A 63,414-nucleotide genomic window follows, 5' to 3' on the forward strand; every position below is an offset into this window, starting at 1 on the left:
CCCCACCCCCCCTAAAAAAATGATTATAGTTATATAAGTTTTCCCTCCCACTCCCTCCATCCTCTCAGCCATCAGCAGGGGTGTTGTCATGGCAACCCCCACCCCTCCTTTGAACGTCAGAGAGCCAGGAGCTGGAGGATGAAGCCGCATGCAGCTTCTGTCTCTTGTGCCTCCCAGAGAGCACCTGTGATTTTTGCCGTCTCACATGCAACAGTGGGAGCTGCAGCACTGGAAATAATCTAATGATTGTTTTGACTCGCAGCTGCCGCACATCACATACCATCAGACACACAGAGACCAACTGACTCAGCAGAGTCTGCAGGTAAGCACCATGCCTTTATTTACTACCGTGCACTATTTTTAGAACGCAACACCTGTGTGTGTGTGTGTGTGTGTGTGTGTGTGTGTGTGTGTGTGTGTGTGTGTGTGTGTGTGTGTGTGTTTGCAAGTTAAGAATCGTGAATCTCAGCCTGATAGAAGTGTTGATAGGCATTGTGTACTGTGTAACGTATTCATTCGTGTGCTTCATCCGACATTTGGGATTACAAGGAGGGAGCGGGAAGGCTTTCTAAGGAATGACTGCAAATAATGGGACACTGAGATGCTGCAGTTTGTCATGCATGATATCTTACCCAGCAGAGAGGGAGTGCTTGCAGGGATGACTTTTAAAGTACAACTCTGTTCATCCACCCTTCTCCAAAATCTCTCCCCTCGCCTCCTTTTCCTTCCTTTTCTCCATCACGTCCTTCCTCCCTATCCCCCATCACCCATCCATTTTTTCTGTCCTTTCCTCCTCCACCCTTCCCATGACTTCGCTCTGACAGCAGTTATGTCGTGGCTGTTCTTGGACTGGTTCGTCCCACTCTACCTGCTGGTGTCGGTTTTGGTGCTGGCAGGCTTCGGAGCGTGCCTGTACTTCCTAGAGCCCGGGCTGCAGGATGCCCACAAGTGGAGCAACAAAACAGTCCGGCATCACCCGCTGGTGGCCAGTGTGAACTGCAGAGATGACGATAGCAATGCCCTGATATGATCAAGAGGGCGAGGCGGCAGGCCATCTGGACAGGGGTGCTGCCAGGACACCGGAGGGATGGGAGCCAACACCTTAAAGATGGAGAAAGAAAAAGAAAGAGACAAAAGATGGAGGAAAGATTATCTGATAATAATGCAAGCCCTGTCCTATCATTCCAACTTTTCTCTGATCTCTGTAGATTTTTTGCTGTAGACATCAGGGAAAACTGAAGCAGTGGGAGATTTAAAGAATTTTTAAAATGTATCCAAATGCACAAGGAGGAGAAGACTTACATGCAGAAAGAGATTGTGAGGTGATTGGAGGACATGCTGCCCTTTAGAAACGTGTTTGAAACCCAATGTAAATTTCATGCCATCTTATACTTGTGCCAACTTTTACATACGTTTTGTAATTTGACAATCACTTTACATATATCATGGAGTTTACTTATATTGTGCATTTAATTAGTGAAGTGAATGACAATAAGTGCAATGAATTTGTTGCCACTGAGGAGGGTTTTTAATCCTCTCTGTGGCGATGTCGGCATGGCAGCTGCTGAGAAGCATGTAGATTGTTAGTGCCACTGTGCCAAAATGGTGTAGTAGTGACTTTATTAAAATAATGTGTACTGAATAAATGCGACTGATTTATTCAAGGTGCCAAGATTATCCTCGATGGACCAAGATTACAGAAAACTAGTATTTGGTAATGCTATAAGTGTATTTTTTTTTTTTGTTTTCATTGTTTTTACTTGACAGCATGGTGAGGAAACTGTGGGTGTGTAACAACCCTTTTTTGATGATCATATGCTTCCTTTGTTCATACAAAAATAAAACAGTTTAATCTTCAGTCCTTTGGGTTTACTCTGTACGTGATCACAAAGATAATAATACCGGAGTAAAGTAATATTTAAGATTTGTGGAGTATATCTGCACCATTGCTCAAAAGTGCATTTACTCAAGTGGCTTTTGTCATGGTACTTCTGTTTTATGCAGCTATGTTCCAGAGGGAAATATTGTACTTTTTACTTCACTGCATCTATCTGACAGCTAGAGTTTTCAAAATGACAATTTTATATTAAAAAACACATGAAAAGCTTATAAAATGCGAGACAAAACCTTACCAAAAAAAAGGGGTGTCTGATATGATGGTAGCCTCTTGTTACATTTCAGATGTCAAAGAAACTTTATTCAATCCATCCATTTTCTTTCGCTTATCCAAGGTCAGGTTGGATAGGCGAACTTCTCAGATAATCTCATTTAAATAACTGTTTCACAAAAAGCAATGAGTGAAAGTGAATGGGACAAAATGAACAGAGCTTTGATTTTTTTTTTTTTGTATTTAAGGTAAATGTCATTTAAAATAACATATCAGTTACAGGCCTCCAGTACTTTTCCTTTTGATACTTTTAATTCTTGGACTTTTACATGTAAAGGGGTATTTCTACATTGTTACATTGTTAGGCCATAGTAAACAATCTGAATACTTTTCCCACCTCTGATCTGGACTGTAACCAGACAGAACACATTCAGACTTCACAGACAGTGTCTGATGAACCGAACAAAATGAGGGACCAGAGTGGGAGTGAAACAGTGAAGCCTCAGTGTCGAGGAATGGAGAGAATGGCACTTCTGTGCCCACTACTTCCTACTTCTCTGTTCCTCGTCTCGCCCTCTTTGACTTATTCACTCACTCAGAGTGTCAACAACGGGGACAGAGAGGCAAGCAGCAGGTTTGTGTCTTTTTCCTCATTTGTAACCTTTGAAAACTTGTATTTTTTCTTTGTAGATGTTTGTTATTCAGTGAAAATGTATGGTGGCACTGCTTACCAGTCCTGCTGTCTCAGATTGCAGTGTTTGCTGTACTATCACTGTGTTCTTTACATGATTATTTTCATTTTATGCTACTTTATACTTCAACTCCGCTACATTTGACGCAGCTATAGTTGCTGCAGATTAACATCTAATATAAAAAACATGTTGAAATTTTAGCAAACAATGCACTTTTACAAATGTAATTACCCAACAAAGTAGTTACAGCTGAAACTGTAAAATGCTAATTACTCATTAAGTCATCAGTATTAACAATGTGATAATCATAGTTTAATTTTCACAGAGGCATTTCCTCTGCATAATGAGAAATTTTTTCCTTTAATACTTGAAGCATATTTTATAACACTCTCAAGGAGATTTTGAATGCTAAAAGATCTGAATGTTTCATCCACCGCTGTCTGACTTTGACTCTTACATTTGCTATTTCTCTTAGAACCTGATTTTCCTTTATTTTCCCCTAGCAACAGTTTAATTGGTCTTTGTTTCCATCTCCTCCTTCACAACTTCACAACTTCACACAAGAGAATGAGCATTTATGACCGTCTGGCTCCTTTGATGTCTCAAGTATCTGCATCCTCCAGACAAGCAAGGGAACATCCATCAGTCTGTTTGTCACCTCCTCTCTCGCTCTCTTCTCCTGTGATCAAAAAGAAAGTAATTCAAATCCCATCATTTGATGAGAGAGGGCTCATCTACGAAAAACACGACACAGAACAGATAACCACTGACAGGTAAATTGAGTTGTAGCTCATATTCTAAGTCAGTTTTGTGTTATGCAATATTGTAAATATTATATTGGATTCATTTTGCAGTTTAACAATTTTTCTTCCGTCTTTTGGCTCCAGATCTTTTGTTCCAATTTGTTCCACCAAGACATCCAGTCAGTCCTCTTGGAGTAAATCATGTCAGCATTCGCAGAGAATCCATGGGGAAAGAGCATCAACCCTCCCAAGAACCAAACCCAAAACATACAGCTCTCCAACTCTCTCCGCAAAGCCCAGCATCTCCATTTTTCCTGCCTCAAAGCCAAATTCTTCTCCCACTGCCTCCACTCTGAGGCCAAAGCCAAGTGATTCTCTTCATCTCCCCGCCTCACAGTTGAGTGATCTTCCTCCATTACTGCACCAGCCTCAGCCTCAGCCTAGTATATCCCCAACTCTGACTGTCCCAACACCCAGACTGAGTCCATCCCCAACGTCGCTGTGCCAAGGGATGAGTTTGGAAGGCCAGAGAGGCAAGCAGCCTTCTCCTGTAGCTAAAGAAAGACGTGCTCGATCTATAACCATCTCAAATACGAAAGTGGAGCGTAAACAGAGTTTCTCAAACGAGGCAAAGCATGACCTTCTTGACCAAGAAACTTTACTGGACTTTACTCATCCACATTTGAGAAGATCTTGTGCCGTGACGGGCAGAGAGTCTCTACATCAGACTCACTCTGAGTCCCAGATACACGCAGCCACGTCTCAGAATTCCTGCTTATTGCAAGGCAAAGTTGGTTCAAGTAAAAAAGAAAGTAGTTCAAAAGATAAACCAAAGCCTCCACCGAGGAATTTAGACTTTTCTGCAATCAACAAACCAAAATCAAACATCAAACAGCAACAGGAATTTTTGCCAAGTCCAGCAACAAGTACACAAATATTTCTCTCAGAGTCTGAGGGGATTCAGTCGGCTAATGTTCCCAGAGAATCTCAGTCAGTGCTTGATGGACTGAATGCTCAGAGGAAATGTGCAGACTACCCTCCGGATAGATACTACACTCAAACTGCAAGGTCTGCCTCCAATAATAAATCATATGAACAAATGAGAAGTACAGCTTTACCTACAACTCCTAAAATGTCATTATCCACAGAGCCTCTCCTGAGTCAGTCGACTGTTTCACCCAATATAGAGACAAGGAGAAGACGATTTGATTTGTACAATGAAACGAAAGTGGATACATTTCCACCAGGCTCTAATCTCAGGAGACCCAAGAAAGAAAACAACTCACAGACAGTTACAGGAAACTCTTGGCCTACTCTCTTTCAACAAACTGGAGCATCTCAACACATCAAGTCCCAACAGAAACGCAGGTTCTGGTCAAAGGCCCAGAGTGAAACTGCCCAGATGGATGTACAGAGCACAGTGAGTAACTCTGACTGTTTTACAAAGGATTACAGCTGCCAGTCAAGAGGCATCGACCAGAAAACGGAGGCTTCTCAGCGTGCACACAGATTAAATCGACTTAAAACATGTCTGGTGGTGCCTCAGACGCAAGAGGCCTCCCGACCTTCCTCTGTTGAGTGCACCGCACCACAAACAGGAAGCTCTTCAATCGCTGACATCCCATCACAGAAATATCTGTTAGATCACAGGCTATCTCCTGGGCAAAATAAAAACCACAAAGAGGTGACACTCAGTGACACAGGGCCGAATCAAACAGATATTTTTGCACCACCTGACCACCATAGTGTGCCCACAAAGCTACTAGAACATCCCTCAGAGAAATGCGTGGTAAGCTGGCCTCCGTCTGTGGCTGGCTGCCCATTCAACACAAACAGCTGTGGCAGTAGTTCAAAGGGGGTCTTTGACCTGCCATCCCAGCCACAGCACAGACTGTACCAGAGACCAGAAGAGACAACAACATCAACAACAGCTTCCCTTCCACCAAACCAAGTGGATTACTCTTTAGCGAAAAGAGCATTTATCATGGAGGAACCAGAGGACCCGTATTACGTCACCATGTATTACCCAGGCTCAGTGTATGTGGGTGAGTACAGAGATATCCAAACCACTTGGAAGACTTTAACGCAACAAAGTCAACACATTCATCTGAGCATACATGACAGGGACTCTTTCATCTCTTGTTGTTTAATCTGTTTAGAGTAGGAGTTAAATAATTTTCTATCTAAGGGGGCGGGAATTATGATGAGGGGGTGGTCAAAGAGGATAGCAGAGGGAATTAAGACACCGCTGCTTATCAGCAGAGTAACAGACGTGCTGAAGGGAGACGTGACAGCGTTGGTTAGCAGACTCTATCAAAGTGACTAGCACAAGAGGACAAGGCAAAACAACTTGCCATAGAAACAAGCAAACGCAGCGAAAACATGCCGAGAGGAAAGCTAAAGAAGAGTGAGAGGAGAGCAGCTCAGACATAAAGTGTGAGTATTGTGGCACTTTGAAGAATATATCTACCTTACAATATCACAGCAACACTCGCACATACTGTGTAATTGTTCCTTTTTAAAGTTGAAGTTAATCCTGTTATAATACCACAGGACAGATATTTAAAAAACACCACTGAGTATAAATGAGGTGTCTGCATCTCCCTAATGAGAATCACAGATGTATTATGAGGTCCTATAGGATATCTCTAACTACTAGCACTTACTATGCACTTTCACTTCTTAACTTGATCTCTTTGAATAGATGCAATTTTTACTACTTACATCAACGGTCTCCGACTGCCCTGGAGCCTTGATGTTGTCCCTCACCTGTAAGTGATTTTTGGATAAAAGCAAAGTAGAAAATGTAAATGTAAATCATAATGCAGCGGTGGTGATCTTTTTAAGTGAAGCAATATCTACAAGTGATCCTTTTTGCCACAGGTTGCGAACTAGTAATGTGTGGTCCAACTAAAAAGTTGACTGTCAGATAGTTTTGTTTGAATGGAGCTGCTTGATTTTTTTTTTTCTTGTGCTCTCAACTGTGTCAGAGTTTTCGTCAGGGGATGAGGTTTGTTCACTTGTCAGATCTGCCAATCCTGTATGTAAGCTTAGTGGCTGTTCACAATATAAAAGAGAAGATTGGCGGGGGGGAAAAAAGTCAGAAAATAGCAGAAATATGACATATATTTTTCCATCATCATCTTGCAACCCCTCAGGTTTATCCTGTAGGTCTAGTTGGGAACAATTGTTGTGGTGATTTTATACTATAGTACATTTCACCACGGTCAAATGTATTTTAGAGCATTTACTGAAGCACTGTTCTTAGCTACAATTCTAAATCGCTTTTACTTTACTTGAGTATTTTCATTTTATGCTACTTGATGCTTTACAGTTTCATTTCCAATACATTTCAGAGGGAAATACTATACTTTTTACTCCATTACATTTATTTATCTGACTGCTGTAGTTAGTAGTTACTTTTCAGATTTTACATTTAAAAACATAGAATAAGCTTATAAAATGCCTTATATTTCCTATATTATACCAGTGGTGACAAACATTTTTGATGATTTGTTCACATTTCCCCTTGACTCTAAATTCCTTTAAATGCTTTCATTTCAGTTACTTTACTCAGTTACTTGAGGCTCAAAAAGTAAAACTCTCAAATGTTTCACAAATAAAGGCAACAGTTTGAGAAAGGTCCAAAAGAAGGATAGAGATCTTTCTAGCAGAACTTCTTCTCTACCCCATAAATAATCTCAAGACCCCTCAGAGGGCTTTCCCAGCCCCATAGGTAAGGAAGTAAGCCACTGAATGAAACTACTTAATAATGTGCAAAGTGACTAAAAGCTCCACCTCGACCAGCTACAACAGCAAAATGCTGTTTAAGCAATGGTACATTAATGACCTTATGATAAAATGAAAAGTAAAATAAGCTTTCATGAAGGAGTCCATTTAGCTGATAATACTTCTGACTTTTGCTGAATTAGGATTTTCAATGACTTTTACTTGCAGTGGAGGATTTTAACAGTTTTGCATTAGTACTTTTTCTTGAGGAAAAAAAACTTCTATGACTACACTTATAAGCAAAGCAGGGTTGAAATTATTATTATTTTAAGCTTCTACTTCAGTAAAGGATCTGAATAGGCCTGCTTATTCCACACTGCTTCAGGGAAAGATCTCAGTACAACTTCTGACCACATCAGAGAACTCTGAATAGTGAACAATGGATCCAGATCAAACTGGATTTGTTTTACCTAATTATAATACAATCCAAAACATTCACTATAAATAGTCTGTATCACTCACTGTACCAAAAAAATGTCCCTTAGAGGTAATGTTGCACTGCGCGTGCGCGCTGCATCTCCCCACTCCCTCTCCTCTTGTCGCCATGGTAACGGAGAAGGGGGGGTAACGGCCGAAGGGGAGGACAGAGGAGAGGTACCCAGACTCATCACATGACCGCTCCTTGTTATCTCTGTGGTGGATACATATCGTTTGTTGCTGGACCGGGAGCGACATTAGATCAGTCAGTGATCAAGGAGCCCGTCCTCTCCTCGAGCAGATTGACGGTCGGTTGAACGGGACTCGGTAAGTGAGACACTAGTCTGCGCCGCCGAGCCGAGCCCACCGTAGCTAGCAGCTAACACGGAGCTGCCACTAGCTGCTGTTATCCAGCATGGCTGGAGAGAGACAATGGGGTCGACAGGCAGTGATGGAGCCAACCTCTTGTTTTGTAATAAAAAAGACAAAAGCAGCGTTTGACTCGTATAAGCATCTTTATATCAGGGAAACAGGTCGCAGCCTTCATGTCACCAGAGCATCAGCAGCTACTGCATATTCCAGCCTTCAAGTGTGATTTGTCTGCAGTATGTAGCTCCAAATTAATGCTGAAATAATTCTGCAAATCTGTTGATCTGTGAATGTAGCTACTGTACGTGTGAGGCAGGGTTAGAAACTTTTGAATAAGGGAGGCCTAACTGGTGCACAGATTTAAAGGAGGGGTGCATTTGTAAAAATTAGTATAAATGTGTCAAGTAGGGCTGCAACTAATTGTTATTGTCATTATCTATTAATATGCAGATTATTTACCCAATCAATTAATAATTTGGTCTATAACATAGCAAATGTTGGAGATTGTCCATCATAACATCCTGGAGCACAAGGGGATTCTTTAAATGTTTGTCCAACTAACAGTCCAATGTTAGACATTTTTGTTTGATAAATAATTAATCAATTATCAAAGTAGCTGCTGATTAACTGTCTTTCAGTCGAATAATTGTCTAACCGTTGCAGCTCTAGTGTTAAGACTCCAAACTGAATGAGACACAAAGCAGCTAACTTGTTTTACACTAAGTTGTCCTTTTGTGGTCATTTTGTGTATCTTTGTGGTTGTTTTGTGGTAGTGCCACTGCTGGCCACCCATTCTGACCCAGCCCCCACCCCCCCTGCTCCTGAGGCAGAGAGGGGAGCAGAGCTGCATGACCACTGAGTGTTGTGAATCAAAGTGACAGCCACTGCCTCAGTGACCTGTATGATCTGTATCTACGGCGGTGGCTGCGCTGACTTAAAGCATGGCAGCAGGCTGCTCCATGTGTACGCCCTGGAGGGCTTAGGTTTACAACATCTTGGCTCAGCCTCCTGTCTGTTGCCATCTGCCTGTACTGTTTGCTTCACTTGAAGGGCTCACCTGTAGTGGAGTCAGAGGTCACGCAAATAGTGTTCAAATAGTGTTCAAATAGTGTATCAATTAATCAACTAATTGTTGCAGCTCTAGTGCTTACAGCGTTAAAAAGTTACATTTAGGGATGACCCAAACCGACCCGTGCTGACTCTTAAACTCTGCCGATACTGAGTACCATTAGAAGCAGATATTTTACAGTAACATTGATGAAGAAACTGTCTTTAATGTAGGTCTATAGCTCTAGATCTAGATAAAGAGCTGGCCAATACCAGATTAGATTAATACGGCCAGTATCTACACCAGTCTACTCTCCAGTTATATTTATAGAATTCAACAGCAACATCTGTGTTTAGAAACAACCGGGCATGTGAGGAAGTATATATGTTAGTGATTTAGGTGAACCAGCTTTTTAAGCCTACTGCAACAACCCAATTCCTCAATGTAGAAAAAGGAATGGGAGAAAAAACCGCAGCTGCTCTACTGGCCTACTTCTTCCTCATGTAGCAATGTTTTCTGTTGAAATTGTCTTATTACCCTCCTCGCTGTCTCATTTCTAGACATGTCAGACGTAGTTCCTCCAGAAGTGAGACCCAAACCAGTTGTCCCTGCCAAGCCCCCAAATGTGGGGGCTCCTTCCCCCTCCAGCCCCTTTCCACCCCAGGGGCCAGGCGGTGGAGCAGGCAGCGGTGGGGTCTCCGCCCCTCCTCCGAGTGCCATTCCAGTCCCAATCGGGAGTCACGGCCCGGGCTTCGCTGCCAATCACGGTATTGGTCATGGTGTGGGCCACGGTGCGGGCCATGGTGGGGGCCATGCTACAGCACACAGCGGAGGTCATGGTCACGGCGGCTCCCACAGCTCCAGCGGAGGATCCACTCTGCTGGGGTACATTGGTATTGACACCATCATTGAGCAGATGAGGAAGAAAACCATGAAGACTGGCTTTGATTTCAATATCATGGTAGTCGGTAAGTCACAGCAGGATTTGCCTGTGGATTTTCTTCTTGGTGAAAAGAAATTATGTTTTTCCTGCACAGCTGGACACTTCTCATTTTCTCTCACAATTGCTTCCCCTCCTTCTCCCCGCAGGTAACAGCGGTTTGGGAAAGTCGACTCTTGTGAACACCTTATTCAAGTCCCAAGTGAGCAGGAGGAGCGCAGGATGGGCCCGCGATGAGAAGATCCCCAAAACTGTGGAGATCAAAGCAGTGTCTCATGGTGAGTAGAGAGAGAAAGAGAGAGAGAGAGAGAGAGCGAGAGAGAGGGAGAGACAGGGAGAGATCCTGTTCTTTCTTTAGGGTCAGATATTTATAGTAGCATTTAATTTGACAGAGAAAATTGACGATCTTTGACCATGTTCTCAGTCCTACATAGCCTACTTACAGTATATCAGTGCACCCTGGTAGCTGCCAAGAAACCTTGCCATTTATTTTCAGCTGAGTTACAAATACACATTGCCAGCTTCTGCATCTCCTGTAGGGACTTTGTATGACATGCGCATCATTCGTTTACTGTGATTGTCTACTTTGCCCTGTCTGTTTTCAAAATATCCCAAAAAAATAATAAATGTATAAAGCAGAAATTTTGTAGGCAGATCACTTAACTAGATTTTTGGTGTTGATCTGGGTCTTCTTTTTTTTTTTTACACAATTGTCTGATGCAGTGTAAATGTGCCAGTGTAAGTTGAAACGTTCTGTGTTTGCAAGCAAAGTTCACTGTGTCCATGGTACAAAACAGAGTTTGCTAAAAGAGGATCAGTCAGGACAGGCAACCAAATAAAAAAAAGTAAGTGAGAGGTCATGACAAGCTGGCAGGAAAGGGTAACAGGAACACTCTCCCAGTAAGGCAGAACACACAATAGACAATCTGACAGGGAACTGGGCTAAGGGGCGCATGTATATATATGTTGGGAGCTGATTAGGAGATTGGTAACAGCTGTGCAGGTGGATGTGGCGGTCAGATGGTGCTGAATGATGGGAGAGACTATAGACTACTGCAAGACAAGGGAAATATGAGGCTCTCAAGTGACAGGAAGAACTAGTAACTGACAGACTGACAACGGGAAAAACGATGCAGAATATTAAAGGATGAGTTCACAGTTTTTCCAGTCTGGCGAATAGTTAGTCTGCCCAGGACTTCACCTATATCCTCGTCATGTTCGCCATCTCAGCTAATGAGTCAGGAGCTTGCCAGTCTTTTGAGTCAGCCATAGTGACGTCTTCCAGTGGCTAATACTAGCTTGAAGGCTCAGTGCCAGAGGAGTAGTGGAACCAGAAGCATGTTCATCTATTGATTGACAACTGTTATCTCCCACCTGTGACTTTTGCCATCTCTGATTGGTTAGAAGGCTGAGGCTCACTCAAAAACTTTAGAAGGGAATATTTCTGTACTGCTGCCATGCTGTTACTAAGACTACATTGAAATCACATTTGGAAATCACTTAATGGCCAGTATGAATACGAGGAACGATTACAGCAAGCAAAAGGAATATGGGCACCTGACGATTGTTTTAAGACAGAAAAGACAATTGTGAACCTATGCTTTAAGGCCTGGCTGTCACCATAAACTTCATTAGGGAGGCTTCAGATTTGCCAAGTGTTGTCAAGATTTTTCATTATCAGCTTCTATATAATGCCTCATGTGCCTAAATATAACATGTCAGTGGTCATGTGTTACATTTCTCAGAACAATTAATGAAGCTTTTAGTATATAATAATGATAAATAATGATTTTCTTGCAGAACCATATTTCTGCATCAGCTGTGGTGTATAGCATTTTGTTGAGTGAAAATATGAATGCTAACGTTCAGTAATAAATAGCTTGACCTTATTTCTACTTCTCCTTCATGACTGAAACTCTGACTACTTCATGACAAATGGTATTTAGTCATCAGTCAGTACAGAGTGTTCTTGGACCTACAGATTCTCACTGGATCGCTGACAGCTCTACTCGATGCAAATTAATCTGTGCTGGCAGTAATGTCCTTTACTGTGGGGATTTTCATAATGGAGAGAAGGCATTTTGCTTTCAAACAAGGCTTGTGCAAATTTGTTGATCTCGACACTACACCGCACGTACTGTATACTGTAGGTGCATCAGAACTGGTTTAACTGCCTGAGCTTATGAAATGGTCTCTCACTTTCACTCTCACTCTCACTTTCTCAGAGTGGAGACTTTAGCTAATCCAGCCAGGCTATGTTTGTCTCTTACATTTCCATTATAAGACGACATCTAAAATGAGACATGCAAATTTTACAGTTGGTAAAAAAAAACAAAAAAAACAAAGTCTCTTATCTCCATTCTGATAAAACTAGAGACACGTTCCACAAATAAATGAGAGACTGGTCTATGGATTTAGGCATTCTTAGTTTGTCTTTCTTACTACAAGTTAGGCGGTTGCATAATGTTGAAGATTACATAATTTGAAGCCTAAAAACTTTGTTGCCATAAAATGAGACAATGTCAGGAAGAAATGGTGTGTTTCCATGGTAACAACAATGAACCCTGCTGACAAATGACACAAAGAGGTAATCATAGCTCCGTTTGTGGTTTGTTGACAACAATGTAGGATGACGTATTAGAATTGTTTCATTCATCACTGAGTTTTTAAACAACAGTGAGCTGTGATTTCTGTTTGAAAAGTCCAAATTTAGCTAGTTCATAGCAAAGTGTCCCCATTTAAAGCCAGTGTGTATAGTGTTTAAAAATGTCTGACTGTGGCGCCCCACCCCCAGTGTTAGTATCAAATCAGACAGCTATGTGCGGAATTTAAAAAATCAGTTGGTGACTCTTCAGTATGTAGAGCGCAGTGCTATGCTCATCAAGGCATGTGGGACTGATAAACTGACTGAACTGGCATTTACATATGTCCTTGATGGTTTATCGGCACCGGGGAAACAGTGATGATATGTCAAACCCATGGACTGGGCTCAGCGTTTGGTTGCTACAGTTTACATGATCATGCGCACATTGCCTGCGGTCGACAGTGACCTGACATTAATATGCCCTTTCCAGTTAGAGAGAGACACAGCAGAAGTGCTGCATCAAAAAAATCTTGTTCAGATCATTTATATAATATTTGCTGTGTGTATCTCAACAGCCGCTTCTCTGAAAATTCCAGACGTAAACATTTGTTTAATATGTTGAATATTCAGATATGCATATCTTTTTTACAGTCATTGAGGAGGGTGGTGTGAAGATGAAGCTGACAGTCGTTGACACTCCCGGCTTTGGAGACCAAATCAATAACGACAACTGGTGAGTTTCCCAACTCATGGATCATTAAATTCTCGTAAATATCATCATTATTATTTAACCAATAACTACTTTTCTCTTGTCGACTTACAAAACTGTATTTTTAGTTCAGGAGTGCTGCTGAGCATTTAATTCCCCAAAGCTACAATGAAAATGGTCCTTGTTGAGAAAACTGTATTTCTACATATCCTACTCTTTTCTATCTCGAGTAATCTTTGTCCCCCAAGCTGACCTCTTCTCTTGTTTCTGAAGCTGGGAACCCATTTCCAAGTACATCAATGAGCAGTATGAGAAGTTCCTAAAGGAGGAGGTCAACATCACCAGAAAGAAGCGCATCCCTGACACCAGGGTGCACTGCTGTCTCTATTTCATCTCCCCAACCGGACACTCGTGAGTTAAATGTTATCAGATGTAGAGATTAGTAAAGTAATCAGTCAGACCATGTGTTTTTAGTAATCTGAAGGCAAGCTTGAAGAGGACAGTATTCATACACTCACCCACAGTGCTAATGTTCATTTATCCAAAAAACATTTCATTTCACTTTAACAAAGCGCTCCATCAATTGTGCTACTTTATATTGTAGACAACACACACCTCTGCCTGCTCTCCGAACACCTCACAATTAGCTCCAGTTGACAACTGTGAAATTGCTCTTAAATGGATAAATGGATACAGTCTTTTGTTACAGCCAGTGTATCCCATTCCTCTTAGCCAGGGTAATTGAGACCGACAGGATGTTTTGTGTGCAGGCAAACAAGAACTGGGACACAAACTTTGTCTAGTGATAAGCCCACTTTTCAAAAGCATTCACACTGTAGATCTTTTATAATTGCTACAAGACCAGGGAAAGGTAATGAGATGTATTATACATGACAAATAAAATCCCAGTTCCTCCCTCTGCTATTTGTTAACTTGCAAACAAGCTCTCTGGGAGAATCACAGCTCCTAAATCTGCCTACTAACTCATTTCCTTTCTTTGTCTTCTCTGTTTTCTTTCTCTCTCAGACTTCGGCAGCTAGACACCGAGTTCATGAAGCGCTTGAGTCACTCGGTCAACATTATTCCTGTCATTGCCAAAGCAGACACGATGACCATTGAGGAGAGGCAGGAATTCAAACAGCGGGTGAGTTTCACCGAAGAGCCCCAGATCATCCCACTAAAGCTAGATGATAATCAGCTTATTGCAGAGGAATTGGTATCAGAGTAAATGTCAGCTGACATTTAAACAAGAAAAGTCAGTTCAGAAACAACAGAAATGTTTGAGGTAATGTAGAAAATGTGTCAGTACATATCTTGGTCTTTGAAGCTGCTCTAATCAATATTTGAATCAATACTTTATACTAACTATGAATAAAATGACTGCATGTGATGTGAAATGGGTAGCTACAGAGAATTATCACACATCTCTATAGTTCCCCCTCACCTCTACAGACTGTTTTAGCATCTGTTAACTAATTATTTTGGTTTTACATTCCTTGAGTTTATTGTTTTGGTTCAGTCACATTGCTCTCATCAGTGTTTCCATATCCAGCATGTGTTCACCAAAAAAAAGGAACTGGTCAAGACTAAAACAGATACCAAAGGAGAGTGAATGTTGGAGTCACTTAATTGTCAGGTGGCCAGAAACATGGATCATAATGAATTCTAATGTTGCTCTGTATCTGCTGGCTGTGTAAATAAGCTACAGTTCATCATATGCATTATAAGCGCACAAGGTGGTAATATGTCAGCATTGTGTTTACAGCTTGTTTCTTCTGCCCCCAAGTGGCCAAAAAATCAACTCATGCTGGTTTAAAAAACATAATTTAAAGGATCCTCATTAAAAATGTTTGTTTGTGTTATGTGTATATGTGATTTAAAGACAGGGCTCAGATAAAGCTGTGTCACATAAAGAGTTTTTTATTTGTCTCCTGGCTTTATGTTGTGCTGTAGGTAAGAAAGGAACTGGAGATGGGTGGGATTGAGTTTTACCCGCAAAAAGAGTTTGATGAGGACATGGAGGACAAAAGTGACAATGACAAGATCAGAGTAAGTGGTCCTGTTCTTTCTCTCTTACACATTTTTCCCTGATGATTTTCCTCCTCCTCAAGAGAATGAGTCTCTGCCACCCCTCCTCTCCACCCACCCTGGCCCACCCTCTCTCTCATCCTCATGCACTGCTTCCTCTGAGCAGAATGTCAGGGCACTGGGGCATGTTGTGTATTTGTTTCATCTCATAAGCCTTGTGTCGCTCTCTTCAGTACACTGAACCGCGTTGAAATGTCTGTCCATAGGAGGCGATGCCCTTTGCTGTGGTGGGCAGTGACAAAGAATATCAAGTGAATGGCAAACGAGTTCTGGGGAGGAAGACAGCATGGGGAATCGTAGAAGGTGGGTGATATGGCCTTTCCTAGAAAGTAACATTTACAGACTCTTTGTCACAGACAAGGTATTGATAGTCTTAGATAAAGGACTTGAAATACAAGATTTTAGCATTTTATTCTCTTCTTTTTGTTGCAGTTGAAAATCCCAACCATTGTGAGTTTGCTCAACTGAGAGATTTCCTGATCAGGTAAAGCAATGTTTTAAATATCAAAGCAATGCAATAAACTGGAATTTAGGAGCAATTATAAATAATGGGATTTGACATATTGGGAAACTTTTTCTGCGTAATGGTATTGTAATAATTACGTGAAACATGAGGTGAAAGATAATAGAGCTGTAGCTGATGGTTATTTTTGTCAAATAATCAATTATCTTTTTTATTCTGGGGTAATCATGAATTTTTTTCCAATGCCCAAAGTGACCTTTTTAAAACCAAAATTGCTGCCAGTTAATCTTCGTCAATAAACCAATTAATTAATCCATTAATTGACTCATTATTTAAACATTTTAATTGTTTGCTGGTAAGAAAGTATTTAAAAATGTTACTCTCTTGCAAATCCTATTGGTTCATATTACTTCCTGGGTCCAGTTATTCTTTTGCAGTGGGTAGGATTCTAGCACTGCATTAAAGTAAACCATAAACATAACAAAACTCTAAATACATGACTAGTATCATGTCCCGTCTGTGTTCCTGTATTCCTCTTTCTTAGGTCTCACCTCCAGGATTTGAAGGAGGTCACTCATAACATTCACTATGAAACTTACCGTGCCAAGAGACTGAACGAGAATGGAGGCCTACACCCCATATCCTCCAACGACACCCAAGAAAGCAACCTGTAGTCAGTCAGTCAGTCAGTCAGTCAGGGGAGGAGTTCAGACAAAGTAAGAGTGAAAACAGTGCAATGAAGCTGATAGATGAATCTACAGAATATTATAATCAGTCACCACAGCATCGCTGCATGCTTGGAAAACATTTAAATCTGTAAAAATTGGTGTTTTTTTGTTTTTTTTTTGTGATTCTAAAATTCACAGATTGTTTAATCCACATTCTTCCCCACATCATCCTGACACATACACATATCAAACCCCTCTAGTCCCATTTCAGAGTAACTCCTTTGAATATTTGGATGAAAGGACAGTCCTACCCAGAGACTTAGTGCCATTATAAAAGTAACATTTTATCTACTGCCAATGCCTTGTCATTTATCATTGTCCGGGTAGTATGAGCTTAGAAAGTGCCATGTTATAATGTGTATAAGAGGATTATTTTAAAGTTTTAGTGTTGTGTAGCAACCAATGTCTGAATTCAGACAAAGGAAATTATTTGCTCTCAATATAAAAATCATAATTCCTTTGTAGTAGTGATGCATGAGCCAGCTCTGTAGTTGACTCTGTACAAATTGCTTTTTTAAAATTCTCTTCAGTAACTGTTCATTTGAAGAAAGACTCCCTGTGGCTTTACTGTCAGGAGGGCTTAACAAACATTACAAGTACTGCTGTCTCCTTCTGTACCCACCCTCATGAAGAAACAAATGAAATTTGTTTAATCAAAGTTCCCTCGCTCTGTTTGAGGTGATTTACCATTTTGAAATAGGTAACGTGTGCAGACCTGCATACTAAGATCAGAGACAGCTGCAACATCAGTCACATATGAAATGCAATTCGGTGGGCGACAATGTGTGCGTGATTAAAGAGTCCTCTGGGCGCATGACTGTGCACATCCCAGATTCTGTGATTCTATTAATCACCGTAATAGAGCAAAAAACTAAATGAACAGTTTGCGACAGTACGGCTCAGCATATGTTGTTACACCACAGTGGGTAGAGAGGAAAGGGGAGCTGTCATTTGTGTGCATTTGTGCTGTGCTCACCTGCATTGGCTGACTGTGTTCTTACAGTGACAATGGAGTGCAATTATACAACCAATGAGTGGTTTTATTATTATTAAATATTATGTTTTTTCTGGAGCCAGATGGACTTGTGACCTATTCTGCCACTTAAATTGACAACATGCACCCAATTTTAATGCAAATCTAAAAGCCTGCAATGTTTAATTTAAAATGTATTACTTTATAGAAATAATAGATTAGCATGGCAAATGTCATGAAAAATCAAATTTAATTTACAAGCTCACTCAACAGAAGTAAGTCATATGGTGTAAATCAGTAAGTGAAAATCACTAGTCTTTGCTCAAGTTTTTTTTTTTTTGTTTTGTTTTTGTTTTTTATTTGGTAGGTTTGGTTGATTTAATGCATTTTCATCCTAATTGTATCCACTCACCATGAAAAGTGTATTTTCTGCCCCCCCCCCAAAAAAAAAAAAAAAATCCAATCCACTGGTGTAATCAGTATAACTGTGCAACAAGTTGAATAACAACAAGTCTGAAATGAAAACTAAAAACTGTTTTATATTATTTATTGTTTGACGTCATGTGCCATGCAAAGTATTGGTGAACGTAACAGTGATCTGACCCAGAGATGAGGACAGTATTTTGCTTGTTTTTGTGTTGCTAGTTTAAAATTAAATTCCTCTTGTTCACCACTTGGTGGCAGTACTCTGCCATGTAAAAGCAGTAACTCAACAGAACAAGAAATAGGTACTTGGATGTTGGTCCAAGTACCTATTTCTTGTTCTGTTGAGTTACTGCTTTACTGCTTTGTGTCCTAAGCTGACACTCCAACTGTCAGTTTTTTCATATCAAATCCAGTCTCATTTCCTGATGAAGTTTACAGAGTTTGGATCCTCCACTGCTGTCAGTGATAACTAATACAGTATATCTCTCTAGATCAGGTTTACAAGAAGCTTCAAGCTTTAACCCAATAGTATGCAGTCAGTGGGTGGGTGTAATTATTTAAAATCAATACATTTATTAAGTTGTAAACATTCCTACTGTTCTACCATGAACTGTCTGCAGTAGAGCACAAAGATGCCAAAACCACAAGTAAATCAATCTTTGAAAAGCTATCAATATTTTTGGTTTTAGTTGAATCATCATTTTATACAAACATACACATTTTTGCGATTTTGATATGAAGTGTGATGTCTGCAACAAATGATAATAGTCATCTGTGATTTTAGTGCAGTCAAAGGTTTTCAAGCAGAAATTTGAAATTGTTTGTGTGTGCATGCTTGTATCCATATTGCCCGTTTGTTTACAGAAGTTCACACATCACTGCAACTTTAAATCAACTTATCAGCTATTTCTGAGTGTGTGATGTGTACATTAAATTGCTATATCATGAAGTAAAACGCTGCTGTCTTAACTCCTGTAACTAAAGTGACGGCCCACTATCCACCTATCACTCATTCCTTTGAATCAGTATAACTTCACCTTGTAAATGTATTTAATAACCACTTTTCTCAAAGTTGCTGTGACACATTGAGAGATAATTTCTAGAGTTGTATTATTTATACATTAATGTCTTATTATTATTATTGTAATTTATTCTTTATTTAATAAAGCACATTTCCATGTTTTTTGAAATTGCTTTTTTCATGAATGTCTCAATAATCATTTACACAAATATTTATATCATACCCTCAAAATGCTCAAATCAATATTTGTGATATTTTTTCCATCATTATTATTAGTCACAGTTTTGGAACTGCCGTATAGATTTTAAATATTTACATCACTGCAGGTATACCATGAATAATGATGACAAGCTAATTTAAGGGAATTTTTGGGGGAAATCACTCATCACCCATATTGTATGCTAAGCTTGTTACAGTATAAACACAACCCTTGGCAAATGTTGGAGTTACCAATTGGTGTCAAGGAATAAGACTCATTTCCTGTTTTTATGAGTTGCAGACATACCACCTGTAAGGCTATTCTGTAGAGATCAGTGGGAATGCCAGACAAGAAAAGGGCAGGTATGGTGCAGAAAATAACTTTTGATATCCATCATCAACTGCTTGTGTGGGCTTATTCTTAAAACATATTGACTGGTTCTTGACCACTGGTGGCTGTGTAGCTCACAGCTGCCTGGATACAAAAACTTCCTTGTAAAGATCCACTCAAGTTAAGGGGCACCCTTGTAGCTCACCAGGTATCATGTGCCAAGTCTGACTCCTTAACGCAGCAACCCGGGTTAGAGTCTGGCCTGGGCTCTGGGCTGCAAGTCATTCCTTCTCTCTCTCCACTGACTTTCCAGTCTATTTCTGCTGTTGCCATCTTAAAAAAAAAAAAGTCACCAGCGGGGGAGTATTTTTGGAAGTCCTCCAGTGAGGTTTTCACCTGTTTGAGCGAATGTTTGTATCTGTTATTACCTTTGTGTCAACTGTTACTCAAGCTTGTGGTGTGCCACAAGGTTCTATTTTAGGTCCATTACATTTGTCTCCAAATAAGTTTCAGCTATATGATTATTTTGAAGGATGTAGTTTGTAGTGCATTTGAACAGTACTGCATTATTTGGCCCACCCTCAGTGATATATATGAGGTGGACAAAATAATGGAAACACCTGTCAGTATAACACAATACAATTCAACATCACCACAAACTACTTCCTTTAAATTTATCATACAGTCGAATCACACCTCTCTAGGAGTTTCAACAAAAATTGAACATTATATTGCAGGTATTCCAATGTATATAATATTCTTTAAGATTTTACAAACACTCAACAGTCATCATTGTGTCTTGTCAGTTTACTGCAAAAATGGAATACACAGGAAACCTTTAACACAAAGCATTATAACATTATCTTTTAATGTTGTGGTGGTTGCAGTGTCTTTTCAGTTTGGGTCTTCCATACAGGGAACAAATTGTTGGGCATCAGTTCTCAGCATCGCTTCTCAGACATCAGACAAAACAAGATCAGTCTTTTAATCAAATTTCTTTATGTCGTTAAAAAATTTGACATTACACCTCAGGTGTCAGGTCTCAGGCTTGGATGCCTGTTAGCATTAGCTAACTTAGCTAACATTGTTCAAATACTGCAGCTGCCTTTTCATTTTCACCTACAAGAACTACCTGGAAAATTGTTGGCTTATAACTGATGTTAACACGTATTACACAACATGTGAGCCTTTTGGAGTGACCATTTGTCCTCTTCCAGCATTGCAACTTAGCTAGCCATGAGTGTTTATGCATGAGAAACTCACAATAGTTAAAACTGGCGCCTTATTGCTGAATGCTGTAAATATGTGACAATAATAGTCCACATTGCCTGCTTTACAACTGTAAACTACAACTTATTTTTATCTATTTACTTTTAAAGGTCGATGCCCAGACCGGAAAAATGCCAAATGGAAGACAAGTTCCCTGGAAGGATGGGAGCTACAGGTAGTCGGTTCATTCTGTAATGCCTGAGGCCATTTCCTCACGTAGACGGTTTAATCTTACAATTTAGCTTGGTAACATTTCTTCTTATTTCTGACACCTATTGGCATGAGGACTAATTCCTGATGCCGGAGGCCTAATACCAGAGGTCTGAAATCTGTGGCCTAGTATTTACTCATAGGACTTAGATCCTGGATTTGGTTTAAGATTTAAGGAACAATGCTTGTTTGTCTGAGGTCTAAGATGTGCAGTGCACTAACTATTGGATATGCTTAAACTGAGGGTAATTCAGGAGGGGACTGAACTCTGGAATTGCCTCCCTTTGGTCTTAAACGCTCCATTAACACTGAGGGCAGTGTCAATCAACAATGTCCAAGTCTCCAGGTTTTGTCCAGTTGGTGATGCCTGACGAAGATCTCTGGGTTTTGCTGGTCTATCTGATTCCTCTCAACAATTCTCCATATAACTGTGGACAGTTGCTCCAAGCATGTGAGCACAGCTGATATTAAATTATGTGTGCAGCATGAAATGACAGAACAGACTTCCACAAGTAGTTGGAGAAAATAGCCAAATATTTAGCGAGCATAAGAGACCTTTATAATTATATGACACCTTGGTGGATGAGAAGATACTCATTAGTTCCTCGGAACAAGATAGGGTCCCAGACGATAACAGGATTTCCTCAACTGAATCTTTTAGAGCAAACTGTTGTTTATATGTATAAAGAAGAGAACAGATTACTCAGCTTTCTTGGGCGCAAGGGAAGGCTGCAACTACTCACTACATTCTCCTTCTGGGAAACCTCAATTTGCACAGATGTCCAAACATTAAAAAGAGGATGAAAACTCCATGAAAGATTTTTTTTTCTCTCTGCTAGTATTAAGGGGGCTTGATACTGATTGATTATTTTGCAATAGGAAGAATTTACATTTTCTCATAATCATGGCTTCAGTTATGTATTTCACATTATTATGTTTAAATTTAATATTTTACTTGTAAGAAAAGGATGTTCTTTAAGAATACTACATCTTAAATACAAGTTCTGTGTATTGTGAGTTATGATGTCTTTCCTTTGAGATTTGTGAAAATCCAATAAGCAGTGTCAGATATTGAATGTGGCATGCGGAGTATATTTGAAAATGCTATTTAATGTGATTTAATGCCCAAACAGAGCTTTGACATGTATCATTCCCGAAGGTTTAGTAAATTGTATCAGGATGTGGTGAGTGGAGATATTCTCCATCATAGACACGACACAGAAAGATGTTAAAATGAACACAGGCCAGTCATAATTCCTGCCATTTCATTAATTCGGAAATAAATCATGCAAGCACATTTATAATTGTATTCTCTCTTTTTCTGGGTTATGACAATCTTTCCTTTACAAAGAGCTACAGCAACCAGTAGCAACCAAATGTAAGGAACAAGGTTCAAACTTACACTTACTGGTCAGATGGTGGCACCATAACAAGCAACTTTACATTTAGGCAAGTAGCCTAAAACCTACAATCTGTTTCTTTTTCAGGTTTAATTAAGTAGAAATAAAGTTAGTTTTAATTCCACAATTTAGAATTTTAAGGTAATTTATTTATTTATAATATATGGCATATGTAAATATTTAGTACCACTGATCAAGCACACAAAGGAAGTTCACTAGTTGGATATGCTCTCACTTGGTTTATAAAAAGCTGGTAATTAGACCAAAAATATCCAAGTTATAAACATATTTTTGTGAGTTTATAAAGTAAACACTGCCACTGTTCTTTGACCTTGAGTCAGGCAGCTTGTGTGTATTGGTTTCTAATCATCACTTCCTCACATTTCCTTTGAAACATGGTTTACTTATCTCTGTCCTCTTGCAACACAAATGATCACACTGCTGCTTGCACATATTATTACTGTTGTTATTTTTGTTGTTGTCATTACAAAACCATCCTAAAGATCAGATTGACAAAGTGTGTGTTGCCTTGTCATTAAGAACAGGAACATTAGGTCTCATCATGAATGAGTTCAAATGTGAACAGGCTTAGCATTTCCTCTTCAAACCAAAACCGAAATTATAGGACACTGAGTCACTGGTATTTTAATTGGTTTGTGTGTATACATTAAAGTGTACAGGGTTATGTCTGAGTCACAAAATTTTCCTCCGGTAGTGATAATGGAGAAAATCGCACTCAAAAACTAGCCAGGCCGAACAGCTAGCAGACAGACTGCCAATGAGCAGATTGACACGAAATATAGTGACCATATTCATGCGCCCCAGAGGATGAATCATATCCAGTTTATGAGCCTTGCACCACCTTACGCCACCCTCAGGCTCAAATTCCACATTTACACCCGCAATATCACATTATAAAATGCAGTATGTGCACATTTTCATGATCCAAGGGGAGACACTTTTTGTTATTTTAAAAAACCTGTTCCTCTTTCCTGTAATGTCACCCCTAGGCCTCCAGGACAAACATTTTATTTCTTAGCCTTAGAACTTACGAGGATACAAGAAAAACAAAATCCTCTGAATGTTGTTGTATTGTAATTGAGTCATTCTTTCACAGAGTGGTTAACCTGTTTTCAGTGTGGCTGAGAAAGAAGAAGACAGGAAGAGGAACACTTGGAGAAAGTAGCTGTTTTTTTAAAAACTTGTACATCTCATTTTTCACAACGTAGTTCTGCAAAAACATTCTGCTATCGAGAAGCTTTTACTAATGAATAACACATAGATCTCATCCAAACAACCCAGTTTTGAGAAGCAGGTGTATATTCAGCTTGCAACAATTTGCAAACGTAGGTTATTTTTGGTGTCAGGTTGGTGCCACAGGAAGTCACACTCATACAGAAAACAAAATAAAATGCCCACCACCACCTCTAGATGTCACTAAGCCAAGTACATCTGAGCATTTTTTATCTATTACCATTTCAGCTAGTGTTAAGGTCTTTATTGAAGTCTCACATAGTGCATCACATCATCACATGAAAGACATTTGACAGACACTGTACATCATGATTAGGCATACAATATTAATCATGACAATATGTGTAATAGGTTTGAATGTTGGACAATTAAAAAATTTGACAATTAAATCATGAGTCATTCTTCTAGCTGCAGTTACTCCATGCAATGTTTAATACTGTTTAATGTAGAATACCTCTCCTCAAAATGTAATAATTTACATTATTTCTTTAATTTACGTCGGCACACATTTCTTCTCCCTTATATTGTCATTTCTAATACTTTTCCCAACTGTATTTCTTTATTTGTTTTATTGCGCCTTTGATTTATTTCTGATGTGATAATGATAATAACAGCATCACATGGTCTTTTATGACCATATGAGTCCAAGTCAATTCCAGAAACTGATACAGTCAATTTTTCAGACACGACAAAGACTAAAGTCCCTAGACTCACTGGAGAGAGTTGATTATATCAAATCATAATGAATACTAAGACCAAGATAAAAATACTTATAGCACTAAAAATAATAATGAACAAATTTCTCAATGTTTAGGACAGAAGGCTTTTACAGACATTTTTTTATGTATATCCATTTGATCGTGGATTTGTCTTTTGGCCCGTAGAAATGTTAACTCGGAAGCAAGTTTGATTTAATTTAGAGAAGCATTACACTTTCAGAGGACCGTTAATGTGATGAATCCAAAATTGAGTCGCTCTTTATTGAGATTTTTTTTTTTTTTTTTTTTTTTAAATCTCGCTGAACAGAAATGTGCTCAAAGACAAAACTGTAAATGAACTTAAAACAAACTACATGCAGTCGATAAGCATGTTAACGGACAGAGCTGATGTCACTGGTATATTTGCTTGTTGTAATACAACTGTGCTCGCCTCTAACTTTTCTACAGCTATATTATGGCTGTCCAGTGGAGTTGTGCGCTGGCCCTCACTGTCACTATCATCACATTATTATCATTGTCCATTTTGTTATTTTGCACTGTTGCGCCCTCAGCTGTCCTGGTGGGGAACTCACTGACACGCCATAGCAGTATCCATCAGCATTGCACTGTTGTTGAGTGTCCGTGGTCCCCTGTAGTTTAAGTTGTGACTACCTTTGTTAGCACTAGTCTGCCCTTATCAGCGGCCTTTAGGCTGAGTCATCATGTTGAATAGAGGTTAAAGGCAGTCCGTCTGTTGGCTGTCTACTTGCTGTTCAGCATGGCTAACTTTTAAGTGTGATTTTTCCTTGTTCTTCTTCACTTCCGGCTTTTCTCTCTCCTTCCACAAGCAAAAACTGCCAGTACCAAGATTTTGATCAGAAAAAAGCCCAGCTCATATTCCAATTGTATAACAATATCATTTACACATATTATTTACATACGAAATACAGAATAGTTCATATTTGGCCATTTGGTCAGTTGGCCATCAACTGTAGTATCAAGTTTGTTTAACAGATGTGAGGTTTAACTTAGACTGAGGAAATTAGGTTGGTTTATGTCTGGTACACACGCTACCTTCCTCAAATTACACAGTGTTGTACACAGCACTGTATCACATTGATTGGTGATTATATTGTCTCAACTAAGTTGTCTCACATGAGTTGTGTTGGATTGCGCAACTTGCCTCCTGCATGTAGGGCCTTGCAATGTCGTGTCGTCTGTGCTCCAGAAATACAGTCGTGGATTCTGTGGGTTGTACCTGTGTGACATCCTTCAATTTGGAGAAGATATTTTTATGTTGCTTCTTTTTTGTGACACAGTTGTTCATAGAGCAAGAAACATGTGCTCTATACAGTTTCCATGTGAACACTAACAAAAGTAGCGGCTTCCGAGACTATATGTTTTACCAGTGAAACCTTACAAATTAAATGTTTAAATATAACACGGTTTGTTAACCATCTTAAAACCTGAAATAAATTGGATAATAATAAAAAATATGGCAGCATTGGAGTTTTTGAATGTCACCCTGTTTTTCCTGTTAATCTCTTCTTTGAAATGTGCAAAAAAGGTAAAAATGCAAAAACAAACAAAATCAAGCCGTTTACGTAGCTCATCTGAGACTGCAGAAGTCCTGCAAAAATGCAGATAAAAATGTTCAAAAGTATTTGATTAAGCAATAAATGTCTAATTATTGTAATTACTTGCAGATTTATAAAGTTTTCGTGAAAAAACCTTTGTACGAATTCCTCGTGAACCATTGCAACAAATGTGTTTATTTATTTGTTTTTCATCATTTACTGGCAATTCTGAAAAGTGAATCACGGAGCAACTCCAGCTGTATTATTGATCTTCAGGCTGTTTCATGTAATAATCTCGCTTTGTGTGCTGCCTGTGATCTCCAAGAGCTCTGTCATATTGAAAAATGTCCATGCCATTGATTCCATACAGGCACTACATTACAGAGTATCCTAGCTGGATTTGTTCACACATGTAGGTGACAAAAGATACTCAAGCTTCTGTTAGACTAGCACCTCACACATTGTCTGATGTGAGCGAGAGTGTATGAGAGAGGGAGAAAAAAACAGGACAAGGGAGAGTACAGCTACCCTAGCAACTCCCACTCCTGATCACATGTATTTTGTTGTATGACCATACAACCTGCAAGGAGACTAGCAATGATGACACAGACTACAGTAAGTGCAAAGGTTTAGGCTATTCCTTGTGGACAGGCACAAACATACTAACGCATATGATCAGAACATCTCCATAACTCGCCCTCTGCTGGCCTGCTGGAAAACTACATGTTTCAGACACATGAGTCAACAAAATGGCTGACCTGTATAATGTTGTATAATGTCAGAAGACAGCTAAAAACTACAGATCATATGTTGTTGATAAATGTAATGCATTTGACATTAAGGATGCTGAGAATACAGGATCACTTCTTGTCTATTTGTGAGAATCCATTAAATCATAGTGTGTGTGTGTGTGTGTATGTATATATATATATATATATATATATATAATTTTTTTTCTCTTGTTTATCAATAGAAAAAAAGAAAATTGGTTAGTATTCTCCTTGGGTTGGACTGTTTCTTCGTCTCACGTGTGCCATTTAAAAAAAAATCATCATTAAGCAAATCCCACATGACCCAAAGGTCACTCAAGTGTTGAGTACTTAATCACAGACAAGACAATTCAAGCACACCATCATTACTATGAGTCATAACATACAAACTACATTGAAACCAGTGTCTGTAAAGTTTGCAGACAATTTTCCAGGCTGTTGTTCCACTGACTCCTCCTCCTCCACTGTAACCCCTCCCCCTCCGCCCGGGTTTGTGTCTGTCGTGGACATTTCACACACCCCTCCCTCTCCATGCTAATATTCAACTCCTTGTTGTCCCTACTCCCAACCGTCGACTCTGTGAGGTTGTTTCAACCACACTGCAGTTTGGTTACTCCAAGCAGAGGTACTGCAGCTGCTCTCAATCATACTTGTGTTAGTCCTGCCAGATCCTCCATACAAACCGATCTAACACGTCCTGGAGCTGTGCATACCTACCTTTCCCGGATCTAGCTACCGACTTCAGCATCGCCGCCAGTGGAGAAACTGAAAAAAACAGAACTGAAGACCACCGTTCAGATCGCGACGTTTGGTCAACGCGATTGCTTGGCGTCTGTCGACCAACCCCCGCCGCCGCCGACGGCTGACGTACGGTTATAGTGGGATTTTTTTTTTGCACAAAAAGAGGAGGAGTCTATCTGTGAGGGGAACTGGAGAGCTGTCGGTTGAATCCGCGAGCGCACAACTATACAGTTGTTGTTGGGGCACAGCTTACTAGTTTTCCTAGTGAATGTTAAAACCGGTGGACTTGATGCCCTACTGATACCACATCCTGACAGCAACGGTTGTACACAACAGGGTCCGGAAGAGTGCGACAGCAGCAGGAGGAGGTGACTGTCGGTTACAGACCGAGACATAAAATCGCGGGAACATCACTTAGCGACGCGTGGAGTCGGTGAGTCGAGGTATTGCATCTAGCATGCTAGCTCTCAAGTAGCTTTCACTTGCCATTTTATGTAACGCAAATAGATTATATGCTTCTTTGGATTTGGGCTCATTAACAAAAAACATTTGATAATGAATTACATGGAAATATTTTTGTTTTGTTGTTGGTATGTGGATACACATTTGAATTAGCCCTACAGGTTGGGATTTCAGCGGGCGTTGAAAGTAATGTTAGCTAGCATTCGCAATGGTAGCTTAATGACTACGTCAATGACGTTGAATAAGAGAAATTATTATTTCTTTTTTCGTTAACTTCAAAAAGGTTTGCACATTAGAACTATTTTATTAAAGTAGACTCGCAAGATTGACAGTTTGTTAAATTGCTTTTGTAAAATTACTGGATTGCTAATTGCATACGAATTCTGATTGATACTACATTATGTCTTATTACACATTGCTGCTCTTAAAGTCTGACACTATTCTGTGGTAACTTGGTATAAGATAGCGTTTACATAAATGCTAGTCATGTGAACAAAAAGAAAAAACTGACTTACAGTTTTCTGCTTTCTGCAAAAGTTCACTCAGACCGCTCATGTTGGTTTTAGTTTCATATAAGTAATCAAATACCTTTTAATGTAATTCAGTGACCATATAGCTACTGGAAATATTTGCGTCTTTGATGTATTTGTCCTTCACTAAAGTCTAAGAGGTCCAACCCTACCAAGTCGTTGAAACGACTATGTTGTGTTGGTGCTAAAACAAGCAGCAGGCACATCCAGCATACTGCAGAGGTGACAGTTTGGAGGAGGGGCAAAGAGGAAGACACATTTTGAGGAGAGGTAGTCTACCCTGAGATAATAAGAAATGTATATGGTAAAAATAGATTAAATCTGCTTTTTCACTTCAATCATTGCCCTTAGTGGAGCTTTAATAAAGAGTTTTTGGCTTCTTTTAAATAATTCTGAGTTCATGCATTTTTTAGAAAGTATCCCTAAAATTAAAATTAAAACTAAATTGGAGCCTAAATTGCAAAGAATACAAAAATGGTCTAAAGTGAAGAGGAAACAGAACTGCTGCATTCATTATATTGTGCAGTAAAACCCCCCTCTTGGTCTAAAGTGGTACAGCCCAGTAATTTTCCATGCACCACACTGTCCTAGGATGTGGGTGTGGCTTAATGTTAATGGTAATTCAAGTGTTGAATAGTTTTCCTCTTGACCCTGTCTTGTAGGTTTCTAAAAGAGAAAAAAAAATCTCCATCTTTTTTGATTTAGGTAAAGTGATGTACAGATAAGTAACAAATTTAATGTTTGCTGTTTCAACCTGAGAGACAAGTCTGCCCCATTTTGTGGATTTGGCAGTCAGCAGAAACAGAACTATTCCATCATAATCATCGTGTTAAAGGTGAGGTCTTTCAGGCTTGCTCTCACCTTTTGAAACATGGTACAGCCCTGTGTCTGGTTTCACCTCCCCTACTTCACCCAGTGGCTGTGCTCACATGGTGCACTTGTAATTCATTACACAGTCTATTTTTTCTGCTAGAGAGGAAGCAACCCTGAAAGGCTCCACCTACATTTTTCAAAAGCTTTCGTGTAAATGTTAGTAGATTTTCTTTAGAAATTATTTGTTTAAACTCTTACCCAGTACAATTGATGAGAATTTCCTATTGATCGTACACCTGCTACAACAATTTGGAGCTAGCTGCCTTTAAATGAGAATGCAGGAAAAATTGAGGTTCTGTCTGTCTATAGTTTAAGTGAGACCCCCAAATGTCCTACATATGGAGAAAAAAAGGAGTTTGTGTAGGTTTGTAGTGGCACCGTCCTCAATCCTGGTTTATACAGGTTTGTTGCCAAATGTAAGTCAGTGCTGTGCAGCTGCTGGCCCGTAACCCACCATAGGTCCATGGAAACCTTAAGTATTTTTGCGTGTGTTTGATCAGTCATACACATGTCGGTGGTGAATTCAGCCACATGACTGAGATGCATGTGGCTTTTTAATGTACATTAAGCATTGTTAAAAAGGGGAGTTTAATACCTTCAGCTGAGTGGCGTCTTTGTCACATTGTATTGGTAGATATTAGATAGCACATGGTTATCTTGCCAGATGTACTGTAACTCTAACTTTTATGATTAAAATATGATCACACTTAGTGGATAAGAAACCAGCCATTTCATAAGAGAGCTACAGTATGCACCCACATAATGGAATCTGTGAACATGTCATGTAATAGGCTTATATGGCTTTTCACTGCTTCCAACACATGTTAAGAACTGTTTCTAAATACTTTTGTCATTAAGGCTTATTCTGTAATATAATGTATTTTTTAATTCCAGAGTGTGCACAATATGTAGCATGAACACTCCTTCCACATGTAAATATTGATAAAAATGTTAACACAGTCCGTAGTTTTTTGACCACATAAATTACAGCTAAATTTACTTATAGAACCGATTAGTTCATCTGTAAAAATGAAATCTGTAGTTTGTGTTTCTCAACTTAATTGACAAGTTCAGCCTCATTTAAATGCTTTTTTTTTTTTTAAATAAACATTGCAGATGCAAATCAGTTTGGGGGTGATGGTTTGTTGCAATCCTTAATTTTTTTATTTTGATTATAGGAAAGCCAATCGTTGAGTTTTCCAAGCCATGCCAAGTCTATAAGGACCAGTTTCAACCAGTTACAGCCAGTTTCTTTGCTTCAGGCTGAAAATGAGAATGATAAGAAATATGATCTTGGTTCAGTCTCAAAATGCTCCGTATTTGTTATTCAACATTTATATCTTGCCATTCTGATAATTAGAAAGACCAGCTGGTTTAAAATTAGTATTTTGCATTTCACACATAGGTTATAATAAATTAGTCAGGCTTACACATTTGTGTGTAATTTGAGATTTTTATGGACTACACTAATGCTTACAACATGTATAACACATTGACAATTCAGTTATGTTTGAAATAAAGTGCACAGTTGTCTGTTCCAAAATTTCTCAAAAACGTTATACTCATAAGCCACTTCAAAAGATAACGTCAGTGATTTTTCAGTGTTTAAGCTTTTAGAACATATACCTTACACCTACAGTATATGTTCAGGCTTTACATACACCTACAGTATGTCTCCTACCACTCCCATTTCCTTGTGCAGTATGTTTCAGTGTGTCTGCTCATTTCATTTAGTCTTGTGAGCCCCCTGCCTGAATTTTTAAGGCAATCCCCTCTGTACAATATTGACCTATTTATCACTAGTTAGCCTCTCTCAGACATGCATATTGTTAAGTTGAAAATTTGACTGCAATTTAACATGTCACTCGAATGTCTGAATAAGTGCCCAACTCATGGTGGCAATCTTACTAAGTTGGATCTAGTAACATTTCCAAAACACTTTAAACATTACATGTCTAAATTGCCGTTAGATTAACATAAATGCCACAACAGGTAGAATATGCAAAGAGAGAAATTAAACACACAGAACACTATAAACACAACTCAGTTATCATCTCCTTTTTGCACAAAGAAAACAATATCTGTTTCATAAACCATAGAACATAGTTCTTATAGTATTTTCAGTTTTTACTCATGTCAGCTGCGTGGATGAATAAATGAATATCCAGCTAAATGCTTTACATACAGCATTTTAGCTAATGAATTTAACCAGTCATAATTTAGTACCTTATCATTCTGTGTGCTGTCAGTCTTTCTATAATATGAAGCAGATTTCTGTATGTAATAAGTGATGAAATTGATAAGAAAATTTTAGTAGCTTCATAATAAGAAGAGAAGAGCTCACTAACTACACCCTTCTTCCTTCGTTTTCTTCATATAATTTATTTTCAACTCCCTGCTGCCCCAGATGTATTGTACAAGTGGTGGCTTTGTTGGGAAATATTGGCCCTGTTCAGACCTGGAATTAACATACATCTTGGGTGATCCAATCACCAGTGGACAACTCGAAGCACATCAAGTTCACATCTGACATTAAAATGCGTCTCCACATGTCTCGAGTGACCACTTTTGGTCGGATCTCATTTCCCCGCTCTATATGCAAATTGGACTCTGGCAGAAGTAGGTGGCCCTTCAATGTTTGCGTTCACACTGCTAAAATAATGTAGCCACATGTAAGAAATCACAAAAAGTCATCACTTTAGTTGTCTGAACATGAGTGGAAGTTTATGTTTATGTCAAAGTTTATGAATGTGAAAAATTGTATAGCACAGAACAGTGTAGCAGTCGAACTGAACAGTGTAGCACTGTTAAAAGTATGTTCAGACAGAAGACGAAATACTTTTGTCTTGAATTATTTTTGTGAATTTGACCACTAGAATATTTGTGTACACTGTGTTTATTTGCTCCAACATAAAATGTACCAACTGTATCATCTGTAACCCATCAACATATACACTGACCCCCTGGCTGTGAAGAGTGGGGGCGCTGTATGTGTGTGTTTAGCCTCAAGTAAACTCCCTTGTGGACATGCACACGAACAGCTGCGGACACCGTAGAAATGTAGTTATTTTACTTCTTTCTAGTCCACTTGGAAGAGCACGTGCAGATGGTGTCCTTGTAGCAGACAGGCAGTACAGACTGGCGCAGACAAGTCCAGACAGTCACCGCAAGTTGGTGGGTAGATGGACATCTGTACAGAGCCTTGCGTACACCCTTTGATGGTGAAATTAATGTCATGTGGACCCTGGCCGACCCTCACATACTGTGGAAAGTATAACACTAGCTTGACCGTGACAGATCATCCTCTGACTTACTAAGTTAAAGATGATGGCTGTGCTGTGATTTCGGCTATATTTACTTGTGAAATGATCACTCAGAAGGTTAGAAGCTCATTCACATCAGCTGCTTGGTGGTCAGCATAGAGAGGTGTGCCTGTGGAGGGAAAGCCCAACCTTGCAGATTTAGGGCAATACTGGTAACTTTCTGCTGTGAAAAGTAGGCAGGTTTGTCCAAAAAGTTGCTAGATTTGTCGCTAGGTACTTTTTAAGACAAAAGTTGCTAAAGTGGTCTGAAAAGGTGGTTAATCTAGCTAACCGCTAAGTTGGCAACACTACATGTTCACGCCACTCAGTCACGTGGCATTCGGTTGAGTAATTGTGACTGGAATGGAACTCGGTCATTCAGTCCCTCGGGCAGACAGTAACATTCATGTTTATAAGGTTGCCCGACTGTTGCCCTAGAGCCAAAAATGGAGGAGGGCATCAGGGACCAAAGCAGGGCTGAATGTACAGTCACAACACAGAGGCATCTGAGAAGCCGTGTGTGGAAGTACACTGGGTTGTTCATCGTGGATGGCAAAATAAAGAAGGCTGTTTGCTGGCTTCTTGAAAAGCGCTGCCTTACTCTATGATGATATCATTATAGGACTCATTTTGCTGTTGCAACCCAAGTGAGCTGGTGTAGTCACCAAAAACCAGTGGTGCAAACTTCTGACCTGGTCTAACTGCCCATTTTCCGTCAGACTAATCCTCAGGACTCTCGTCAGTAGCTTGTACAAAAGGCCATCACTGGTAAGATAATAAGCACTAATAAGGTAACAAGATTTATGTGCAAAGACAGTTGTATAGCACCACACCGGAGTTTTGTATGAATCAGGTCAAACAAATTATGTGCCAGTTCGAATTCGTTTTGAACTTGAGTTTTTGAAAAATGGAAGACCTACTCTGTATGCTTGTGTCATCTCCACCTCACTTTGCACCATCCTGGGCATAATCTCATCTCTTCATGCCCATTGGTGTTTTTCCATTGACTTTGTATGCCATTGTGTCATGTCTAAAATTTGCTTTAGTGTGCAGATCCCTACGGTTATGTCAGTCTGTTTGTGATGATGGTCTAAAGAGTTAGGCATGTTTGAAACAAACTGTAAATGAAGAGAAAAGTGTTAACTTGTTCCAAGTGGCCACACTTGAAGCAAGGCAAAAAGCCAGCTGTTATAGGCTCTTCCACGCTGCATCACACTGCCTTTCTGATCTCTTTCCACCTTTGGAGGTCTTTGTAGTCTTGATGATGTATTATTCAAATGTGGGTAAATGCATTTAGTTCAAGACGGTTTGCCCTCAAAGGCATTCATAATTTTAAACTAAAAAGTGACAGAAGTAGGTTTGTGAAGAATTAAATGAGAGCTTGTGTGAATCCTGTCTACTTTTGTCATTGTTCCCAATGACTGATCATGGCATGAATTTGGGTCTGAATGACAGCTTCAGAGATTTAAAAAATATTTTTTTTTTATTTTTGTATCTCCGCACAACTAGAGTCACAGCTGGAGGCATTTTGATCATACTCGGACATGTGTCTTTTCAGGTTGACTTTTTTGGAGTTGTCTGCAAGCTTCAGCTGTCAGAGCAATGTATCTCTTTGGGTGGTTGGCACTGTGGTTGATTTCTGGAGCCTGCACCCAACTTTTTGGCTTGTTGGTCTGCCAAAGAGTCAAATATTCAGCAACTGGGCATGATAGTTCCCCAGCAACAAAAACTTCAATGTTCCCTGCAGGAAAATTCCTTTGTTACAACGGAATTCAAACTAGGTTGCACTGTGCTCTGAGTGATGGTGCAGCCAGAAGCCAAAAGGCAGAGCAATGCAATGGTTGTGCTAGAATGAAGGGTTTGACCATGACTCCACAGTCAGAACGGTCAGTTCCATTCACTGCCCTGTAGGCTAACACCAGAGTGTTGAACTGGATATGAGCTGCAAGTGGGAGCCAGAATAGTAAACACAAAAGGAGAGTGATCAGGCGAAACTCTGGGAGGTTGAGAACCAGATGGGCAGCAGCATTAAGGATAAGCTCCATGTGTTAGGCCAGGTGTTAGATGCATGGGCTCCCATAAGGAGGGAGTTGCAGTAGTCCAGGCAGGAGCTGACAAGCACCTGCATGAGCACCACTATTAAATGGGGCTGAATCTTCTTGATCTTGTACAGGAGGAATCTACAGGAGCGTGCTACTTCTGTGATGTTTGATGTAATGAGAAGAGGAGGAGGGCGCTGTCAGAATAGCAGTGGTTGGAATACGTTCAAATGTGAATTTACAGTGGTAAGCCCTCCATTTTCACTTGGCGAGTTTGTAACCACATGATAAAACTATATACAATATCAAGATAACATTATTGATTGATTGTTATTGATTGATTGATTCATCCATGGCACGTAATGTTAGCTAGCAAGTTGGCTTACTTGTTATGCTAAAGTAACCTGCAACAGCACCACAGCATGAGCTATTGTCATGTCATGTTTGACCAAATTCAAACTAATACAAAATTTAGTGACATATTCTGTCCGAAATAATTCAGAATAAATTCATAATGAAAATAGAGTCAACATTCCAGTAACCTGCAAAAATTCTATTTAGAGATATAGAGTTGGCAGTAGCAGTGCCGCAATAAACATGCAGCTGGTGTGAACACATATGCGCGCAAACTGCAGTATGTTAGCAACACGGCCGGTGTGTGTTCCCGGTGTCAGACACTGATCATCAATTGGACAAATTCTTATACTCTTTTGCAAATTGACCCCTTTTCCACTGCCAGTGGAGTTTGCCTTTCTGTTTGGACTTAGGACACACACAACTGCAAGGAGCGGGACAAGCTGCATACTGGTAAAAGAGATCTGTCACATCTGCTGTAAAGTTTTCCAAATTTTTAAAACTTATTTGGTGGCTGCAGTTCACTCTTTCATCTCCAAGCACAATGTAGCCACAGTGTTTCTGGTTAACAGCACCGTGCTGTGCAGGTGACAGGCTCTACAATGTCTGTATCTGAAAGACGTTACAGCAGGAGAAGGGGCAAAAATTTGCGCATTAACTAGCCCGACTGATTTATTGGTTGGCTGATTTTGTCGGCCGGTATGGGGGAAAAAACGTCCCTCAGACGGGAGCCCACCCTTCAAAAGAGCCGGCTCGCGACCAACACATCACTAATACGTATCCCCACTGCTCTGCTGAGAGACTGGGAAGCACTCGTTGACCGGCGTGGCGTAGACGGTCAAACTCGTGGTACTCCTGATATTTAATGCCGTGCTGCATTGACAAATGTTTCAGCATGTTGCTGGTGTTTCCACCCTTGCTTGAAATCTTAGTGCCACAGACATTGCTCGTTGCACTGTTAGCGTCATTTTGCGTGAAATAAAGCCACACCCTCTCAACTCCTTCGTTCGCGCTGACTGCCTTTTGCGAAAGCGTGATGTCATTGTTTTGCAAGGCACGTGGAAGTAAGTGGAAGGCATTGATAAGGGAATCTTTTAACATAGAGGCAAATGATGTTGATGAATTGAACCAGTTTGAACCGGTTCCTCAACTGGAACCGGTTCCAGTTCGATTCCCATCCCTTGTCTTCTGCAAAGCTATTTGACCTGGGTGTCAATGCTAATCATACCCTTTCCCATTGCCACAAAAGCCAGATGTTAGCGAGTCTTAGTGGGAGTCACATGCTCACCAGCTTCAAGGTGATCCTTAAGGGCATAATTTAAACCACCAATACATTTTTCTGATGTTTAATAACGTTAATGGCCAACACAAGTCTCTGCTCTGAGAAACTCTACTAAAGATCATTTTTAAACCTTTAGAAATACATTTAATCCAATTCTTAATGTTTGTATATCTGTTTTTTCTAAAATGATGATTTTTTATTATTATTATTATGTAGAAAAAGGTAGCCCGATTACACCCAGAGATGTAAATCTAAATTAACATTCACCAAGTGTTGCATATCAAATACATCTTCCTGAGATACAAAAATATGATACCCCTTGCAGACGAAAAGAAATAAGACAAGAGAACAAACCATCAGGTAGAAAAGCAACATATATGATATATTTGTAACTAAATACATCAACAAGAGACAGTCATAAGAAAGCAAAGGCAGCTGTGCTCTTGTTAAAAGGGATTGTTTCTACTCTAACTGCGTACAGAAGCAGCAGCCATTTTGTGCTCTAGCATTCACTGCAAACAGTCCATCAAAGGGAAAGGAGTGGGGGTGGGGAAAGTGAACGGTAGGCTAGCTTGTTGACTAATTCAAATCATTAACTTAAGGAAATGTTAGCTGTTTGTCACAGAAAACAATCTGTCTTTTCCTCATAGCTTCTTTCTACTTATGTGAAAATGTGTGTTTGAGGCAGAGAGGGGGAAAATGCAGCATATTGCATTGTATTTACCCTTCCATAAAAACACCATAATTCTTTGTCTTGATTTTGATGTTAAACTTCTGAGAAATGTGCCACATTTAGAAAATCATAGATCAGTTATTGCTACAGATAGAGAAGGAAAGTGTAATCAAATAGCTCAGGGAGAATGAGATGCTCTTTCAGGGCCAGGGGTGGTATATCTACCAATTAAGGAAAACTAGAATCCACTAAAAATGTTTTCCTGTTTAACACAGGCTAATTTAGTTTTGAACATATAGCTACAGAGCTCAAATTGTTCCGAGAGCTTTGAATTTGCCATTTACCTCTCTAGCTCCCTCCCTTGTTGGTGAGAACACCCTTCTGCTGCAATGGTTTAATCCATGCTTGGCTGTAAAACTCCAGACTGGAGCAGACTGCTGGTGTGGGGGAGGGGTGTTTGTGCTCTGTGTCAGGCTGTGGACTTAGATCTGACTGTGTGGTGCTAGCTAGAGCTCATGCGATATGACTTAAACTGTAGTTACTCCCAAGATGGTCTTAAGGTTGTCAGAGTTGTACCAGAAAAAAAACAGCAAATACATGAGGATATTTCAGCTCTGAAATTAACCAAATGTGTTTTATTTATATGTTTTCAGGGAACCTATGTTAACTTTTTCACATGGTGTTTTTTGTTGTTTTGTTTGCAGTGTCCAACATTTGTGTGTTTTTTTTTTTTTTTAAGCCATGCATGAGCCTCCCTCAGCAGCGCATGTTTAGAGAAGAATCACCATGTGCTTGCTTGATTCACATGGAAACTCCTGGTTTTGCCCGCCCCCACCCCCTCCCTATTTTTCTTCCCTCTTTTCCTTCTACCCAGCCTTTGCTAGTCTCCACTCATTTACAAGGAAAGAAAAACAAAACACGCGTTCAGCGTTTGGGCAATGGTAGGCTAAGAAGCAATGCTTTTAAGCCATTGCTGAACAGTTTAAATATGTTATGAGAATAACTTTCCTTTGATAGTGTTATTTTGGCATATTTTAGTGTGAATTGTTCACCCTTAGATTCTGTCCATATGTCATTTGTCTTCTTAAAACACTAGTTAGTTGTGCTTCATCTGACAGTGATTTGAAGTGTAGGCAACAGCATTTAGTTGCTACGATTAATTGTTGTGTTTGCAGTGTATGACAGAATCCTCAGTGGAGCCAAAATTTAGATTATTGTGTAGAATATGATAGACACAAATAGACATACATGAAGGAATACCACAGGGAAGATCAATAATCAGCTGCTGCTTAGAATAACTGTGAAGTCTTGGCTCCATCTGATTTCCTGGTTTTCAGATAGCAGCAAACATAAAACTGTGTGATCATATGGGAAAGCATGAATAAAGTCTGCACTAGGTGGTAGATGGTATGGCATGTGGTCTGAGTGTTCATCACTGTTTGATTCATATTTATTTTGCCAAGCAGTTCACTTTATTTGTGTGTATCTATTAATTGTTTGACGTTGAATGATTAAGCTACTGTATAAGCACAGGCTTGAATTGTCGCACAAGTTATGACACTTGCTAGCATATCTAGAATGTATTATCACAGTTAAAATCTTCTATAAGATAAGGTTTCTCCTGGAAATATCGAAACATTACATCTACTTGAACAAATTTCTCCTTTTAATAATTTTTTTACTCCTTATATCCACAGTCCTGATAATTGTAATATCATTAAGATAAAATAATAGAACTGTACCTGTCTTCTTATTTGTTAATTTTATTTTAACAGTTTTAAATTAGTCATACTGCTTGTGGGGTTTCACATTATTTGATTTTACATTGATGTGCATCTCTCCAAACACTTTCTGTACCTCTTATGCTGGTCAGGGTCATGAAAAACTGGAAGCCTTCCAAACGTGCAATTGGTAAAAGGCAGGGTACCCAGTTGTGAAGGTTGTCAGTCGATCACAGAGCTAACATCTACATAGATAAACACATCCTCACTCACTTCCACACCTCTCAGCATTTAAAGTTTGCAGTCCATCTGACTTGGATATCTTTGGACAGTGATTAGAAAGTGAAGCTCCCAGTGATAAATGCAAAAGAAAGGCCTAGTGTGATTAAATCTAGGAGGTGCTTACATAACGGGCCTTTACATTGCCCAGCACAGAGTCCTACCCTGATCACTTTCATCAAAATGTTAAGAGTCATAATCATATCACTGCTTGAAACAGTAAAGTAGTAAAAATCAGTTCGCAAAGGAATATAAAATAAGGCTAGACTGACCGTAATAATGTTTGAGAAACAACCTGTAATATTAAGCAAGTAACACCAACAGGGTTTCAGTGTTCAATCTAGGAAATAAAAACAGCCTTTTAGCAGCTTACAGAGTAAGGCTACATGATGATGTATGCTTCAGCCCTTTGCAAACAGTTAGAGCGATGCACTGATTGGTGTAACAGCCACACAAGTAAGTTATCTGCTTTAGGAGAATCGTGCGAAATTTGCTTTTGTTTCATCCAGCTTAATATTTTGGTCCATTCAACTGAATTAAAAAAATTGTGAGTAATATGTACATAGAGGTTATTTTCAATGGTGTGGTGCTGCCGTAACATGATAAGATGTCGTACTAGATACAGCAGGTTGTAAAGCCTCAGTGTGGCTGCGCACAGCAGACCAGGTGGCCATTTTGAGTTTCACTGAATCCAGATGCAGGCAGTGAGAGTGGGGGAGGAAAGACTGCGCACTGTGCGCAGTAATGTTGGAATGCAGGCTCTGCTCTCACTGGCTGATATCTTTTCTCTACTCAGTATATAGCCTCTACAGAACATGTTTATGTTAGGTAACTATTAAGATTTTTTTAATTGGTTGGTTAATAAGTAAGACCAACAGCGTCCTCTCTGTCTGACATCTAAGTGTCAGGTTTACTGTTTGGTTGAAGCACCCTTGAGGCAGCCTGAGGGAGAAAAGGCATTTTTTTCTTAGCCAGTTATCTAGACTTAGGTTCATAAAACATTTAGCAGTGTAGCTCTGAACTCATGTGTAATGAAAAAATGAACTAATTAGTTTTGTTAACTCTTCACTCATAGCTCAGGGTGTTGCTGAACAGTGAGCGCAAGACATGTGGGCTCTGGCAGCAACAGTGAAACTCTAAACCAGGATTTAGAGGTGATCACTATGACACAGAGATAACATTATTTGTAAGAAGTTTTTGTTCAGCTTTCCCTCAAGATCTACGTACGTATGTAGAGCTCTGCAGATACACTGTACTTTTTTTTAAGTAGGCGGAGTTTGTTATAGGATCTGCTCATGCCTGTGCTCAGCATGCTGCTCGCAGCAGCGCTGGTGGCCATTTTGTGTTTCTGCAGTAACAGAGAGGGGGGATGGGCAGAGTACGCACTGCAAGGTTTTTTCTAGTCTCACAACAGGGATTTTGAGTAAGACAGGTGAAGTTTATGAATGAAAGTTAATTTTCATCACAAATTACATTTCCTGTTTACTACTTGCTCCACTACTCCTACTTCTACAATTTCTCTGTCTGTTTTGAGTCTCAACTAGTCAAATCCAGAACTTACTTAATTTAACTATTTTTTGAAGAATCCATTGGGGCAAACTTCAGTAAAGGAAGTAATAATGCAATGACAATATTTTTCATTTTGTAAGTGGGTGTTCTTTGTTCCTCTTGAGTAAAGAACCACCCCCGTGCTGGAATGGTTCAGTCTGTTTTACAGCAGCCCTCCCTGCTGTGGGAGAAGCTGGGTGGATAGAGTCTGCTTAGTGTGTCAAGCTGTGCTCTAATTTCTTGCTGTGCGCAGCTAGCATGGCACTATGTGGCTAGAAAGCGATATTTCTTGCTTTCAAATGCAAAGAATACTTGACAAAAATACTTTACAGTTATTGCTCAGATAATCTTCCAGACTCCAATGTAGTAATTGCAATTAATCATGAAAAGCAGTTATATTCATGTTTCTGAGAAAAGTGCTTATTTGGCTTATATCGACTTGGTTTAAAGAACAACATCAAAGCGACTCAGCTAAAAAAAAATCCCAACACTATAACATTTCACTTTTTGTATCAAATCTCACGAAAATAAAACTCTTTTAGCAAATTTGTTACTGTTTTTGACCTTTCAATTACCTCAACACTTTCTCCTTTATCTCTTTTGTTTTGAATGCCCCACCCCCACACCTACTTCCTCCCCTCATCAGAATGGTTCAGTCCATGCTTGACTAGGAGAGGCTGTTCCAGAGAGAGAAAGAGAGACAATGTGTGTGTGTGTGTGTGTGTGTGTGTGTGTGTGTGTGTGTGTGTGTGTGTGTGTGTGTGAGAGAGAGAGAGAGAGGGAGACAGGGGAGGGCGGGTGCAGCTGCCTCTAAGTTGAGTGTGTTGAGGGTGTGCAATTTAGCGCTGGCTGTGCGCCGTTAGCTAGGCCCTGACTAAAGTGCATGTTGTGCTGCTTTGTCTTTTAAAACTGGCTTTATTTGTTTGTTTTGCTGGTTAGTGTTTGATAGCACATATAAGTTTTCAATGATTTGGTTTTTTCATTGTTACCACAGATGGTCTTCACGAAGGCACAGTTTCTTTAAAAAGACACATCCTGTTTTTTAGTTTGATGGAACAGTTTGAACAGGCTTGACCTTCTCTGGCTTCTCTGACCTTCTCATGTAGCCGATTGATGAGCTCAAGAAATGATTTATCTAACATCTAATGAATGCCCTCAGTTTCTTAAGTCCTCCTGTCAAAGGTGAATTTTTAATTTAAAAAGATGTTTTCCATCATCATTTTGTTGAGCATTGAATTTCATTTTCTGTCATCCAGTTTGCTCCCATTTAAACCAGCTCTCCAGGAGTGGGAGATAGAACTGCTTGAAACAATATGGCAAATTCTTTGTTTGGTCAAGTTGATTCGATTTTCAGACTCAATTTACTTCTTGCACTCAGAAAGTCAAAAATGTAAATATTCCAAATCTCTATTCCAAAATGAAAGTGGTAACACAGTAAAGATTGAATAAGAGCCTTTAATGGAGAAGCTAGGATGTGTAGCGGGATGAGCTCTGCAGGATGAAAGAGGATATGTTTTTGTGCTGTGGGACATTAAAACCACCAGTGCCACTGATTTTCCTTAGCTCTTGACAAAAACTGCTAAGGTTTACGTTACCATTTAAAAAAAAACAGCTACCATGGCCACATTGACACACATTACAGTATTTAAAATAGATGCCCCATAAGTTTAAAATGTTCATGACTGTCAGATGTATATCATTCACCTTAATGATAGAGCTTCTTTCAGTCAAAGCATCATTGGATTTTTTTATCCTGCAGTTTATTGTTCAGTTGGCCTGTAGCATGGTCAAAGTATGAGAGATCATATTACAGCCTGAGTATGGTCCTCTGCAGTCTACACCGATCAAGTCATTAGAGGGATAATAGTAGACTGAAGCTAACTAAGTACTCAGGTCAGCGGCAGCGTGTGCTCAGTTTATTCCACGTAGTACCTCGGGTGACCATGTCATATGTCTGCAGTTGAGATCAATTCTGTCATAGATTCAGTAGAGAGACAAGAGGAGGTTTATTTACAGCTATTTCAGGGTTTCTAATTATATCTTTTTTGACTATGCTGAAAATAAACAATTGCAGCACCAGCCATCTTAAAAAAGAGAAATAATGAACTGAAACACAGCTTAACATTTTGAACTGAGTAGGTAGGTATATCTTTAAAACATACAGATCCACAATAAAGGTCAAGTACTCCTGTGATATTTCTGTTACAGTGTTGTGCTTGACCTTTTTTAATCAGAAAACTTTCTTTGCCTATGATGTTATTTAGAAAGGATAGCCCCCTCTGCCCTTTGTCAGAATGGTTTAGTCCATGTCGGCTGTAGATTTCCATAGTGTGGACTAGTTTGTGCTAGAGTTGGGGGATGGGGGTTGCTAAGCAACAGCCTGTGCAGTGTACTTCCCCTCTCTCTGTGCGCTGCTAGCTAGGGTTGATATTGATAATCACGCTGTACTTGAAAATGTTGTAGACATAAGGATTGATTTGTATGTTTGCAAATATATCATGCACTTGATAGATGTCATATCATAAAGAGAAAAATAATAGTTCATCTTTGTGTTTCATACCATGCAGTGCAGCACAGTGCTGTGTCAGGAATTGCCTTTTTGTATTAAAGGGTTTAATTATCACCCACTATAGGTTCAGGTTGGCCACACAGCCTTTATAGAACATACCTCTGCAAGGAACAAAATGGACTAGTCCTAACTGAGCCCCTCCTCCTTTCTTTTATGTTCTCTTGCTGGCCTTTCAGCTGTTCCCTGCTCCCACAATCAACAAATACATGGAAGGCCTCAATCCCACACATCCTGCTAAAGGTCAAAATTTTCTTCTTTTTAAAGCATGTTTAACATTTCTCTCTCTTATTTGAGTCTATCTGAGTTCTCCTTGCAGCTTCACTCTCTTCTCAAGGTTAGCTTTAATACTTGTAGAGGGTGCTATGCTAGTTGAAGAAGGCTGAGTTTGGCTTGTTTTTCAATTTGTTTGTTTTTTTCCTTTCAATAGAAAACATTAATTTGAGACATTATATAAATGTCAGGGAGTTTGCTTTAAATTCTCACTAACTAGCTGATCAACAATGTCGGTAGGGAAATTCTGTCACCTGCATCATGACAAGATGCCAGGAGTGTGCATGCTTTTTTAACCATTTTGTCCCTGGTGACACTCACATTGGGCTTAGTAACTTAAGTTATTAACTTGAGTCATACATGTTCTCTGTTCATACACACAAGTGACTGTACATATATGTATTTATAGCAGCGTCAACCCATTTGTAGTTGTGAATCTCACAAACATCCCACAGGTGTAAAGAATCTCCCTTGCTAGCAGTCATGAAAGTTGCTATTCATTTTTTTTGCTTGTTTTTTAAAAAAATTTTTAATGCAGTATTGTGTGGCTGCATATCAAACCCACAAGATCGCTCTCATTCAGATAGAAGCGCAATTCCTACCACAATTTTTTTGGGGGGAGGGGGTCATATGGGGGTCATATGGTGTTGCGTGTATATAATATTCATGGAGTGTGAAGTGTCCGAGTGTATTGATGTGGCGGAAAGCTTAATGTAGAATGTGGACATGTCTAATCATTCCCAGCACTGACAAATTGAAAAAAGTATTTATGCAGTTTTCAAGCAACAACATGTTAAGAGTCGTAATGCACCTGCAAATTGGTACTTCATTTTATTTTAGCCCACAGTGGCCTTACTTGTTCTGGTTGGTGACGCATATAGTCAGTGCAGATATGTTCACTGAGCTTGCTGGTCGCTGTTTATTTGCTCATGCCACACCGTGGTTCATTCTCACGCACAGTTCTGTGTATGAAGGAATACGTCCGAGTATTTTGATTGAGGACAATGATGTGTTTTTTAAAACTGATGTAGCCAGAGCCTAACAAACAAAGGTCTTGAAATGACTTCGTATCCATTTCAGTGACTGATCAATTAAAAATGCTTTCGTTTGTACCAGTGCCAGTCTAGTTTGTTAGCCAGGTACATACTCAGCAATAACTGGTGCCTAATAAAAAACTCATCACAGTTTTCTTGATGCTGTTCTCAGGAAGCAAACATGTTTTGGCAAGTTGCACATGCATGTCTATACACTGTATCCCATCCAGAAAAACCTTGTACTTTGTGTTAAGGATCACCTTTCTCGCTGTCTCCAAAACAGGGTTGAATCATATTGGGTAAGATTTGATGAGTAAGAAGTCATACCGTTGAAACATGGTTGCATCTTCTACATCTGACCCAATAATGTGATCCTTTTTTTTTTACTGAAAGAGAGAGTTTTGATGTTCATTCTAACTGTGAGGTTGGAATGCCAAGTTTTGTTGTTTGTTTGGCATCACAGAAGCTTAAACGTGAGGACTCCTGCTGTTTACTGCCACTTTGTGACATTTGACCAGCAAATCAATGGCTAGCCACCTGGTGTTGAAACTGGCTTGCAGAGGCATGTACTGAAACAACTACAAGCAGCTATTTTGCAATTTGAGAGAAAAGAAATACTCAAAAACCCAGAGAAGAAGATTGACTTCACTACTTGCCTCATGTTTTTGATGTGTCCAGCTTAGCATGAAGGTATATATGTGAAAGAATTCCTTCTTATGTATGGGGCGGTAGTTATCGAAGCTTAACTGAGAAGACAATAGTCTAGTCAAGCAAGTTTTTAAAATACGTTATGAAAACGTACTGGAACTTATATAAACTGTTCTGTGCATTGAAGTAGGTGCATGTTGGATTGTTGACTCCAGTTAAATCCTGCAAGTGATTTATTTGACAGAAGATGCAGAGAGAAAGACAGAAATATAATGGTCTACTCAGTGCATGATATCACAGGAGACAAGCCCAACTTGCATGAAACAACATAATGGGGTGTGAATCAGACCAATGCACTCTCACCTCAGAGACCTCATTGTGGGGAATATAATTTGGAAATTAATTATATAAATTCATTAGGCTTCTGTGAGAATTTAAGCACAAGTAATGTCTTTGCTGTAAAAGTGAATTAAGTAATTTTTTTCACTCCAAAAAAAGAAAAGCTGAAATTGCAGTGCGTATTGAATGCCACACCCAGCTTGTGCGTGTTCACCTAACACATGTAATGATTATTTTCTGCATTCCTCCAAGTCAGGTAGAGCGGAGGACTCACTGACCTAGCTGCAGAGAGCCCTTTTTCTAAATATGGGCTGATAAACTGAGTTAACTTAATGAGCTTGAAGAAAAAAAACATCTAGTAAGACGTCTTATTCTTACCACGCTGGATTTTATAGTTAATGTCCATATAGTATAAACCATAAAAAAAACACGACCTAAACCATAGCTATATTTTAAATGTCAACCAGTACAATAAAACTAGTTCTGGATTAGCTGTAGCTTGTATTATAGGAGCTGATATGTTGGACAGAGGTGTTAATTGAGGAATGTTTAATTTGGCTTATTTAAGATTTTTATTTTGTATAATGAAGTTTCTATGTTCTACATTCAGTTGACTTTGTCAGCTTGGTGAAGCCTCAGGGTTAACATAAAATTCTTATTAAGCAGGGTGATGCTGCAACCTGGTGTATATATATCTGATCTAGAATCCTGCTCAGCTAGCTACAGAGAGCTCAGTCTGGCAGCAAACAGCAGAGCTGACGGCCATTTTGAGTTTCTGCACTGAATCCAGGCGTAGTAAATGAGGCCGTAGGATGGGGGAGGGGGGGATATTGTGCTCTGCGCAGTGTGCAATAACATTGGAATGTGAAGTGTACCAGTGATCGTGCCCATTTACACCACTCTGTTTTTGTTTGTTTATGCTGACTTTTTGCATGATAGTTTTTTCAGGTTACATTTTTATCCAATTATGCTGAAATACATTCTCACTTATTTTTACAATAAGGAGTTTATGGTCATTGCTGGGAGCATACTTGCTGATATGAAAGCAGAGTAGGAATGGCTTACAGTGTTGTGCGTATGCGCCAGCATCTCAGTGTGCTGCTCAGCTTTACAGTGTAAAGTATACACTCAGTCCAGGTCTTCTAGGCGTATGTTGGATTTTTTCCACGCACATGACAGCCTGCTAAGCTGCAAAGCACACATTGCTAAATTAAACATTGTTGGTGATCGATGCCTTTTCAGATGACTCTGTCAGCTGCAGTCTTGCAGGTCAGCAATGCAGTAGCAGTAAAGCTAACCAACTTTACAAGTGTAAAACTGAAGCAGGTTATTGCTCTCACCAGATAAGATTTTAAAGATTGCTTGAACAAGAACTGGCTTTATGTGTTCTGTGCCTGTGCTGAAAGCAACAGACAGATTTAACAAAAGATAGTATCTACAATTTGAATGTGCCTGCTTTCTGCTATAACATTACAGGAGTGTAAACAGACAGACTGATTAAGCAATACAGTCAACATTTTAACAGCTGAAAAACAAACCCCGGTGCCTGCACATTCATGAGTTCAGATTCACTGAAATGTGGGTAAAGTGATTTGTATGAAAGCCTCTATCTTGCAGTTTGACGCCTTTGTCCATTGTTCTGCCATGCAGTTTCCTTGTTTTGGGTGTTTTTTTTCTTCTTCACCTTGGTGTGTGCTTTGGTTAGCATCTCATGTCTAATTGATTTCTCTTATGCTGGCGTCGTGCCAACAAATAGCTGATTAGTCACCGGATAAATTTTTTGTTATAGTGTGTATTATCGATTTTTATCTTTAAACTATGCTGAATAAGAACGGCTATCAATGTCATCAAATTATTATATTTGAAATACTATATTCAAAAATCTTTAATAAAAGCATTATCACATTTTTTACTAAATGACCAGAAAGTTAGCTAGTACTGCTGAAACTAAAAGTAATAGGTATATATAATGGACTTTATTGTCATCAACATAATTGTATTTACAGTTTCATGAAATTTGAATTGACCACACAAATTATTGTCTCCCTTTGAAGCCAAGGGCTCAGTTACAACTAAAGGGATAGAGATAGACTGCTTAATTCAGAGGAGCTAATTTTAGGGTTACACTTTGATTTGCATTGTCTGTGGATTTCATGCATAGTTGATTCAATAGTCCTAGTTTGAAGCATTAACATACAATTTACTTAAAAAATACATCTCTATTTCCCTTAGGTTGTCGAAGAATTCTGTTGTAAGTCCATGAACAGGAACCTTTCAGCTTGAAGGTGAGTTATTCATAGATGTTTTAATTACTATATGCACTGCATGATACTTAATATCACAGCACATTTCTTGTTTTGCTACTGAATGTAAAATGAGAATTTTTATGCAGCTAAGCACAGTCTGCTGCAGCACACAGCTTGTAATTTTGTGTGACTCCCATAAAAAAAGTTTATTATAATCACATCCATTCCTGCATTAATATACATTAATAAAATGAATATACATGAAATGAATACATATAAAATATAACAACTAGCCTCAACACTACAATTTGTGCAACAAACAGAACTATGTACGGCAAATCCCTCATGTTTTGCATAACCTCCTTACTGCTGCCAACACTGCCTCAGTTTGTCCATTCTGATTCGCTGAGGACAGAACCAATAGGAAGGTGGGGGGATGGGAGGAAGGTTGGGTTGCTGCTGCTGGTAACTTCAATGTCATTCCTGTTCTCTGGATCGGGGCTTAGGTAAACATGAAATTCATAAGTTAAAAGAGAAAATTAAGGCAAGGGGAATTTGTCAGAGCAGTTAAAGCTTTTCTGACTGACATGAAAAAGGGTTTCTGGCACACTGAGCTGCACCTAGACTGTTACTTTAGGGCAGATACAGCAGGGTGTAATCAGGTAGTAAGGATCTGCCTGATTTGGCCCGGATACTGAGTCAAATTTGTGGTGAGGAGAGAGGTTGTTAGGGAACCGATCAGTTTGGTATGCAGACCTCTGAGAAAGAAGAACCTTCTAGAATAGAAGAAACAAGAAAGCCACAGGGCTCTACAGTGACCTCTTGTGTTTCTTCTGAAACTCTACAGCCATTTCTTTACTATGCAGTGCGTAAAGTCCAGGACAGGTTCATAAGCGGAAAAGATTGTGCTGTTTACTGCTCTCACTATGTGTTGTAGATCTTTCCCAGATTCCTCATGCCCTGTGATAGCATCTAATCTCTCCTTGTCACTCCACAGGCAGCAATGGAAGTTGTTGTGACAGAGGAGAAGAAGAAGATTTTCCGTGCCAGGAAAACCATGAAGATCAGTGATCGACAGCAACTGGAGAGTCTTCACAGCACTTTGTTGACATCATCTCCAGGTTTGTCCAACCCATCTCCACCACCTCTAATGAATGGCACACACAAAGAGGATGGACAAAAAGTAGGAGACAAAGAGCAAAACAACATCTCGGACACAAACTCCCCCAACGCCACATCACCTGCCTCTCCTGCTCCTTTCTTGTCCCTGAATCTATCACCTTCCCCTGCCTCTTCACAAAGTCCAAAAGCAAAGGAAGAAACTCCTACTTCTCCCACATCACCATTCCACTCTCTAAACTTCGAACTGAAAAAGATGGAGGCGGACGAGGAGGAGGAGAAGAAAGGTTCTTCATCATCCTCATCAAATGAGCCTGTTACACTAGTATCAACAGAATCTAAGGAAAACAAGGAAAAAGACACTGAAGTTATTCCAGAGGTGGAAAAGAAAGAGGTAAATGTTTCAAAGTTTTAAGAAAATTGTGCAGAGGCTTTCATTAAACATTTATTTATTCTACAAATTAATATCAGTGACGTCGGTTTATAATGGAGTTGTTCAGACAGTCAAAAAAAGTTTCCAGTAATTATCAATTTATGCTCTTCCTTAGGAGGAACAGAATGCAAAAGTTGACCCAGCTGTGGATTCGGCAAAGGAGTCTGTTAAAGGTTTGGTTCCATGTTCGCCTCTGCCACCTCCAGTATCTGACTGCACAGAACCAATGGATACAGATAGTGACACTACAAAGGCCAAGGACCCTGAGGCCTCCACAGCCAAATTAAAAGATGAAAAACCTTCTTCACCTAAATCTATAACTTCCGATTCCTCTCCTTCTTGTCCTCCCCCGTCTCATCCAGCTTCCTCCTCTAGTGTGGATCTAAAACCAAAAAAGGAAATCAAAGAGGATGACATAAAAAAAGAGAAGAATAAAAAAGAAGATGTGAAGAAAGGACCCATCAGTGAAGATAAGATGGATGTGGATTTGGTGAAAGTAGAGATTAGAAAGGAAAAAAATGATATTGGAAAAACCACAAAGCCATCTCGACCATCATCCACTCCACCATCTAATACAGGTATGTGAGTGGACATTGTGTCACATAGCTTCAAGATAATTGGATATCTGCTGATCTTTACCAATATAGAATAATAATTTCCTGTTCTTTAGTTAAACTAATGTAGACTTGAAATAGAAAGCGATGAAGACTGTAAGGTTCAGGGTTATTACAAAAAGACTCATCGTCAATTACAGTCTGCATTACATGTAAACATGTGGATCAAGCTCCAGAAATACTGCAATTCTCCTCTAGAGTTGCAGAGGATAGTATGCTACTGTTTTCAGGTTGTTTCTTACTCCCTGTGATTTGTAAATTGACATAATCAATTATCCAGATCTAAAACAAAGTATATTATTTTGAGTGTGAATTGATGCATCTGATATCACATTTGGAGAAACCATCATTTTGGATGGACAACCCTTTATGACTTCACGATATTACGTTACATCATTTCTAACATTAAAAACTAGGTAATTTTAATATGTGATCTTCTGTATCATGACAATTCAATATCCTGTTTACATCATTATGTCACTGGCCTGTAGTTTCTGAGAGGAGTTTGTCTTTGCTTATCTGTCTAGTTGAAAGTTCAGATCAAATGTAAATTGGACTTGCATTTATGGACATGGCTTGTTTTTATGCTATCTGGTTTGCTGTCATAAAGGTAATGTCCTGAAGTTGAAATTGTGCAGAAATATAATAATACACTGACTGAAAACTTGAAGTCAAACACAAGAAATCCATCAAAGCTGCTAGTGGGGTCTGACTCTCGAGTTCAGATAAAGGGTAATGAATGGGAAGTAAGCAGGTCTTTGTCTTTGTTTCCCAAGTAGTGCAAGAGGACAAGGGCTCGACCTCGGGACTGAAACGCACTTTATCAGAGGGTTCTGAAAAAGATGGACAAACCGTGAAAAGAGAGGGGAAGAGGCCCAAGGTGGAGCGTGAGGAATTGGAGGCACAACTGGAACTTAAAATTACTGCAAAAGCTGGGAGTCACCATAAACTTGAAAAGGTTTGTATGCAACTATCCTGCTGCATTTTTCCCCCAGTCTAAGCTGCCAACTCTACTTTGGTGGCAATGTATATTAAAAAAGTAATGACACAATTTTGCTTTTTTTTTTCACCTTTACCTGATATTCTTTCTCAGATTGTGCAACAGCTAGTGGATGAACGGCTGAGGGTGTTGGAGCTGACAATGTTTGACAAACATTTCCAAGAACTCAAGGACAGAGTAGACAAGATTGAATGTGCCACCAAACACCAAACTGCCATTAACACACTCCAAGTAAGTAGATGGCATCATTGTAATCTTACGAGCTGCTAAAATTCACTCCTTACAGTTAGCAGCGATCAATTGTAACATCCACCTCCCTCTCTACTGTTTTGTAGGCCAAAATAGCCCGATTAGCAAAAAAGTTTGGTGAAGCTAATCAGGCATCGGAGAACAAAAGGAAACAGGAGGTAATACATGTATTTCCTTTTTTTTCTTTAAAAAAAAAAAATATTACTTGCATACAAGTTATGCAAGTAATATTTTATGAAAATGTTCTGACAGCATATTGTCTGATTTCTGCAGGCACTTGCTGCTGCTGCTGCTGCCGCTGCTGCTGCTGCTGCTACTGCCGCTAAGACTACAACTGTTGCAAACAACCCTCAAGCTCAACGGTAAGTGTGCCCATGCCTAGAGCAGTTTCTCCTCTAGATTCGTTTCTACAATACTATATATAGTAACTTATAAATTGCACAGTAAGGTCTTCAGGGTTTTTTTGAAGTGATTTTTTTATCACTTCACTGCAGGTTCACATGTTTGCCAGACCATTTCATCATGTGACAAAATATTTTGAGTTTTCAAAATTCACAGCATCATTGTATTTAAACATGTTATCTTTGAATACAGCAGTGTGTGCTCTTTGGTATTGTGTGAATATAATTTGGCCTTTGTATGAACGTGACAATACCGGACTGAAGCCAGTACTACACACTGAGCCGTTCACAGCGTGAATAGTTGACATTGTCCCAGGTTGCTATCTGTAATCCCTAGAGGCAGAATTTTAAAACTAATGGATAGAATAACAAATCCTTACATCCTCTAAATCCATACCTTTTTTGGAAACCAAGATTCCATGTCTCTTGTTCGGTTTTCCTGGATCAGCTTTTTAAAACTCTTAACTTCACTCCAAATATTTCTTTAGACTGGTTTGGAATAAACAAACACATGTGCCAGTCTGTGTTTTGCACCTGCAAAGTAACCCCGCGTGGGTCCAGGTCCTGAGTCTTGTGACGTTCTACAATGTGAAGCCTGAGCGTTTCCTCATCCAGTGCAGAGTGTAGTTAAAACTGCACCTCTCCTCCCAACAGCGTGCTCCGTCGGCAGACAGTAGAGCCACATCGTGAGGTGCCCAGTGAAGAAGTGGTGCCCTCTGTTGGTAAGACTCCTGCACTGTCTGTCAAGAAGGACAAGAAAGAAGAGAAAATGGAGGAGGAAGAGGACAAAGATATGGCACGTCATATTGCCATGGCAAAAAAGCTGGCAGAATACAGTGAGGGAAGATGCAGAGCAGACATTAAACTCCGCACGATCACTTCCCAGTTGGAGAAAGTGCTGTACCACAACTGCAAAAGAAGCTCAGGGAATCCCAGGGCTGATCGCTACGCATCGTACATATTCCGCTCCTTAGTCCCATATGATGTCTACTGTGACTGGGTTGCAAAGGTCAACTATGTTGGATTATTGGGCAAGGACGCACTGCCCACGAACTTAAGGAAGACGATGAGGATGTACATTGAGCGTCGATTCCCTCTACTGTCCTGTGACAGCTGGAGAGAAATTCGTGATGTTATCAATGAAATACTGCGAGTGAAGAGAAGAGCAGAATTTTTTCGAGAATATGATGAAAGAACAACTCAAAGAGTTTTTATCTACTAACAATATCTTATCTGACTATGAATTACGTTTTAGGAAAAACACAGCACAACTACAGCGGCCTTAAAAGTAGTAAATGATTTCAGTGAATCCTTAGACAACAAGCAACCTTGTGCAGCCCCTTTTATTGTCTTGTCTAAGGCTTTTAACACTGTGGATCATGCAATATTGAAGTAAAGACCTATCAATGTAGGACTGAACAAACTGTCCGTAGGTTTGAAAACTGTTTATCAGGCAGACCTCAGTGCATGCAGGCGGAACTTCACCTCTAGCTCCCTTAGTGTATCTAAGGGTGTGCCCCAGGGATCGGTCCTTGGACCACTCCTATTCAATATATATATATAAACAGTCCTCATCAAAATGTTTCCAATGCAAATTTCCACTTTATGCAGATGATACTGTTCTGAGTTTACATCAAGCCAGGCTCCTTGTCAGCTTCAACAAGCTTTTAACACTGCGCAAGGTACCTTGTATGATTTAAAAATTTAGTTCTGAATGCTGACAAAACAAATGTAACAATGTTTTCTAGTACAAAATTGAAGCCACTAAACCTTTCATCTATCACTCTCAGAGTCCAATCTCAGGACTCTGAGATTGAGTCTGTATCTCAATACAAATATCTAGGGATTGTAATTGACGATTCTCTATTTTATGCCTCAAATATAGCAATTAGTGACAAAAACTAAAGCTGAAATTGGGTTTTCATTTTAGAATCAAGTCTTACCTTTCCTTCGATGCCAAAAGATTTGTCACTGTCATCTTTATGTCTGTGCTGGACTATGGCAATGTAGTATATGTGCATGCATCTTTGCAATGCTTACACACGCTGGGTACTGTCCACCATGGAGCACTGAGGTTTATGACAAATTTTAATGCCCTTACTCACCATTTCTCATTGTATGCTCAGGTTGGATGGTCTGCCTTGTCCACCCTTAGACTTAACCACTGGCATATTCTTATTTGTAAGGTTATTCTTGGTCTGCTTCCATCTCACCTACAAATCTGTATCCTTCAAATAAATATGGGAAATTACTGTCTTCGCTCCCAGGACTTATTCCTATTATCTCCCTAAAGCCCAAACTGAACTGGGAAAAAGGTTGCTGCTCCCTCTGCTTGGAATAAGTTGCAAAATAACCTGTATATTTGGGAGCTGGTCTCACTGGATGCATTTAAAGCAATTTTAAATGACTTGGAGGCCTGGACATCTGGCTGTAGATGTTTTGACTGATGACTGATTCATATTGCCCCCATTTGATCCCCTATGTTGATGACTTGTGACGAATATGATGAATATTTTTGATATTTTACAATTCTGTAATTTATTCTTTATTTTCATTTTTTGTTGTCACATGTATCTCTGCAACCATGTTAATTGTGCTGCTGCCTGTCTCTGCTAGGATGCTCTTATAAAAGAGATTTTTTATCTCAGAGACTTTTCCTGGTTAAATAAAGGTTAAATAAAAAAAATAGCTGTCATTTTGAGGGTTTCATGCTACAGCAACAGAAGCATACTGGGACAATTGTCATTATGTGTCATTGAAATTATCAAAACGTTTTGTCTAAATATCAGTCTCACTGCACCCCGATGACTTGTACACAAAAAGTTGCGGAGTTGGCACCACACTCAAAAACGCTTAACTATAATTGCATACCGATAAATGCTTTAATGAAAATTCAGACATGTACTTTAATTATGTGGTCGAGTCTTGCCACATGTTGTTCAAAGATGACTGTATGAAATGGAATAAATTGAAATCTCAGCACCTTACCACATTCAATCGTCTTCCTGTCATGGACATAAACGGCTCAAAGTGTGAAAAACTCTAAGCATAAGCAATCTTTCTGAACAGGCCAGTCCGGACTTCCATGGAGGTAAAGCAGACTCAAGCAACAGTTTCTTCCTCCAGCACACCTGGTGAGTTGTAGGATTTCCTTTTGCGTAGGATGTTTTATTGGTCTTTGTTTTCGATAGAATAACCAGTGGCATTATAGTTTGCATGTTTTCTATTTTTTCATGTGATTTTTGTCTGGATTCTGTCATGTCCCGTCCATTGTGCTAAGAAATGTTTTAAAAGACCAAACCCAACTATGATTTGATCAAACTAACATGTATTCCCTGTGAAGCCAAACACAGAGCGACATGTTCCTTCATTACCATTAACATGGGCACCATATTTTATTTTGAAGCAATCGGCATACGCTGCCCTGCTGGCTTAAATACTCGCATGCATTACCAAGTCTGCAGCTGAAAATGGTCCCCATCTCTATTTAGTCCAGTCAGAGTTATTTTTATTAAAAACTACAGTGCCCAACTGCCTTTTGAAAAAATGAAAGTGCACATTTGTGATGTTTTTTTGTTTAAGTATCACTCTCACTGCACCTAGATTCTTGCCAGCTTTGAAAGGAAAGCCAGTCCCACATCAAAAAAATAAAAAATATGTTTTTGATAACTAATGGGCTTGGAGCTGAGTGCCACAGACGGGCTCAGGGAGGTTTTGGTCTGAGATGTACTGATAATAATGGATCTATCACCATCCTTATTCTTTCAGTTTCCTGTTGGTGTGTGTAAGCATGTGAATGAATTTGTCTGTATCTGAGTGGACGAGTTGGAATAGGTGTTTACCTGTCTTTTGCTCATTGCATGCTGGGATAGGTTTTTAATGGATGATTACAATGAGGACTAATCTGCTTCTGGTTTTGCACCTTTTAGTTGACTGTAATTAATAAGGAGCAGATGAGTAAAGGAGTGCAAAATCCTGTTCATTTGAAAATCTCAGTGACACTTTCCTATTTTCCTCAGCAAATCCAGCCCCACAAGCTCTAACAGCCCCAGCCCCAGTCCCAGCAGCAACATCCACCTCGACAGCCATGGTTACACAGGCCCCCATCCTCCAGCTGATCACCTCCACCTCTAATGCTGCTTCCACTGGCATTACCACTCAGAGTCCCACAGGCACCCTACTGCTGAAGACGGCCCCTGGGAGCAGCATGGTGGCTACAGGCCAGCCGCTTCTCATCCAGCTGCCTTTATCAGTGACTAATGGCCAGGCAGGAACGCTGGTCAACATCCCTGTCTCCTCTCTGTCTGCAGCCAACTCACTCAACAAGGCCAAAACCACTGCTTCCACCGCCACTTTTATACTCAAGCCTGCTCCCACCACTACCACAGCACCAATGTCTGCCCCAGCCGCTGCCACTGTCCCAGCGCTCCAGGCCTCCACTGGCCAGATGTCTTCTGCCCAAATCTCTCTTGCACGAGCCGTGTACCAGGGTGGTGCTGGGGGGATAACTACGCCCAATGCTGGGGTGTCTGTTACCACAGCCAGGACTCCAGCTCAGTCTGTGTCTGTAGCCGGAGCTATGTCGTCAGCCTCTTCACCTGCAACGTCGGGGCCAGCAGCAACAGGTTCCACTGCTCCAGGACCCCCACAAGGGACGTCTCTGACATCAAAGACAGGTGGGGGTTTGCGTTGATTAGAAAGGTTGTTTTGTTTTGGTGGTATATAAAATGTCATCTCTGCTGGATTCAGAAGCTTGTAAAAATCAAGTTGTCTGTCATGTGGGACACGCGCACAAACGTCAGACGGGGAGATAAAAGACATGGCAACATTTGGTTTTCACTTAAAATGTATATTATCGTTTAAACATCAATGTGCCTTTCTGTACCATTTGCTTGTTTTGGTGTTTTGTTGCTGTATTTGTCTTTTTTATTTTTTTATTTCTCTTGATCAACTTTTATTTTCTCTTTTCTCAGACAACCAAGCTACAGGAGCCACTTCATCCAAATCAGCCACGACACGACCCAAAGGCTCTGTCATTGATCTCACTGAAGATGATGATGATGTGCAAGGTAAGGCTGAAGCATACCTGTTTTTCCCATACAATAAAATAGATTTTTAATTCATGATGTTTGTTCAAATATTGTATTGAAAAGCAGCTTTAAGTCTTATTATGTTGTATTGCACGCTCTGCAGTGACAGGAGTGAAAAATGCCACCCTTGCAGCCCCCTCTCCGAGTCAGCGTCCTCACCCAGTCGTCAGCATTCCCAACAGTAAGACCGCCACATTATATTGATTTAGTGCATGCATGTCATATTCTAACAAACGCATAAACCACTGCTCATGTCATGTTAATTATTTGGCACTGTTATGATAAATATTGCATCTAATTCTTAATAAAAAAATAAACACAATTAAAGTTTGTGTATTTTGCATGTAAACTGCATATCTAATTTTCACATCTGCTCTGTCCTCAGGTTCAGGAGCAAGGTTGTCCCCGCAAATCAGTCAGAACTCTTCCAGCAATCCTCAGTTGACAGTCCACCACCGCCCCCCACTGGTGATGAATTAGAAATACATTTTTTTATATTTTGCATAGAACAAATTTAGTTATTTAATTCTGTACCTTACCTGTTAAGTCTTGATTATTTATTATTTGCATGTGATGTTGTAACGAAATGTGCGGATCTTATGCTGAGAGGCTGCCATCAGTCCAGTTGACTTTGTCCAGTAGACAGATTCTTAACTGTAAAAGCTCAATTTGATGGCTGTTTGGAAGTTGAGCTTTTATTTATCTCAGTTTTTGAAAAACTTTCTCCATAACATTTCTAGAACCACTTTCATTTCACTATAAATGATAATAAGATGTTTTTAAATTATTCAAGAAATAGTGGTCATGATCATATTTAGCCCCTTTTACTAGATGACTAACTTATGACGGTTTCCTCTTTTATAGGACTCTCCTTTGAAATCCCGCACTGTAACCACTACTGCGCCAGCCAGGGGCTCCAGCATGGTACTGCCCCCTCTCCCAGCAGCACCTGCACCTCCACGTTTACCCCCCGAGGCTGAGCGCACCTCACCTCCTCAGCAACCTCAGCTGAAGCTGGTGCCAAGTCAGACTGGTATAGTGCTGTCCTGGTGTGTGGCAGAAACTGATCGGACCTGTGCAGCTGTAGACAGCTATCACCTCTATGCCTTCCATCAAGACAACTCAAACAGCAATGCAGCACAGCAGCACTGGAAGAAGATTGGGGAGGTGAAGGCCCTTCCTCTTCCCATGGCCTGTACACTGACCCAGTTCCAGTCTGGCTCCACTTATCATTTTGCTGTTCGAGCCAAAGACATCTACGGGCGCTTTGGCTCCTTCTGTGAACCTCAGTGCACAAATGTCATCAGTTCCAGCTCAAGTTGAACAGTTAAGGAGTGGAAACCTTTTTTTGCATTTGAAAGTTCATGACTTCCTTTACTTCTTTTTTGTTAGGAACTCAAATATTGTGCATTGAAGACATACAGTATCTGTAAATATCTACATTACAACTGGACTTCTGACTGACTTGGGAAATTGAAGCAACAAACAGTTGGTTTTGTCTGGTTAATGTATGTATTGTATTTTTTGTGACTTAAGCTGTTGTACATAATTGAATTACTTTGCCTCTCTACCAAGTTGGATATTTATGTTGTTTACTCCTGTTACTCTGACCCAGATGTCTTTTGCTTTACTTGAGAAGAGGTGACAGGATTATCAATGTAAGCTCAGAATTGCACAGATATGTATAAATGTGTGGTAGAAACTGAATGATAACTTTTGTAAGTTCTGTCTGGTACCCAGACTTTGACAAACACAATAAAAGGTTTTATTAAAGTCTTGACTTAGTAAATTTGTGACTAATTGTATCTGCTGTTGTTTGGTTCATAGCTTTTCACTGCAATTACTGACACCACTAGTCTAACACCTTAATTAAAACAGTACCCGTAGAGATACTGGCACTTTGGTAACATGTCTGTGAGAAAATCCCATGTTTTACCAATTAAAATGGATATACAGTACTTTGTACACAGACACACTGAATGCCTTGTATTTCCCCTGCATGGTGATCCAGATAATTAGGCTGATCTGCTGAAGCTTTGTTTTCCTCAGAAATCTAACAGCTGCTCTATAAATCTGGCAGCCTATGATGAAATGCAGATCTGCCAACATTAGTGATGACATTGACTGTAGCACTCATCTTCTAGTTGTTCCACACAGACCACAAGAGGATGACAGTGTCTAGCATAATATTGCATTTCTCATTTGTTGCTTTAACAGCAGAAGCAGAGAGCTGAAAAAGTACATTTGTTGTTATGAAATCAAGCAAAGAGAAAATGATTAAGTGCAGACGTCCACTGCATAGATATGATTTGAAGAATTACAAAACAAGCCACCAAATCAAAATGGTTATTAATCCTCATGTATGAGTAATGTGCACAATAAACCATATCACCTAACACAATATATCAGGAGATATGGTTCTTTGAAAACAAAGGTAGCCCTGGTGGTGGTGCTAGTGGAAAACCAATGGGCTTATTCATCTTCAGTTGAAAACTGAGTCTGGTCTGATGGTGGTGCTATAGCACCACCGCTGTGCCCCAATATTTAACACATTTAAATATTGGGGCACATCCGCCTAAACCAGTCAGGAGGATTGCCAGGGGACGAAAGAACCAGATGGAACTACTCAGGAACCTAGAGAGAAAGGTGGCACCCACTTGGGGGTGGCCAGATGGTCCATGTAAGCATCAATGAAGTCAACCACACAGTCCCACCAAAACCAAGGAAGAAACTGGATGCCAGAATTCCTGGTTCAGATACTCTTGGAAAAGACTAGATTTGGGGGAACTAAGGATTTAAACTAAGATTTAAACTAAGCTTGGATCCAGGACGGTTGACCCACCTCACCGCTAACTACTGAAGTGTTGTTGTACATAAGATCAAGCTGACTGCAATAGAATAGAGCCAATTGGAAAGCAAGAGAGATAGGCTATCGGTCTTGTTTATTAATATGTGTCTTGATTTTCATAAGTGTCTCTGTGTTTTTAATGTTTCAAATCCATGACTGATGGAGAATGATATCTTACTCTATTGCCGTCAGCTCGATCTTATGTGCAACAACACTTCAGTAGCATAAATAAGTAGAGGTGAGCAAAAACTCTGATTTTGATTTTAACTGGATGACTGCAGGTGAGACCTACATCAAGGCTCTAGAGTGGTTGACAGTGGAGAGACTGGTTTACTTGGTAGACATACCTGGATCCAGGGATGTTGCATTGATATAAGTCGTAGAAGGTGACTAGGCAGGAGCTCAGTAATGATGATTGCTGGGACTTTTTGTCACTCATAATTCAAGTTTGACTGCTTCAGAAATCTAGCTTAGGTTGGCAGGTTCCAGATGTGCCGGGACAGAAATGGCTAACATGTAACAAGCTCATGAATAGTCAACATGGAAAAAGTTAAAAAAGGAAAAAATAGGTGGAGATGTAGCTGCCTCAAGCACAGGCAGATACCTTGCCAGATGAGGGACTCGCATAGACAATCCCAGACACACCATAATGTATTTCTAAAAATCCATGCCTACATGGCTATACCAACCAGGGTAGCGCCTATGTTAGCTGCATTAACTATGTCATTGAGGAGGCATCCAGAACGGACTCTTCTCAGGGTGAGAGGCACAGGCAGGATGCTGTATTGGAAGTTATCCCTCAGAACAAGGGGGGCACCTCCATAAAATTGTGTCTTGCTTAGACAGCTCCAGTTGTGCCTTTGTGCTGAACAGCAGTTCAGAGTATCCAGACTTTGTATAGTGTCCTGCAGAGTGTGTTGCTTGGAGACACCGTGGTCCTCTGGATGGTGACTTGGAGGAATGGCCTACCTAATTTGTGATGATATTTTGTTACAGGACATCTGTGCTAGTCATGGATATTCCTTAACAAACAACATGTTTGCATTAGGTACTGCAAGGTGGGCTTTATGATAACAGTATCCCAAAGATCATTTTATCAACTTGAGCCGTGTCATCAGATTTACGGTCATATGTCACGGATACTCAGGTGAAGACAAGATCAGAGCTGTCATATAATTACTACCTGGTCGTGAGTCAGATTTGGTGGTGGAGGAGGGTACTGAAAAGCCCTGGAAAGCCTAGACATGTAGTGAAGGTGAACTGGGAATATCTAGTTGAGACCCTGTAGCCGGTCTCGCTGCCACTGTGATTTCCCCCCATGATTCACTCCGACAGTGTCTTTTATTGGGAGGCCTGCACATACACACACACTTCCAACTTAAACTTCACTTTTGCCATGTGTCTCTGGTTGCCTGGCCTTTTGGCGCACATCACCTGTCTCTCTTATTCTTTCACTTGGAACACCATTCACTATGGCTCCTAAGCTTTTTCAGTATCTTTTGATTTTTATCATTCTATTTCTCACATTTTTTTTGCTGTTGGGATTGTGCCAAGCACAGTGAAGCTGTGTTTGCACACAACCAGTCTCAACTCTCTGAGGCTTTTTTTACCACCACTGGGGATTTTAAATATGTTAAACTGGACTCCACTCCACTTGTATGCAAATGATAAAGATGCATAGAGTGCCACTGACCTGCCCCCACTTGGGAGATTAGACCATAACCTAGTCTCTGTAAAGCCTTAATATGTTCCTGCAGTTCAAAGGGAGCTTGTTTACACAAGGAATGAAGGTGGACTCAGGAGGCCAGCAATGCCCTGAAGGATTGTTTAAAACTATGGATTGGGATGTGCTCTGCAAACTACATGGGAGTACCATTAATAACATCACTGTATCACAGAGTATATAAACTTGTGTGAGGATACAACCATCCTAACCACGACTGTACACTGTTTTCCCAAAAACAAGCCTTGGAACAAAAATGATTTGAAGGATCTGCTGAATAAAAAGAAGCAGATCTGGTGACAATGATGATCTGAAATGGGTACAGTGTGATCGCAAGATGAAACTGACTGAGAGAATCTGGAGAATTAACTTCAACATCAAAGACCGTCAACAGGGGGGCAGCCTAGACGGAGCCAACGACCTGTGTTTTTGTTTTTTTGGATCCCCATCTGTGCCTTTTCACATTGGACCAGCCCTCACACCCTCTCAGATACCAAAACATTCCCCTGTCCTACCACAACCCCACCCTGCTGAGCAACTTTGATCACAACCCCCCCAACTCCAACCTCCATTGACATGACCATGCTCCCCAAAATGGCTGTGAAGACCAGCAAGGATAGAAGACAGCTAAAGTAAATCCACCAAGGCAAAGCTGCAGGCCCTAATCGTATCAGTCCCAGTGTCCTGAAGTCCTACATTACCCAGCTGTCTGGTATCCTGCAACACATCTTTAACCTAAGTCTGAGGCAGGAAAGGATATTGGTGCTGTGGAAAACAATCTGCTTGGTACAGGTACCCAAGAAGATAACCTCATCTTTCTCCAATGACATCAGACTGGTTGCACATGCGCCACATATGTCACAAAGATACTGGAAAGACTTGTGGAGAAGAACAAGGAGATGGTGGTTGATAGGAGAAAGACAACTGTGATCAAACCATTGTTAGTACTTGGGTGTTGACCTGAACAACAGACTGGACAGAAGGACCAACACTGATGCTGTGAACAAGAAGGGGATGAACAGACTATAATTTTTGAGGAATCCATCCATCTAATCCCCTCCATGACACTGCAGAAACAGTGGAGCTTCCTGTCTCACAAACTCATTCAGCTCCACTGTCACAAAAAACATTTCAGGAAATCATTGTTACTGTTCACTATAACACTTTACAACAGCCCATCTCTGTGTATAGCATCTGTATATACTGTGTACATTATACTTTCACTGCACTTCCTTGAATGGCCTGTTGAGGCTGGCTCCAAAAGGGAGTCGATCTTCATAGACATAGTGGTAGTCTTACAGGCTGTTATTCCTGCATATTTGAGAATTTTCAAGTTCTCCTCAAGCTCTTCTCAGGTAAAGTTCATCTGGACACTTGATTAGAACAAATAAATTATAGTGCACATACAATCCTAGTGTCTGTACGTATGGGTCATTGACACGCCAATTTTTTGGAGCCAGGCTAGACACATGGAATAAAATGATGATAAAATAAAGTCTTAGGTTATGTAAAGGGCAGGTGTGTGTGGATCCAAATGCAGAGAGAGTCAGGCAGAAGTACAATGTCCGAAATCCAAATCTTTAATCCAAGAAACGTAGCAGAGGTCAAAATACCAAAAAGACAGTTAAACCAGGCAAAAGGGCAGATCAGGAACAGGCAGAATCGAGGGTCACAAAAATATCAAAAACAGATCATACACGGGGAATCAAACAGGACTTAAACGCGAGAGAGCTTGAACACTAGGGTAACAAAGACAATCTGGCAAAGACATGAGAAATGAGGCGGGGTTTAAATACAGGAAACAAGACACAGCCAACAGTCTTTTGACTGAATAGACAGGACCACCATCAATGAACCTGGGCGGAGGGGGTGGGTCGGAGGGAGGGACCAAACGACTGGTCTTGACGGGCTTGATTCGGGAAACATGGAAAGTGGGATGGACCCTCATGGTCCGAGGAAGACGAAGGCGAACAGCAGCAGGGTTGATGATCGCCGAGATTGGGAAAGGGCCCACAAACCTGGGACCCAGCTTACGACACTCCCCCCGAACTGGCAGGTCTCGAGTGGAGAGCCATACTTTCTGGCCAACATGGTAGCGAGGAGCCGGTGTGCGATGACGATTAGCGGACCTCTCGTATCCAATATTGGTGCGTAGGAGGGCTGCCCGAGCCTTCCTCCAGGTGAGATGACATCGGCGCACCAGGGCGTGGGCTGAAGGAACAG

At 40.0% G+C, this 63,414-nt stretch overlaps 2 protein-coding genes and 1 long non-coding RNA gene across 10 annotated transcripts; all 3 read left to right on the forward strand.

The window, feature by feature from the left end:
• Positions 1-6: 6 nt before the first annotated feature.
• LOC111664519 (uncharacterized) lies at positions 7-1,858 on the forward strand. Its single transcript, XR_002761443.2, has 2 exons — positions 7-322; positions 825-1,858. It is a non-coding gene; the product is annotated as an uncharacterized LOC111664519 (long non-coding RNA).
• A 1,482-nt stretch (positions 1,859-3,340) lies between these two features.
• On the forward strand, positions 3,341-19,266 carry septin3 (septin 3). Of its 4 annotated transcripts, XM_023419184.2 has the most exons (11): positions 3,341-3,572; positions 3,687-5,587; positions 9,726-10,133; positions 10,255-10,383; positions 13,341-13,422; positions 13,672-13,809; positions 14,425-14,542; positions 15,352-15,447; positions 15,693-15,789; positions 15,919-15,970; positions 16,494-19,266. In XM_023419184.2, exons 1-11 carry the CDS (start codon positions 3,367-3,369, stop codon positions 16,621-16,623), a joined length of 3,357 nt encoding a protein of 1,118 aa, XP_023274952.2. In that variant the 5' UTR covers positions 3,341-3,366; the 3' UTR covers positions 16,624-19,266. The 4 variants fall into 4 exon arrangements, with proteins under 4 accessions (XP_023274952.2, XP_023274954.1, XP_087033486.1 ...); XM_023419186.2 differs by lacking the exons at positions 3,341-3,572; positions 3,687-5,587 and adding an exon at positions 5,787-5,978; XM_087177360.1 differs by lacking the exons at positions 3,341-3,572; positions 3,687-5,587 and adding an exon at positions 6,009-6,313.
• An 8,061-nt stretch (positions 19,267-27,327) lies between these two features.
• On the forward strand, positions 27,328-58,393 carry atf7ip (activating transcription factor 7 interacting protein). Of its 5 annotated transcripts, XM_023419172.2 has the most exons (15): positions 27,328-27,988; positions 47,701-47,753; positions 48,712-49,227; positions 49,382-49,439; positions 49,629-49,844; positions 50,657-50,838; positions 50,974-51,111; positions 51,216-51,287; positions 51,403-51,491; positions 54,600-54,664; positions 55,550-56,206; positions 56,504-56,599; positions 56,724-56,801; positions 57,006-57,088; positions 57,485-58,393. In XM_023419172.2, the coding sequence occupies exons 3-15, from the start codon at positions 48,718-48,720 to the stop codon at positions 57,941-57,943; spliced, it is 2,703 nt and encodes a 900-aa protein (XP_023274940.1). In that variant the 5' UTR covers positions 27,328-27,988; positions 47,701-47,753; positions 48,712-48,717; the 3' UTR covers positions 57,944-58,393. The 5 variants fall into 5 exon arrangements, with proteins under 5 accessions (XP_023274940.1, XP_023274936.1, XP_023274939.1 ...); XM_023419168.2 differs by having other exon boundaries at positions 49,382-49,844; XM_023419171.2 differs by having other exon boundaries at positions 49,382-49,844; positions 50,660-50,838.
• The last annotated feature ends 5,021 nt before the right edge of the window (positions 58,394-63,414 follow it).

Source organism: Seriola lalandi, unplaced genomic scaffold, assembly GCF_002814215.2.
Source record: "Seriola lalandi dorsalis isolate HSWRI2012SDOR001 ecotype SW California unplaced genomic scaffold, Sedor1 jcf7180002054591, whole genome shotgun sequence".
Lineage (NCBI taxonomy): Eukaryota > Metazoa > Chordata > Actinopteri > Carangiformes > Carangidae > Seriola > Seriola lalandi.

Coding starts and splice junctions, on each gene's coding strand:
- septin3 (XM_023419184.2), top strand. CDS start 3,367: ATGAGCATTTATGACCGTCTGGCTCCTTTGATGTCTCAAGTATCTGCA. Junction 10,384..13,340: donor GATCAAAGCAGTGTCTCATG/GTGAGTAGAGAG, acceptor TCTTTTTTACAG/TCATTGAGGAGGGTGGTGTG. Junction 14,543..15,351: donor GGCAGGAATTCAAACAGCGG/GTGAGTTTCACC, acceptor GTTGTGCTGTAG/GTAAGAAAGGAACTGGAGAT.
- atf7ip (XM_023419168.2), top strand. CDS start 48,718: ATGGAAGTTGTTGTGACAGAGGAGAAGAAGAAGATTTTCCGTGCCAGG. Junction 54,665..55,549: donor TTCTTCCTCCAGCACACCTG/GTGAGTTGTAGG, acceptor TATTTTCCTCAG/CAAATCCAGCCCCACAAGCT. Junction 57,089..57,484: donor TCCACCACCGCCCCCCACTG/GTGATGAATTAG, acceptor CCTCTTTTATAG/GACTCTCCTTTGAAATCCCG.